The sequence below is a fragment of the Schistocerca piceifrons genome, chromosome X (assembly GCF_021461385.2).
Source record: "Schistocerca piceifrons isolate TAMUIC-IGC-003096 chromosome X, iqSchPice1.1, whole genome shotgun sequence".
Classification (NCBI taxonomy): domain Eukaryota; kingdom Metazoa; phylum Arthropoda; class Insecta; order Orthoptera; family Acrididae; genus Schistocerca; species Schistocerca piceifrons.
Window position 1 is genome coordinate 664123526 of NC_060149.1, and position 72089 is coordinate 664195614.

Consider the following 72089-nt stretch of genomic DNA (forward strand, 5'->3'; position numbering starts at 1 on the left):
TGAAAGGGTTTTATGAGAATATTTGTAAAAACTGATTTTTTGTGTGTTTACTGTTTATGAAATGTCATGAGACTCTTACCGGCACCTATTCGTCATTGCTGACGCTATTGATTGAATTGTTTAACCACATGATAGTTGTGTAAACTATTATGTAAAATCATATGTATGCAAGCATTTGTATTCCTTACTGTATTTTATAAATTAGGTTATTGAAGGGTCAGTGCAAAGCCAAAATTTATTTAGTTATGTGATATTCACTTATTAATATTACTTTTTAATTTTTGTCTGTATTTTTTGGACGAATTTGGTGGTATTTTCACCACCAATGCTGGCAAAAATACCATCAAATTCTAGCCCGTGGAGGAGGGGCATATGAAAGGTGGCTACACTGAGTCACAGCGCCAGAGATTGCGCCAAAGAGTATTATTCAGCCGCCTCCACTGGCAGTGCTTGTTGAGATGTGGTGGTGGAGAGTGCTTGTCGGGAAGTCGTCGTGGAGAGTGCATATTGAGAAGTGGGCAGTAGGAGTTCCGATGTAGCCGTGACTAGTTGTGAGCATGTTGTATGCACTTGTTCTGATGGGCTAGACAGCCGATGCTGTTCGATTGCGGATGTTGTAATAATCAGAGTGTATGTTTCGTCAATATATATGAAGGTAATAATTTTTTTATTTTTATTTCAAATGTCTTAAACAATAATGCCTCTTGGTCACAGGTTCAGTCAACTAAGCATCTGGCTTGTGTTCATGTATTAGAGTGTAATTCTGGTTTCTATGTGCAATTATAGTATTTCTGTTTTTTTTAATTACTTCAGTGTAAATGGTGCTTAAATTACCTTGTTTTATTGAGGAAGAACCGTGCCAGATGTGTACATTGAATCACACTTCCACACACAGAACAGTTACACTTGTGTTTTGTTGTTTCGTAGGTTTTATAGTTGCTGGGGACTTAATTAATTAATTGTGTTAACGGAAGTTTTCTTTCATTCTTTGTTGTTATTCTATGCAGTCAGATTGCGTACTAATACTAATCAGGGCCAACCGGTTACGAGACTTCGTAGCCGGACATTCAGCGACTAAAATTAAAAATATTTGCATTTTATTTAATTAAGCCCCCATGCACTGTTCACTTGAAATAGTTATAAATGACGATAAGGGGGAGGAGAAGTTCGAATCTTATTGGTCCACAGGGCAGGGGAGAGATTTCCTGCCATTTTAATGTGCACCAATTGGTAGACAGGTTCGCCCCTATTTATTATATCACGTGACTATTATTGAATTATGTCATGACCTTGAATATACCACGCAAATTGCCTAAGGTATTTGGGTAGAGGGGAGTTGCTGTATTCATCTGGGTGACCTTAATCAAATGGTTCAAATGGTTCTGAGCACTATGGGACTTAACTGCTGTGGTCATCAGTCCCCTAGAACTTAGAACTACTTAAACCTAACTAACCTAAAGACATCACACACATCCATGCCCGAGGCAGGATTCGAACCTGCGACCGTAGCGGTCACGCGGTTCCAAACTGTAGCGCCTAGAACCGCACGGCCACTCCGGCCAGCTGACCTTAATCACTCTCCAGCGGGAGGAGGGTGGGGGTGACCTTGAGTATAAGCCACCCATGTGTGTAACGTGTCGCCGGTAGTCGGTATCAGTGGCCTTGAGTTAAAATCGTCATCTTGGCTTGAGGTCTCTTTGATAACCTACTGCTAATGACTGAATGTGTGCCCCTTTAAATCTTGGTATCTGTCGCTTTAAATTTCGTTATCTTGAGGGACGTGTCCCGTTAAATCTACAATGACCACTACTGTCCCACTGTCGCTTGATCGGATGAAACAAATTTCCTGTTGCAGGAGGTTGTTTGACGTGTCTGGGTAAGCAGTAATTCAAGCGAACGGTTGTTCGAAACTTGCATCGCACCATGGACGCGTTCACTTGGGGTTTCCATGGAACATGTAGTGGTAATGCATTAGTAATGTCTGTTCGTAAATGTTCATATTTTTTCGCAATTTGTAGTAATGATGAATAATTTTTGTGTGTGTCTTATTTATGAAAAAGCTGCTGGTTTTATTACTGATCCATGCATATTGATCTGTAGGTAGAGATGTACTGTCAGTAAAGGATAAGCTGGAAGGAAATCCCTCTGTGTATAGGAAGTGGTTGGCGCGCCGAAGTACAAGTCGTAAGCGAGCGTGCTGAGCGCATCTAGGGAGAAGCCTTACACTGTCGACACCACGAAATGGAAGCGAGGCTAAATTATCTGCATCTTACTGGAAATGAGTCTCTGATGGACACATTACCAGTTTACTGCAGCCATCGGCTATTTGCAGAACGTTCTGTGAAGTCTGAATGTGGAAAGAAGAATTACAGTTCAGCAAATTGTTGCGGAATGCTAATCAGTGTCATCGTTGCCCCAGCTTAACACATCGTCGCCTCCAGGGAACTTACTGTTTCTTCAGATTGCTAAAAACAAATGGATCAGTTTCCCCTTTACTGTGATCTAATACATTTTTGAGATTTAATCTCCGTGGGATGGTGACCGCAGTCGTGTAACCTGCGCTTGGATCCTATTCCTAAAATCTGAAGCTAGCTGAGTGTCCGTAATGTTTAATCTCTGTATAAAAGGACTGTTTGATTTTGTTAACAATAATGACTGTGTTGTTAAAAACTGAGTAAAATCACTAGTCAAATTTAAGAAAAATTACATTTGTTTGATTGAAGAATATGAACTGAAAATATACTTGTTCATGATAGTAACGAACGTACTTAACTATTCCGTTACTAAACCATTCTTGAATAAGCAATTGATATATTGGCTGAATTTTGTGTAATATGTTCCTGCACTAACAGTGTTCCAGATAAGTGTTGTCAAGCGTTACTGTATTCAGAAGGCCTTCATATGCTAGAAATATAAGTAGGATTGCTCATTGCTCGTATAGCTATCGTAAGAGGGGTATTCTTTCACGATTAGACAGTTTATTTAGGAAACGTTACTGTGAGGGAGAGGTTTGCTAATCTATTGACACAGCATTGTGGTGAGCTAGATAGAACCTGTTGTTAGTGGCTGACTTTGCGGATCTGTCCTTACCTGAGATAAAGGCTAGAAGGTTTCATTTTAGCTAATGAATCTCTGAAGTTGCAAATTATTTACACTTATTTCAAAATTCTAAGTCCGATCTGAACTGGCGATCATGTTTTTATGTGGCTGCAAATAATTACAACTACTAATCAAAGCCATATTCACTTACAGGTTTCTACTCTATATTCCCTTGTAAAAACTAATGTCGTGTTTAGAGGACGACACTAATGTCCTGTTGCTTAAAATCCATTAGTTACACGATCCCGTTCATATATCTTTGGAAATGGTAATGCTAACTTCATGTTAATAAAGAGATGTTGCTAGATGAAATTTTGACAACGGTGAAAGTCTTGTAGCGTGGAAGAAAGGAAAAGCCCGGTACCGATGAGGATTCAACCGCAGGCCTTTAGATTCGTCAGCAAACATTTCAGCACCGCCGTACGAAACAACAAGTCACGTAGCTCTTTCCAGGCATACTTGTATGACACTATTGTTTCACCAAGCTTATAGCTGTCACCAAGCAAATTACATTATGAATTTCCACGTTTTATCAACATAATAATCTGCATTATTTCGACATCTCTGGTGAATCCAGAACGACATACATCACCAGCCGTAGCAGGCCATATCGGCATCCACATATTACAAAATGGAGTGCTCCGTTACACAAAAGGTATTATTATTTTATTCATTCTGAACGCACAACTGCGTGATTGTTATTCAATTAAGGTTTATTGACGGAGAGCGGTACCAGATACAAATACATTTTAAAAGCTTAATTTTATTGTCATTACCGGTTTGGGGCTATTGTACCTGTATCTAGAGCTATAACTGACATGGAGACTTTTCTAAAGTGCTTATATGCCACAGTTACTTTATGAAACGTCCCCTTAGAAAAATTGTACATGACTGTGCTTAAACTGACACACAATATTTTTAGCGCAACGCAATCTGACTTTCAAAAATCCCTACAAAAGAATGGCCCTGACTAACATTAACCTATACGTTTCACAAATCACTTACCTCACAAAAATCTTGGTTACTCGAACTACTGCAATACAGAGAGCGCCACTACTGCCAACTAAATAAAAGCTTCAAACTACGGAAGGCACTAACAACTGATAGGCATAGTTAGCAAATGAAAGATTTTAATAGAGAACAAACAATGTATTTACCTTAATAGTCATCAAAAGTCATAATATATATAGCAGTTCATGACATCCAGTCTTACAAATTTCAAAACTGCGCCATTTCTCTCCTCACATCCACCACTGCTGGCGGCTCACCTCCAACTGCGCAACGCTACGCGCTGTTAACATCCAGCTGCCCAACACTACAATGGCAGACAACAATGCAAACTAGCCACAGACTGCACACAGCACAGCCAGTGATTTTCATACAGAGCGCTACGTGGCGTTACCAATAAGAAAACCTAAATAGCCTACTTACAACTTGTGTGGTACATGTTTGCATTCTTCCAGAAATGCAGGAGGAGGGAAAGAGACGAAACGACGTTGGCTAGAACAAATTGCCGGAGCGGACGACATGCTGCTGACGAATATAATACTGCAATAAAACAGATACATCCATCGGAATATGGACGCGATAGTCCGAAGAGGCAACAAAATAAATCTCTCTTTAAAACTATTTATGGCTAGTTGCTTTCTCCGTAAACAGTACTTAACAAAAAGTATTCTTTCTTGGATCCAAATGTTCTTGGAGACCTATGAGCGTCTAGACTTTTGCACACGAAGATATTCCAAAACTGTTTCCACGTTTCATCGAAATGAGTAAAACGGCTCTTCTCTGTAGATGTTATGGAAGCGTTAGTTAAGCTTGTTAGCCTGGCGTGATTTACCGCTGGTCCAGAGGCTATTCCAGCGGCTTACACGCAAGAGAGCAGGCCATCAAAGTAGCCGCCGACGCCGCCAATTATTTTAAAGTGCGGAACCTGCCTCCTAAAGGTCGCCTCACATTAGACGCAGCGCCGACCGTGACGTCACCTCATGTCACCACTCTTCGCTTACTATTCTGGGTTACAATAGTCTTTTATTTACTTCTTTTCAGGTCAGCGACGGTGACTGTTTTACTGCCAGGGTATATTCATCGAAACATTTTTCAGGACCCCCCTTTCATCTGGAAACACACACCGCCTGATAAAAACAGTGAAGCACCCAGAACACATTGTCAGATGGCAACAGAACTATGTACACATGCAGACCACCGGCAGACATGTAAATCATTACAGATGCAATTCTCTGTGACAGGTATTAATACCATTTTCGTGTCAAGGAAACTACAGTACAGTTATTTAAAACTAAAAACTAAACTCCACCCGAACAGGCAATGAAGGCCCAACGATAGCGACCGGCCGCCGTGTCATCCTCAGCCACAGACGTCAATGGATACGGATATAGAGGGGCATGTGGTCAGCACACCGCTCTCCCGACCTTATGTCAGTTTACGAGACCTGACCCGCTGCTTCTCAATCACGCAGTTCCTCAGTTTGCCTCACAAGGGCTGAGTGCACCCCGCTTGCCAACAGCGTTCGGCAGACCGGATGGTCACCCATCCAAGTGCCAGCCCGGCTTAATTTTGGTGATCTGACGGGAAACGGTGTTACCACTACGGCAAGGCTGTTGGCCAGTACAGTTGTTTAAAAATTCAAAATAATACAGTACAATATCTACAATATATAAATTATACTTTGTACATATGAAGTCGAGGGACATGAAAGGGAAGCAGTGGTTGGGAAGGGAGTGAGACAGGGTTGTAGCCTCTCCCCGATGTTATTAAATCTGTATATTGAGCAAGCAGTGAAGGAAACAAAAGAAAAATTCGGAGTAGGTATTAAAATCCATGGAGAAGAAATAAAAACTTTGAGGTTCGCCGATGACATTGTAATTCTGTCAGGGACAGCAAAGGACTTAGAAGAGCAGTTGCACGGAGTGGACAGTGTCTTGAAAGGAGGATATAAGATGAACATCAACAAAAGCAAAACGAGGATAATGGAATGTAGTCGAATTAAGTCGGGTGATGCTGAAGGAATTAGATTAGGATATGAGACTCTTACAGTAGTAAAGGAGTCTTGCTATTTGGGGAGCAAAATAACTGATGATGGTCGAAGTAGAGAGGATATAAAATGTAGACTGGCAATGGCAAGGAAAGCGTTTCTGAAGAAGAAAAATTTGTTAACATCGAGTATAGATTTAAGAGTCAGGAAGTCGTTTCTGAGACTATTTGTATGGAAGTGAAACATGGACGGTAAATAGTTTGGACAAGAAGAGAATAGAAGCTTTCGAAATGTGGTGCTACAGAAGAATGCTGAAGATTAGATGGGTAGATCACATAACTAATGAGGAGGTATTGAATAGAATTGGGGAGAAGAGAAATTTGTGGCACAACTTGACTAGAAGAAGGGATCGGTTGGTAGGACATATTCTGAGGTATCAAGGGATCACCAGTGTGGAGAGTAAAAATCGTAGAGGGAGACCAAGAGATGAATACACTAAACAGATTCAGAATGATGTAGGTTGCAGTAGGTACTGGGAGATGAAGAAGCTTGCACAGGATAGAGTAGCATGGAGAGCTGCATCAAACCACTCTCAGGACTGAAGACCACAACAAAATATCAAATTAATTTCGAGGGTCGAAGTTCGGCTGTCTTGCGTGCTGGAACATTTGCTTACACCAGTTCATCCTCCGTGCAGGCTTCAGGCAACTTGCAGCAGACCAAGAGGTGTTCATTATCTTGAAGTTGTCCACATTCGCAGGTTGCAGCTCCAGTAATCTAGTTTGCAGTTTTCGAATTCTGTTTGCACCACGTCATACCAGTTTGCAGCCAGAGCCATATGCCGAACACGGTGGTCTTCCCTCTCGGTAGTGCCACTTAGCCTTCCGGAGCCCGGCCCTCTTGTGACCATACATGCTCGTGACTACTGCTGCCAGTAGTCATATACACTGGATGCATTCCTGCCAAGCCTTCCTACAATACCGCAGAAGGAACAGCGAGCTTCTCGTAGCCCTCTTACATGACCTCGTTCAACTCAGTGAGGTGTTGATAATGGCGGCTTTGTCGTCTTAAAGGCATTCTTGACTGACATCAACCCATCACGTCCAGTCTTAAAGGTAACAAATGCTCACGACCGTTTCAGCGTGTGTTTAAAGCAAACTTTATTTGCATCCTCATACTGGCGCTACTACCGCCACTCTTATGCAACTGGTGTAATACCTGAAAAGACATCACCTTTCAGATGTACACTACTGGCCATTAAAATTGCTACACCAAGAAGAAATGCAGAAGATAAACGGGTATTCATTGAACAAATATATTGTACTAGAAGTGACATGTGATTACATTTTTTGGGTGCATAGATCCTGAGAAATCTGTACCCTGAACAACCACCTCTGGCCGTAATAACGGCCTTGATACGCCTGGGCATTGAGTCAAACAGAGCTTGGATGGCGTGTGCAGCTTCAACACGATACCACAGTTCATCAAGAGTAGTGACTGGCGTATTGTGACCAGCCAGTTGCTCGGCAACAATTTACAAGACGTTTTCAGTTGGTGAGAGATCTGGAGAATGTGCTGGCCAGGGCAGCAGTCGAACATTTTCTGTATCCATAAAGGCCCGTACAGGGCCTGCATCATGCGGTCGTGCATTATTCTGCTGAAATGTAGGGTTTCGCAGGGATCGAATGAAGGGTAGAGCTACGGGTCGTAACACATCTGAAATGTAACGTCCACTGTTCAAAGTGCCGTCAATGCCAACAAGAGGTGACCGAGACGTGTAACCAATGGCACCCCATACCATCACGCCGTGTGATACGCCAGTATGGCGATGACGAATACACGCTTCCAATGCGCGTTTACCGCGATGTCGCCAAACACGGATGCGACCATCATGATGCTGTAAATAGGACCCGGATTCATCCCAAAAAATGACATTTTGCCATTCGTGCACCCAGGTTCGTCGTTCAGTACACCATTGCAGACGCTCCTGTCTGTGATGCAGCGTCAATGGTAACAGCAGCCATGGTCTCCGAGCTGGTAGTCCATGATGCTGCAAACGTCGTCGAACTGTTAGTGCAGATGGTTGTTGTCTTGCAAACGTCCCCATCTGTTGACTCATTGACTCAGTGATCGAGACGTGGCTGCACGATCCGTTACAGCCATGCGGATAAGATGCCTGTCATCTCGATTGCTAGTGATACGAGGCCGTTGGGATCCAGCACGGCGTTCCGTATTAGCCTCCTGAACCCACCGATTCCATATTCTGCTAACAGTCATTGGATCTCGACCAATGCGACCAGCAATGTCGCGATACGATAAACCGCAGTCGCCATAGGGTACAATCCGACCTTTATCAAAGTCGGAAACGTGATGGGACGCATTTCTCCTCCTTACAAGAGGCATCACAACAACGTTTCACCAGGCAACGCCGGTCAACTGTTGTTTGTGTATGAGAAATCGGTTGGAAACTTTCCTGATGTCAGCACGTTGTAGGTGTCACCACCGGCGCCAACTTTGTGTGAATGCTGTGAAAAGCTAATCATTTGTATATCACAGCACCTTCTTCCTGTTGGTTAAATTTCGCTTCTGTAGCACGTCATCTTCGTGGTGTAGCAATTTTAGCGGCCGGTAGTGTAGAAACACGCCTGGCAACTTTCATGTATGTCGCATAACTCTTTTTTGGTCATGCGATTTTTTTTCATTAGTGTATATTACTTCTTTACTTCTGCTTGCAAGTTTCAGGCAACTTCGAGCAGATCAAGAGTTGTTCACTATCTCGAAGTTGTCCACATTCGCAGGTTGCATCTCCAGTAGTGCAGTTCCACTGCTTCAAGTTTTGTGAGCACCGCGTCATTACAGTTTGCAGCCTGTTCAAAGTCTTCGACGTCTGGTAGGGCAGCTGGAAACGAGCAGCGGGCTCTTCCTTTAGGTTTCGGTTGTTGCTTCTAGTTGTTTTGGTTGTTGCTTCTAGTTGTTTTGGTTGTTGCTTCTAGTGGTTTTGGTTGTTTCTTCTAGTTGTTTTGGTTGTTGCTTCTAGTTGTTTTGGTTCGCCACAGTTCTGTTCGGCGAGCGGGAGGTGACTGTGTAATGGCTTCAGTTGTTCAACGAAAACTCATTCTCGACTTCAGCCCACGACATGATGCTTCGCTTCCAAACATTGTTGTTGTTGTTGTTGTTGTGGTCTTCAGTCCTGAGACTGATTTGATGCAGCTCTCCATGCTACTCTATCCTGTGCAAGCTTCTTCATCTCCCAGTACTTACTGCAACCTACATCCTTCTGAATCTGCTTAGTGTATTCATCTCTTGGTCTCCCTCTACGATTTTTACCCTCCACGCTGCCCTCCAATGCTAAATTTGTGATCCCTTGATGCCTCAAAACATGTCCTACCAACCGATCCCTTCTTCTAGTCAAGTTGTGCCACAAACTTCTCTTCTCCCCAATCCTATTCAATACCTGCTCATTAGTTACGTGATCTACCCACCTTATCTTCAGCATTCTTCTGTAGCACCACATTTCGATAGCTTCTATTCTCTTCTTGTCCAAACTAGTTATCGTCCATGTTTCACTTCCATACATGGCTACACTCCATACAAATACTTTCAGAAACGACTTCCTGACGCTTAAATCTATACTCGATGTTAACAAATTTCTCTTCTTCAGAAACGATTTCCTTGCCATTGCCAGTCTACATTTTATATCCTCTCTACTTCGACCATCATCAGTTATTTTACTCCCTAAATAGCAAAACTCCTTTACTACTTTAAGTGTCTCATTTGCTAATCTAATTCCCTCAGGATCACCCGATTTAATTTGACTACATTCCATTATCCTCGTTTTGCATTTGTTGATGTTCATCTTATATCCTCCTTTCAAGACACTGTCCATTCCGTTCAACTGCTCTTCCAAGTCCTTTGCTGTCTCTGACAGAATTACAATGTCATCGGCGAACCTCAAAGTTTTTACTTCCAAACATGGGATACATGAAATCATTTTCCTGTTCCTTCTTCTCAACCTCTACCGCTGTTCTTCGTCTGATAACCGGGAGTGCAATGCCTATAAAATCTACCTATTGTGACGGGTAGAACAGCAACACCAAAGTGCATTAGTGTTGTTACAATGGCTGATACAGTATATAATAGGCTATGTTGGCTTTCCGACCGTGGTGTTTCGGACCCTTTTGTACGTGGCGCAGGTATCCTGGGACGTCCTGCCAAGCAGTTCTGCTCTGTGTTTTTTCGACGAGACCCTCCCCCACTGCTGATTTACGCCAGTCCTTCACCAGCAGTGGATGTGTTCTCACCGTCAGTCCGGCAGTGACCTCGCCGACAGCCTTCGTTCCCGTGTAGTTTTGTAGGCGTAGGCTAAGAGTAATGGAAGTAACTTCAACAAATCTCAAGGATCACCGTCACTATCAAGTACGCAGAAAATGTGATGGACATACGAAATGATTGTGCGTGAATTCCGAACGGAGTATATTCTGAGGCAGTTTAAAAATTGTAAATGACATAATCATGTCTGAACTTCAGCATTCTTGTCCACTTGATGAAGCGGATGTGCTGATTAAGAAACGAATAAAGAATTTAGGAAAAGAGTCCACGATGAAAAGACAAGGCCAATTTTCCAAATTGTTAAAGAAGAATTTCAAGATTTGAAACATAAAAGATTTAGATTTCGTCGAAAGTATGACATATAATGAGAACCACAGGATGTATTTTATGAAGCAAGAAGGAAAGCGATTGGGACGACCCAGAACCCTGGCTTTAGGTCGCAGGTTTAACTGAACGAAGACATTTTGAAATTAACTGAAGGTAATAGTTTTTTTTTTTTCAAAATTAACGACTGGTCTGTTCCTGACAAAGGAATCCTGGTGTATAGCTGTGAAGAAGCGGAGAAAATCCTTTTTGAAAACGTACCTGTTCTTATCAACAGGCATTTCACAGTTGTTCGAAACAGTTCATATAACTGTAAACCATACACACTGACATCCGAACCACAGAGGAAGAGACGAAGGTGTTTCCTGTTTTATTTACCTTACTCCCAAACAAAGGTCAGAATACATGTGAAAGGCTTTTCCTGGACTGAAAAATAAGATACACGTGTGGTTAGGACTGGAGTTTGAATAGGCTCTCAATATTTGAGAGTTGCTTTCCTGAAACGTTATCCTAAAAAGCCATTACAAAGTCAAGTAAGCCATGGATTACTAAGGGAATTAAGATATCGTGTAAGAGGAAGAGAGAAATGTATGGACAGGCCAGACTAAGTCAGGATCCGACGTTACTTGCTTACTACAAAAGATACTGTAATATTTTAAGGAAAGTCATTAAGAAGTCGAGAAGCTTATGTGTTCTGACAGAAATTAATAATGCAGATAATAAGATTAAAACTATATGGAATATTGTCAAACGGAAGACGGGGCAGCCTGACAGTGCACAGCGTACCATAGAAACAAAGCTAAATGTTGATGTTGTGAGTGATACTTCACAGTTATCAAGTATTTTTAACAAACACTTTCTGAATGTACCAGCAAAAATAGGGTTAAAGGGTTCAGTTGAAAAAGCAAAAAAAAAAAAAAAAAAAAGTTAGAAATGACATTCCCCAGAACTTTAGGCCTTTAGAAATAGTACCAACATCCCCCACTGAAATTAAGAGAATTATAAATATTCTGAAAAACAAGAGCTACCGAGCGAGGTGGCGCAGTGGTTAGACACTGGGCTCGCATTCGGGAGGACGACGGTTCAATCCCGCGTCCGGCCATCCTGATTTAGGTTTTCCGTGATTTCCCTAAATCACTCCAGGCACATGCCGGGATGGTTCCTCTGAAAGGGCACGGCCGACTTCCTTCCCCATCCTTCCCTAATCCGATGAGACCGATGACCACGCTGTCTGGTCTCCTTCCCCAAAAACAACCAACAACCAACCAAACAAGAGCTCATGTGGTGTGGATGGGGTCTCTAACAGAATTTTGGTGTTGTTCTGATTTAATAAGTGGATTCATTAGTGATAAATGTAATGCTTCGCTGCCACAGGGAATTTTTCCAGACAGATTGAAATACGCTATTGTCAAACCACTTCATAATAAAGGGGACAAAAGTGACTTAAATAATTATAGACCAAATACATTGCTGGCTTCATTTTCTAAAATATTCGAAAAAGTTGTGTATTCAAGAGTAGTCTCACATTTTAGTGAAAATAATGTACTCAGCATATCACAGTTCGGATTCCGGAAAGGTTACTCGACTGAGAATGCTATCTACACATTTACCCATCAAATAGTACAAGCCCCAAGTAAAAAATTATCGGTAGTTGGTATTTTTTCTGATCTTTCCAAGGCATTTGACTGTGTGGATCATGTCACACTCTTAGAAAAACTCAGGTTTTATGGAATTGAAGGCTATACACACGGCTGGTTTGAATCATACTTAACGAATAGAAAGCAAAACGTTGTGCTGAATAACACAAATAGTACTGGGAGGGTGGTGAATCTAGTGAATGGAGAGTTATCACAAAGGGAGTCCCACAGGGTTCAATTCTGGGTTCTCTGCTTTTCCTTATTCACGTGAATGACCTCTCCCTTAACGTTCAGCAAGCTGAACTAGTACCTTTTTGCGGATGACACGAGTGTTATAATAAATCTCATTCCAGAAAAAGCAGCTGAAGATATTGTTAAGGAGGTATTTCAAAGAATTATTAAGTGGTTCTCAGAAAATGGACTCTCCCTTAATTTTGAGAAACCTCGCTATACCCAGTTCTGTACACCGAATAGAGTCATACCGACAATTGATGTAGCATATGAACAAGGCTCAGTTAACAGGGTATATTTCTCGAAATTTGTGGGTGTTCGCATTGATGACAACTTGAACTGGAAGGAGCATATTACTGAGCTTCTCAAACATTTAAGTTCAGATTCTCTCGCTCTTCGTATAATCGCTAGTCTTGGTAGTAAACATATCAGCCTCCTAACGTTCTTTGCATATTTCACTCAATAATGTCTTATGGAATAGTTTTCTGGGGTAACTCACCACTTAGAAATAAAGTATTGATTGCATAAAACAGAGCAGTGAGAATAATTAGTGGTGTTCACCCAACGACGTCATGTAGGCACCTATTCAAGGAGTTAGGTATTTTAACTGCACCAATAGAGTACATATATTCGCTAATGAAATTCGTTATAAATAATCCATCTCAATTCGCGAAGAACAGTAATGTTCATACGTACAACAGTAGAGGAAAAAATGACCTTTCCTATCCGATACTGAAGCTGTCAGTTGCTCAAAAAGGAGTAAATTATTCAGCAACAAAAATCTTTGATCATTTGCCCAACAATATAAAGTGTCTGGCAGGTGGCAGATCAAGTTTTAAATCTAGCTTAAAATCATTTCTTTTGGACAACTCCCTCTATTCCATGGACGAGTTTCTGTTTCACAACTGATAAAAAAAATTGTACCTCTAAATGTAGTTGCATGTGTAGAACTAAAAATTTCAGTAATATTAATATTAGCATTATTCATGTGTGTCTATATATATTGTAATCTAACTTGTTCCACATCATATCGATAAAATAATCGTGAAAATGATCTACGGAACATGATATAAATAAACTAAACTAAAGCTATGAAAACAGTGTTCCCAGAAACATCCTTTTCCAGTGGCAATATTCACTTCAACCAGTGTCTGTGGAAGAAAATACCAGAACTGGCATTAACGGAGGAATACAGGGATAGAGAAGAAGTCAGATTATTTTGCCGCATGTGTGCTGCAGTGGCGTATCTTTCACAAAACAGTGTTGATGAAGAATGGATAGTAATAATGGAGTAAATGACCACTGAAGACAAGGTAATAAAATATGCAAACCACATGGTCAGTCAATGAGTGGAAAATCTTAATACACCAAATGAAATGTGAAATGTTTTTAATCAGTGACACAGGACCACGAATGCTGTCGAAATTCTGCTCACAAAAATAAACTACTCGAATTATACTTTCTGATAAACAAGCTGAAATATATATGAAATTGAAAAAGATTCATTAAAAGGCGGCATCATCTTCCACGTTTGCTGTATTACTTTTCTTTGTTCACAACTGGTTCAGCCTTCTAGGCCATTCTCAAGTGATTTGGTGTTTCCGAAATAGAAAACTATGCTTTACAAATTGAAATGTCAGCGTCCTGAAATTCGTGTTTTTGAATCGTTTTGGTATGTGAACCAAGAAGAAAGGATGTTCTTATTCCAAACGGTCGGTGGACCTACCCCCCTCCCCCCCCCCCCCCCCCCACACACACACACATCACAGTTGCAGGTTACTTTGACGGTCAGAAAGCATACAGCTAAAAAATATTTACGGCTGGAAAATCCAAGTTGACATCACGGGTTGCATATCTCACGATCAGAAAGGTAACGACATCTCATAAAGTGTGGCAATAGATCATATGTTTATGATCACTGTCAAGGATATGGAGATTCTGCATACTTGTGTGAGGCAGCACTGTCAACATCTGACAGTTTGAAAGCAGCTTCATTGTGGGTCTCGGTGCTTTCGGCTGGTCGAATCAAGCAATATCCAGATCGGTGGGACAGTCGCATGTGACAGTGGCCAGATGTTGGACAGTCTGGGAGGGTGACGGCAGGCGTACTCATCGTCAAGGTTCCGGCAGACCACGTCTGACCACCAGAAGGGACTATCTCTGAATTGTACACCAAGTGAATACACTGAAGCGTCAAAGAAACTGGCGTAGGCATACATATTCAAATACAGAGATATGTAAACAGGAACCATACAGCGCTGCGATCGGCAAGGCCTATGTAAGACAACAAGTGTCTGGTGCAGTTGTTAGATCGGTTACTGCTGCTACAGTGGCGGGTTATCAAAATTTAAGCGAGTTTGAGGGTTGGGTTAGGTTGTTTGGGGGCAGCGACCATCGGTCTCATCGGATTAGGGAAGGACGGGGAAGGAAGTCGGCCGTGCCCTTTAAAAGGAACCATCCCGCCATTTGCCTGGACAGATTGAGAGAAATCACGGAAACCTAAATCAGGATGACCGGACGTGGGATTGAACCGTTGTCCTCCCGAATGCGAGTCCAGAGTGCTAACCACTGCGCCACCTTGCTCTGTCAACGAGTTTGAACGTGGTGTTATAATCTGGCACGAGCGATGGGACACAGCATCTCCGAGGTAGCTTTGAAATGGGGATTTTCTCGTATTACCATTTCACGAGTGTACCGTGAATATCAGGAATCGGGTAAAACATCAGATCTTCGACATCACCGCGGCCAGAAAAAGATCCTGCATGAACGGGACCAACGAAGACTGAAGAGAATCGTCCAGCGTGACAGAAGTGCAACCCTTCCGCAAACTGCTGCAGATTTCAGTGCTGGGCCATCAACAAATGTCAGCGTGCGAACCATTCAACGAAACATCATCTATATTGGCTTTCGGAGCCGAATGTCCACTTGTGTAGCCTTGACGACTGCACGACACAAAGATTTCTGCCTCGCCTGGGCCCGTCAACACCGACATTGGACTTTTGGTGACTGAAAACATGTTGTCTTGTCGGACGAGTCTTGTTTCAAATCGTATTGTAAGACTCTGACAGGTAACACGTACGTAAACATCCTGTCTGATCACTTGCATCCATTCATGTCCGTTGTGCATTCGAACGAACTTGGGCAGTTCCAGCAGGACAATGTGACACTCCACAAGTCCAGAACTGCTACGGAGTATCTCCAGGAATACTCTTCTGAGTTTAAACACTTCTACTGGCCACCAAAATCCCCAGACATGAACATTATTGAGCACATATGGGATGCTTTGCAACGTGCTGTTCAGAAGAGATCTCCAGTCCCACGTACTCTTACAGATTTATGGACAGCCCTGCAGGATTCATGGTGTCAGCACTGCTTCAGACGTTAGCTGAGTCCATGCCACGTCGTGTTGCGGCACTTCTGCGTGCTCGCGGGAACCCTACACAATGTTAATCGGGCATACCAGTTTCTTTGGCTCTTCAGTGTGGTGACACCTTCATATCTGTACCTGCCATGCGAGAAAAAGTAATGGACTGCCTCCTGAAGGCTACGTTTGGAGTGGCGTAGCGACTGGGAAGCAGGGACTGCTAATGAACGGCGTCGCATTGCGTTCAACGGTAAATTGCAGTTCTGCAGTACCGCGGATGACCATTGTCGGCGAGTATGGTGTCGTCCTGGAGAGGTCCCATCCTTCCTATGTTTTGGAGAGGCACATTGGTGTTGTGCGTTGCATCACAATGTAGGCAGCTATCGGGTATCACCTCAGGTCACGGCTGGTGGTGGTTGACGGAACCCTGACAGCACAACATCGTGGACATCCTGCATCTTCATATGTCACCTCTCATATGTCTGTATCGTGGTGCCAGTCTTCAACAAGACAAATGGCACGTGTCTCTATGAACCGTCTGGATGATGTTGAGGTCCTCCCCAGATCTGTCCCCAACAGAACGTGTGTTGGAGCAGCTCGGACGTCAACGTCTGGCAGTATCCAGGATATTAAGGACCAGTTACAACGTATGTGGGTCAGCTTTTCTTAGAAGAGTACACAATAGCTTTATGACGACCTTCTCAACCCCGAGACAGCATACATTGAGGGTAGAAGGGGTGTAACGTCGTACTGATAAGTGCGTTCGCACTGCCAAATTATTTGTAAAGTTGACTCGATTTTGTAATCACTGAAATAACATCACACACCATCTCAACACGTGAAGTTTCAGTTCGTTTCCTCCTTCCATTCTGGGTACTTCACTCATTTCTTCAGGCAGTTTTCCCCAACAAATTCATAAAACTGGTGGATGCTACATCGTTATGATGCTTCTGTTCACATTTGAATGAGAGACACTTGAAAATGTTTGCTCTTATCAGCTGTTTTGCCAAACATACACTCATTCGCAAAACTTTAGGATGGCAGTAAATTTCGCATGATGCGTCACTGTCAAGTAGCATAGCTCGATGAAACTCAGATTATATATAGGAGAAATTGTTACAGTATAATACAGAAAGTAACCGAAAGACATAAGCAATGAGACGAAGGGGAACTGAACTTTTATTTAAAGGCAGTAAATACACTAAAGCCACCGCGATTTATAAAAGCCCCCTGGTCATTACAAAAGGCGGGATATGGTTCTTAACAGGGTGTGCGATCACCACGAACGGCAGTTCGTTCTCTGTAACGTGCTCCCATACTGCCCACAAGTACTAAGTTCTATTGATGGGACACTCCATTTGTCCACCAGCGCAGTTGAGATCTGATGTGGTGGATGGTTGATGGTGCCTGTGGAAGTGCCTCGAAATCTTTGAACACGGCACACTTGCCAGTCATCCGTATTGCGGCACTGTACGCCTTGCCCTCCGGCGAATTTTCAAAGATACATTCGGCCCTGATTTCGATTTCGTGGATTGCAGTACGCGACTACATCTAAATTTGCAGGTGGAGGAATCCTGGAACGAGATGATATTTGGTGAATGGACTGGCCTGTCCGTTGCAGCCGGCCGCGGTGGTCTCGCGGTTCTGGGCGCGCAGTCCGGAACCGCGAGACTGATACGGTCGCAGGTTCGAATCCTGCCTTGGGCATAGATGTGTGTGATGTCCTTAGGTTAGTTAGATTGAAGTAGTTCTGAGTACTAGGGGACTGATGACCACAGCTGTTAAGTCCCATAGTGCTCAGAGCCATTTGAACCATTTGTCCGTTGCACCGTCTTAAATCTCACCGTGCACGTGTCGCATGCGTTGGGGAGACGTACTGCACTACGTCGACATGCACCAACGTTCATCCACCATTTGTCAAACGCTCCGGTGGAGGAATGGAACGACCAACCACAAGAATTCCATACCAACCTGTTGCGAGGCCTACCGCGTCGCGTACGTCACGAAGGTGGTCCTGCGCTCGCTCGCTCGCTCAAAACAGCAGACAAACTACGTTTCTACACCTGTTAACTCGTAACTAGGCGTGTCTGTACAAACGAAAACTGAATCTTCTACTGGAATCCGCTATTATGGAATCTTACTATTATTAGTCCTATAATGATGGGAAGTTCATGGCCCTACTTATAATTTTTTACGGCTGTACTGGTCTACAACAAAACAAAATCGTGCTAAAATGATTATCAGTTGCATAAGACACCACTTCCAGCATGTAATGAGTACTGTTAAGCAGAAGAGACTAAATGCCATAAACAAGCCGTTATACCATTTATATCAAGTATCGATATTAAATTAAATTTTGCTGTAGTACTGTTAATCAGTAAGACTCCATAATAGCAGATGCCAGTAGAAGATGCAATTCTCGTTAGTACTTACACGCCCAGCTGCGAGTTAACAGGTTTAGAAACGCATTTTGTCTGCTGAGCTGAGTGAACGAGCGAGTTCAGGACTACGTGCGTGACGTACGGGCCGCGGCCTGCCTTTCGCGTGGGCCTCGAACCCGTAGCAGAACACGTATGGCTGTCCGTGGTTATCCTCGTCCTATCAAGAACCATGTCCTACCTTTTATAAATGTCCAGGTAAGCATCATAAACCGCGTTTATTCACTCTAATTACTGTATTTCTTTCCGTAATCTTCTGTTCTGTTCTGTAGCAGTTCTTTCTACTTGTGGTTCATGTTCCATCGAGCTGTGCTTTGTTTTACACACCAGTGTATTTAACTCTTCAGTATTGTACAGGGTGGTCCATTGATCGTGACCGGGCCAAATATCTCACGAAATAAGCGTCAAACGAAAAAATACAAACAACCAAACTCGCCTAGCTTGAAGGGGGAAACCAGATGGCGCTATGGTTGACCCGCTAGATGGCGCTGCCATAGGTCAAACGGATATCAACTACGATTTTTATATAGGAACACCCATTTTTATTACATATTCGTGTAGTACGTAAAGAAATATGAATCTTTTAGTTTGCCGGCCAGAGTGGCCGAGTGGTTCTACGCGCTACAGTCTGGAACCGCGCGACCGCTACGGTCGCAGGTTCGAATCCTGCCTCGGGCATGGATGTGTGTGATGTCCTTAGGTTAGTTAGGTTTAAGTAGTTCTAAGTTCTAGGGGACTAATGACCTCAGAAGTTAAGTCCCATAGTGCTCAGAGCCAATCTTTTAGTTGGACCACTTTTTTCGCTTTGAGATAGATGGCGCTGTAATATAGTCACAAATATATGGCTCACAATTTTAGGCGAACAGTTGGTAACAGGTAGGTTTTTTGAACTAAAATACAGAACGTAGGTACATTTGAACATTTTATTCGGTTGTTCCAATGTGATACATGTACCTTTGTGAACTTAACATTTCTGAGAATGCATGCTGTTACAGCGTGATTACCTGTAAATACCACATTAAAGCAATAAATGCTCAAAGTGATGTCCGTTAACCTCAATGCATTTGGCAATACGTGTAACGACATTCCTCTCAACAGCGAGTAGTTCGCCTTCCGTAATGTTCGCACATGCATTGACAATGCGCCGACGCATGTTGTCAGGCGTTGTCGGTGGATCACGATAGCAAATATCCTTCAACTTTCCCCACAGGAAGAAATCCGGGGACGTTAGATCCGGTGAACGTACGGGCCGTGGTATGGTGCTTCGACGACCGATCCACCTGTCATGAAATATGCTATTCAATACCGCTTCAACCGCACGAGAGCTACGTGCCGGACATCCATCATGTTGGAAGTACATCGCCATTCTGTCATGCTGTGAAAAATCTTGTAGTAACATCGGTAGAACATTACGTATGAAATCATCATACTTTGCACCATTTAGATTGCCATTGATAAAATGGGGGCCAATTATCCTTCCTCCCATAATTCCACACCATACATTAACCCGCCAAGGTCGTTGATGTTCCACTTGTCGCAGCCATCGTGGATTTTCCGTTGCCCAGTAGTGCATATTATGCCGGTTTACGTTACCGCTGTTGGTGAATGACGCTTCGTCGCTAAATAGAACGCGTGCAAAAAGTCTGTCATCGTCCCGTAATTTCTCTTGTTCCCAGTGGCGGAACTGTACACGACTTTCAAAGTCGTCGCCATGCAATTCCTGGTGCATAGAAATATGGTCGGGTGCAATCGATGTTGATGTAGCACTCTCAACACCGACGTTTTTGAGATTCCCGATTCTCGCGCGATTTGTCTACTACTGATGTGCGGACTAGCCGCGACAACAGCTAAAACACCTACTTGCGCATCATCATTTGTTGCAGGTCGTGGTTGACGTTTTACATGTGGCTGAACACTTCCTGTTTACTTAAATAACGTAACTATCCGGCGAACGGTCCGGACACTTGGATGATGTCATCCAGGATACCGAGCAGCATACATAGCACACGCCCGTTAGACATTTTGATCATAATAGCCATACATCAACACGATATCGACCTTTTACGTAATTGGTAAACGGTTAATTTTAACACGGGTAATGTATCACGAAGCAAATACCGTCCGCACTGACTGAATGTTACGTGATACCACGTACTTATACGTTTGTGACTATTACAGCGCCATCTATCAAAAAGCGAAAAAAGTGGTCCAACTAAAACATTCATATTTCTTTACGAATTACACTAATATGTAATAAAAATGAGGGTTCCTATTTTTTAAAAAATGGCAGTTGATATCCGTTTGACCTATGGCAGCGCCATGTAGCGGGCCAACCGTAGCGCCATCTGGTTTCCCCCTTCAAGCTAGACGAGTTTGGTTCTTTGTAGTTTTTTCGTTTGATGCTTATTTCGTGAGATATTTGGCCCGGTCACTATCAATAGACCACCCTGTATATTGCTCGGTGTAAATGTGTTGACAAACAATTTCTCATTTTTCGTCGACTGCACAGTATGATTAGTTTCAGCCTTTTTGATCATGCCGAAAATTTCCCCATTTCGCAGAAAGTGTTATTAGATGAATGTTTACTTTTTTGTAGAACCATAGAATTCGTCAAACAAGAAATATAAGCCACAAGAAGAAAAATAACTCAAAACGAGGAAGTTACAAAATGTAAGAACAAAACCGAGTGGGCAGTGCAGGCAGTCTGAGCCGCGTCGACGCTATCAGATTTATCTGATCAATTTTAGGTGCTCCCAAAACTGAAGATTTGTCGAAGGCGTAGCTTGTGCCCTCACACATCAGTTTATCCTTCGCAAATCTAACTAGAATATTCAGACTCTATTTATACATTAACGAGCGTAGTTACTATATTTCCTCTTTGTTTCTGCGTCAGGGGCCTCTAAACACTAACTTCCGGTTTGAATTCCTCATCCTTCGGTGTTCATTACTTTACGTCAAGCATTCCTGCATTGTTTTACTGTATTTCCTTCTTTTCTCTTGAGATCAGTTTGTACCTGTTTTCTTTTCCATCTTGCTTTGGAAACCATGTATTTTTCACACTGCCTCATTAAACGTATCTCCTTCCATTACCTTTTTCAGTTTTGTTGTTTTATCCGAGTTTCTCCTGACTTCTTCAATACAGATGGTTGTTGACTTTTTTCACTAAAGATATTCAAGATCCTTTTGGCTAGTCTGCTGTGATCTATATTGTAAATACGTCGAAAGAACAACAGTCTCCTCTTCCTCAATGTTTCTGTTACGTTTTCTATGTTCTGATAAATACAATTCTTTCGTCTTAATTTCCAAAATTCTGAAGAGGAACTAACATTTTTCTTACGATTCTGCCTTCTGATGCGTCTCATTTTTCAGACTTATAATTCAGTATTAAGCATTATCTTTCATTTAAGCATTCTAGTGTCACTGTTGTGTTTTGGTGATTTATTTTAAAATTTTCAGATAAACATTTTTTGTTGCAGGAATCATAAATTATAGCTTAAGCTCTTTTCATATTCCTTATCTTCTCTACTGGACCAACATCTGTTGTTAATAGTTTTAGAGCAATTTTTATATTCTTCATAAATTTTGTTTTTCTGCAGAGATTATTCAGCCTGTCACGTTGGATCTTGGAATGTAGTCAAATTAAATCGGGTGATGCTGAGGGGATTAGATTAGGAAATGAGACACTTAAAGTAGTAAAGGAGTTTTGCTATTTAGGGAGTAAAATAACTGATGATGGTCGAAGTAGAGAGGATATAAAATGTAGACTGGCAATGGCAAGGAAATCGTTTCTGAAGAGGAGAAATTTGTTAACATCGAGTATAGATTTAAGTGTCAGGAAGTCGTTTCTGAAAGTATTTGTACGGAGTGTAGCCATGTATGGAAGTGAAACATGGACGATAACCAGTTTGGACAAGAAGAGAATAGAAGCTTTCGAAATGTGGTGCTACAGGAGAATGCTGAAGATAAGGTGGGTAGATCACGTAACTAATGAGCAGGTATTGAATAGGATTGGGGAGAAGAGAAGTTTGTGGCACAACTTGACTAGAAGAAGGGATCGGTTGGTAGGACATGTTTTGAGGCATCAAGGGATCACAAATTTAGCATTGGAGGGCAGCGTGGAGGGTAAAAATCGTAGAAGGAGACCAAGAGATGAATACACTAAGCAGATTCAGAAGGATGTAGGTTGCAGTAGGTACTGGGAGATGAAGAAGCTTGCACAGGATAGAGTAGCATGGAGAGTTGCATCAAACCAGTCTCAGGACTGAAGACCACAACAGCAACAACGATGGATCTCTGTTATAAGAGAGTACTTTCTGTTCCTGCATTTTTCAGGCATTCAGAATATATGGACATCATATGCAAATGCTATGCATTTTATTGTAACAGCCTTATTTTTTCTTCACGGCATAACTGCTGGTATTTTGTATTCCTTAAGTTTGTCATTCCAAACTCTCACATTTATTTCCAAAATGCAATTGAAAAGAAATGGAGATATACCATTGTCTTGCCTGACACTTGTATTCATTTTGAAGGCTTGAGATACCTCATCCATAAATTTTACTTTTAGACCATGTCTTTAAGGAATTCATAGAAGAAGTCTGCCAATTTAGATTTAACTACAAATTCACAGATGACTTAATCTAGAGTTTCTCTATCAGTAAAGATAAATGCTTTATTGGAATCATTAAATATTGCAAATATTTTTTGGGGTTCATTAATCTGTGAGGAATTATTGACATCAGCTTGAAAATCTGTTCAGAGCAGGATGATCCCTTTCTAACCACACCGTGCAATATGGAGGAGACTTCATTGTTAGTTAAAATTTTCAACGGAAGTTTTGATGTGGCAGTTTCCGGTCCTAAAAATTTAATGGAGGTCTTCACACTTGCATTAATCGATGGATAGCTACTGCAACGTAGGCCCTACATCCGTTTGAACATGATTGTTGCATTCAAGTTTTGGCGTCTCTAAACTATTTTTATCCATCAGACTCTCCTCCGTTATCAGATTACCAGTTTCTTGATGCCTCAGTGTCTGTGCAACAATGAAAAACAACACCAAGGAAAATATGTGCAAGAAGGTGGTTAATGTAAATGGGAAACTTCTCACATATAAGGTTACTAAAAGAACTACGTGCTGAGCCAGTCGACCAGCGAAATTACGATTGGAGGCCGACACTTACACGATATTAACGTCCTTAGTAGCTCCAGAAATAATGCAGAGCTATATGCACTTTGCAGTATTCCTTGATGTTACATTGAAATATCCTATCACAAAGAGGAATTGAGTAATACTCTAAACCATGCTGTGTAAATGAATTGACCTGTCTCTTTTCCATCTCGTTACTGTTTAATATTTTCACTGTGAAAGTACCACCGAAACATTCAGGTAAGCAATCGAATTTCCATAACAGAGAGGTCGCAGTTTAATGAAAAATTTGTGGCATAACACAGTTTACTGAAATACGCGAACCGTATGGTTAAAACCTGCATACACAGCGTGTTTGTAGTAATTAGTATCATGTAACGAAAGGTCACCACGTCACTAGATCTCGATTAAACATTTCTGACAAACTGTATTGAACTGATACTGAAGACATTAATCAACCACGTCCTGAAAGTAAAGTGTACTTCTTAAAAACATTAATTCTCTGGTTATTCAGATTCTATCAATAGGCACTGTTCCAAATATGTAACTGAAACAGAACAAAATTAACGTAATGTAGGTACGAGTGTTATTCAGTAATTTAAAACACAAACAGCTTTACAGCAAAATTGGTTTGTTATATCAATACAGTTCTTTGTCTGTTTTTCCATGTAATTCACACCGACTTTTATGCACTTGTCTCATCTTCTAACGGATCTTCTTAACTCTTCAGTGAAGAATTTTTTACCTTGATCTCGAGGCCAGTCTCTAGTTTTCTCTTTACCTGTTCGTTACCGTTGAACTTGATCCCACGCAAAGGTCCTTTCATCAGAGTAAACAGATAAACATGCGAAGGTTCAAAATGGCTCTGAGCACTATGGGACTTAAATTCTGAGGTCATCGGTCCCCTAGAACTTAGAACTACTCAAACCTAACTAACCTAAGGACATCACACACATCCATGCCCGAGGCTGGATTCGAACCTGCGACCGTTGCGGTCCCGCAGTTCCAGTCTGTAGCGCCTAGAACCGCTCGGCCACTCCGGCCGGAACATGCGAAGAGGTTAAGGTTAGGTTTATAAGGAGGAAAAGGGGGGAACCCCCGACCCACTTAGCCAATCGTTCCCAAAGTCAGCCGTGTGATGTCGAACATTTCCTGGTGAAGAAGAAAGTCTTTCCTCTGCCATCCCAGACATTACTTCTGCCACATGATCTTGACTTTGTTCTCAATCGTGTCTAAGTAGTGTAAGCTGTTCATAGAGCATTGTTCCTTGAAAAGTCGCAGAAAATCGGACCATGGACACTCCAAAATATGGTTATCATGGCCGTACCAGCCGATGGTTGCGCCTCGAATTATTTATGGACAGGCGATTCAGTGTACACCACAGTGACAAAAGTCATGGAATATCTCCTAATATCGTGTCGCACGACCTTTTCTCCGGCGTACTACAGCAACTCGAAGTGGCATGGACTCAACAGGTCGTTGGAAATCCAGAATTATTGAGCTATGCTGTCCCTGTAGCCGCCCATAATTGCGAAAGTGCTGCCGGTACAGGATTTTGTGCACGAACTGACCTCTAGATTATGTCCCATAATTGTTCGATGAGAATCATGTTGGGCGATCTGGGTAGCCAAATAATCCGCTTGAATTGTCCAAAATGTCCCTCAAATCAATCGCGAACAATTGTGGCCTGGTGACATGCCACATTGCTATCCATAAAAATTGTATCGTTGTTTGAGAACATGAAGCCCGTGAATGGCTGCAAATGTTCTCCAAGTAGCCGAACATAACCATTTCCAGTCAAAACTCAGTTCAGTTGGACCAGAGAAACCAGTCCATTCCATGTAAACACAGCTCACACCATTATGTAACCACCACCAGCTTTCACAGCGCCTTGTTGATGACTTGAGTCATGCAATCGTGAGGTCTGGGGCATCCTCGAACCCTAACATCAGCTCTTACCAACTGAAATCGGGGCTCATCTGACCAGGCCAAGATTTCCCCTCGTCTAGGGCCCAACCGATATCGTCACGAACCCATGAGAGGCGATGCAAGCGATGTCGCGCTATTAGCAAAGGCACTAGCGTCGGTCGTCTGCTGCCGTATCCTGATAACGCCAGATATCACCACACCCTACTAATGGATACGTTCATCGTACGCCCCATACTGATTTCTGCGGTTATTTCACGTAGTGCTGCTTCTCTGTTAGCACAGACAACGCTACGCAAACTCCGCTGCTTTTGGTCTTTCAGTGAAAGCCGTCGCCCATTCGTTATCCTCGATAGCATGTAATGACTGAAATTTGGTATTCTAGGCTCACTCTTGACACTGTGAATCAAGGAATATTGAATTCCCTAACGATTTCAGAAATGGAATATCCCATGCGTCTAGCTTCTAATACCATTTCACGTTCAAAGTCTTACGTCGTGCTGCCATAAGCGCGTCGGAAACCTTTTCAAATGAATCACCTGAGTGAAAAGGGCAGTTCCGCGAAAGTACTGCCCTTTTATGCCGTGTGTAAGCGACACTACCACCATCTGTATTTGTGCATATCACTGTCCCATGACTTTTGTCACCTCAGCGTATCTCCATCGCCTGTACTGACGCCTGGACTCTGGCTCAAGTTTCTTCCCAGGTTAAAACCTTACCCAAAAATACATAACGGTCGCTTCTGAAACCATTCCTGCACTTGGTGCATATGTGAAATCTACGTTCTTTGTTAGTTCTCTTGCAGCTCATCTTGCACAGGTCTATCGGTAATTCTGTTAGTTTTGTATGTTAGACTGAGCTATGTCAACATTTATACAACATTTTTCAGCAACGTGTCCAATTGTAAGTCGTCTTTCGTCTTTAATAAATGAATAAATACGAGCTAGCAACACCGAGGTCGTTACTGCTACCGGATACCCGAAGCGCTGCTCGTCCGTTACGGTTTTTTGGCCACTTTTAAACATTTCCACCCCTGCGTAAAAACTCTCACGGTTCACTCAACTACTGCTGTATTTATTTTCGGACATAGTGGCTACGTTTGTGAACCGTGACTGTGTTGGATAATTATTTATTTGCAATTTCTGCACCAGTCACTTTTATTTTTATTTGTTTTATGTTTAATTTAACATAATAAAACGCGTTTAGAACATGTTCTGTTCATCATCAGGCTTTTATACATACATACACACAGAGAAATCAGGCTTTGATACATACATACACACAGAGAAATGTTACTTAAAAATAATATGTCTTAAACTAAATTAACCTAGAACTTTTGACCATTGTTCGTTACTGTAGAGGCTGGTGTGCCATTTGGGGGGCAGGGGGCAGTGGATGACCAGAAATTGTTGTTAGTGATGTCTTCTGTTGGTTCTTCTTGTTGTTGGTTATGTATGACATCACAGCCTGTACATCAGTTTTGCGTTGCGAAAATGGTGTTAAAGGCTTTTATATGACAGTTGATCACTTACGTTTTTATCGCCTCGTAGCTTCACTTGCATCATTGGTGTAATGACGGAGCTGTTGTGTAACATTACACTATTGCACTTTATATTTTGTCACTATTTTCCGAGGTAATTCTGCACAAATTGTTTCCACATAAATGTAAACATTATGCTATCGTATTGTTTGTTCATCTGAGAGAATACCTCTGACAACTGTACACCTTCCGAGAGCAAAAATCGGATCACAGAACGCTGTTCTTCATAAATACTTTCTTCGATCCGGCATTCCATCGTAACTAAGACTTTAAACGTTATGCTCATGTGAATATTAGTCAAACAAATGACTACTCTTCAGCAGAGTGCGAACTAACGCTTACAAAATTTCAGTTCGCTGCGTTAGACGTTGCTTTCGGTATACGTTTGTCTATTTAATAATTAAACGACCTTCGAGCATATAGAGATGAGCAGTAACATTGTAAACTTCACATGGCGACCGACGTGGCGAAATTGATCAGGTAAAGATAAATATGTTGCCACACGGGCCGTAGCATTCGACAGGCAACGCGCTCACCTGATCCCCATCGTCCCGTTGATCCAAAAGTTGATAGTGTTGGAAGATGGCACGGGAGATCGTGGGGTAAATTAAGCAAACTCTCGACGGAAAACGCGTTGAGCGCCGACAAAATTATCCGATTTTTTGTAATATGCCGCACTTGACCAACGCTCGATAACCACTAAAACATCCACCTTTCAACATGTTCGAGGTCACGTATTCGACTCCTATAACCCTCTCCTCCCTCTACCCCCCCCCAAGCCTCTCCGCTCCCCCCCACCCCCTACCACCGCGGCAACCAGCTAGTCCTCAAATATTTCCGTTTGAGTGCCTCACCCTCGCGCACGCAAACGACGCGGCTTGTTCATACGTGAACCGTGCCTCAACGCGGTACAAGGGACCGCAACGAGCTCCAGCGGCAATTCGCTGCTAGAGGTGACGCGCATGAAATACACAGTAAACACGATTTCTTGAAATGGCCAAGCATAAACAAGTTGAGACGGCTGTAAGCTGCAGCGCTCTCCAGGAGATGTATATGGCTCGCTCACCGTACACTTTGTTTACAAAATGGACGGACATAAAATTCGTGCATTAGTTCGAATAAAACGTACATTTCCTGCCTTCTCCATATTTTAGTCATGTTGTTCTGTCTGTAGTGTCCAAGCCGATGACGATGAACATGTTATAGGTAAAAAAAGGAAAGTTCCATGTCCAGTCAGTAAGGACATCAACTTATAAAAGTTCCGTTGCAAACTGCACGATATACAAATTTACAATAGTACTCCACCTAAAACAAAAATTACTTAAACATTGTCACTTTTTAGTAAAACCCTAGGGTCATTCTCACTAGATCACTGCATTCAACAACAGAATCTTTAGAACACGTAAAATACAAGACTTCAAACAAGTGCAACATGTTTCATTGCAAGTAGTGCAATCTCTCTTTTAGATAAGACACTCTAACAAACTCACTTCTAAGTGAGAACGCACTTATATTTCTAATATCGAATACCAGAGACCATGTTTCTATTAACTTTATAAGAAAGTTCCATAATCTTCTAGAAAACGTTAAAGTGAATAAAAGAATTGGTTTAAGGGAGATGCAAATCAGTTTTACACAGTACACATTACTTTATAACTCTGTGTCTCTACTCGTTACACTATAATGAACTTTCTTAACACATCATCATGACTTGTATATTACGACCTACTGAAAGCTTTAATCTCATGTATGTTGTTAACTGACGTTTAATAATAACAAATCATATCAAGAAGAATGCGTTTTTGATGGCTCTGCGCCGATGTCTTGAAACGCCATTCTTATATAGCATGCAAATTATAATTCGAAAATTCTCTAACAGGGACAATTCCCTTCTTTTTATTACAACAAATCGTACCAAGAAGAACGTGTTTTCGAGAGATCCTCAGAGTCCTGGTGCTTCGGAATGGGATACATTCATAGAACGTAAGTTATAATATAAAACCCACAAAATATGGGCTTCAATTGAAATCCAGTATGGTGCTTCAAACTCTCCGCTGAAAAAATAAATGGCCTGCATGTGACGCAGATGGCGTTCTTCCAGCTTGTTGATTTATGTTCAAATGCGTGTACAGAATATCTAACATGCTTTTTATTGCTTTGCAAGTGCGTTCTTTTACGCGGTGACATCAGAAACTCGGCATACTCAAAGTTGAAATTCGAATGCACGGTCCGTCAGAAGACGGCTTTTTAACGATTATGGTGTCATACCTGTCGACTTCGCTGAAAGGACGCAGAAACGACGCAATAATAAAACCGACAACTACTATAAGGCAAACGTACGTGAGCAGTAGGGTGGCTCTAATTTGGTAATTCTCTAAATTTACAATTTTTCTTCCATTCTACGTAAAAAGGAGATGTGTGAAATTTGGGTTCGTTAGGCTAAGCGGGAGTGGGGCCTCCGCTCCTTCACAATCGGAAACTCCGCGAGTGTAAAATCATCAAGGGGGCATGCAGGCAGTCACTTTTCCCTTGATATATTTGTGAGAGGAACAAGAAAGGAAATAGCTATTAGTGGAACAAGGTACCCTCCGCCACGCACCACACAGTGGCCTCCGAAGTATGTATGTAGATGTAGATGTAGATGCAAATGTAGATAAATGTAGGAACAACGAAGGGGGAGCAGTTTATATTCTGACAGCTACAATCGAAGCACTAAATGAAGATACTTTGCAGTTAACAGGAGTGCAATTCACAAGTCCTATTAAAAATCTCCCGAGGAAAAAGCTACTGAAATCAAAAACTAATTAAAAAAATGCAGGCTGCTGTCATTAGAACGGCAAATTACTACCAACAATTACAGGTAGAAAGGATTTCTACGATTCTTTCAAACTGTGGTACTAAGCAACTTCATGGATTGCCTGCACTGTTATCTCCGGCTGGAAAAGAACAGTGTACAGCTGTGTATGATGCTCTCAGTGTATACGGTCTTCAGTCCTATGTTAAAACATTAGTTGTTGGCACAACAGTATCAAACAGGGGAACTTTTAGACGTGCGTATGTTATTATTGAAAACTCTTATAGAAAAAGACCTCAGGTTGTCGATTATGAAATTTCTCATTTGGCTTTACAAAAATTAAATAATATTTGTGATATCTGTCTCTTCCACAAGTTGCCTTCGCATTCTTTGATCCTGATTTGTCATTTGTTTAAAAAATGGTCAGTGGGCTGAATCGTGAGACGGAAATGAGCAAACGATTATATTAAAAGGGTTCAAGTGAGAATCGATCAGATTCCAGGAATCATCAATAATGGGATCTGATAATTTGTTTCTAGTAAAATAAGACTATTTTCAACAGATTTGACTTGAGTAATGTCTTCTTTAAGACAGATCCTTTTCATTGGCATTAAAATGAAGATTTCGTCGACGCTCTTAGTTGGTAAACCAAAAGTTGAAAATTATCCAGGAGAAAGAGATTTCAAGTTCAAGGAGAATTATAATAAATTATTTACAAAAAAACCATAACCATATTCTCAAAGTTGTATCCAAGTAGTGGAGAGTGCTGTACATGGAGAATAGTGTACCCGTGAACTCGTGATGTTCCCTGGTCGGCGCTTCCGCCGGATAACTGATTTTAGAATCACATGAAGGAATGCGCAGTGGAAACCACGATAAGCAGTTTCCGCCATTCTCTAGTGTTTTTGTTGTTGTGAGACGTTAGTTTGTGTTTTTTGCAGCGTTTTTAAAATTTATTAATTCTACAAATTTGGAGGAGACTGTTCTTTCTTCAGTCAGGGAGATCTACGCTGAGTAAATTTCTGTACGTTTTTACAACTAGTTACGTAAAGTGTGTACGGTTAAGCCATACTCCGCTGGTTGTACAACTTCTTGTATCACGGAACGCGTGATATTTACAAATGGACTGAGATTCTTTAATGTTTCCAGTTTTCTCTGTCTTGAAATCGGAAATTTGTGTTAGTTGCTAGTAGCTTCCGTTTCAAAATGTTTGTAACTTGTAACTGGTTTTTGATAATACAGATTTCACTTGCAGACTATTAGTGTGTAGTACATTAATAATGAAACACACATTAAAAACAGCTTCGAGGAAATTTTCTCGATTGCAACACTTTTAAATTTGAATGGAATATATTTTCCTAGGTACATCAGCATGTTGCGCCGTGGAACAGCTTTTCACATTTGGAAAAATGAAAGAGGAAATATATGACTATATAAAAACTTATGTGACAGTCATAGCAACAGAGGTGTTGGGTAAAAAAGATAGCAAGCACAACCGTGCAGCAGAGTGGTGGTCAGAGGAAATAGAGGTCCTCGTTACAGAAAAACGAAATGCGTTCCTTCAGTGGTTGAATGATATGTCAGAAGAAACAAGATCAATATACAAGGGAAAGAAGAATGAAGTGATGAAAAAAATAAGGATGGCAAAAAATGAAGCAAGGGAAAAAAAACTAGGATTTGGGAGAGCAAAAGAAGCATGGTCAGTATTAAAAGGGCTTCAACAGGATACAAAAAGCAAAACCAATCTCCAACGGATAACACAAAAGGAATCGGAAGAGTATTTCCAAAGAAGGAACAGCGGAAGAAAAAGGACATGAAGATGATGAGATCCAGATTTTAGAAAGTGAAGTACTTCAGGCGTTGAGAACAGGAAAGAATGGTAAACCACTGGGACAAGGCAATAACAATCTGGAGTGTCTGAAATATGATGATGACAAAATTGTGAAACTGATAACACAGCTCCTCAACAAAATGATACATGGAGATTCAGTACCCAACGAGATGAAGCTTGGTTACATTAATACCATATTTAAGAAAGGGGATCGCAAAATTTGATCAAACTATCGACGAATTTGTGTTACGAACACATTAATGAGAATTTTTGCGAAAGCAATTAAAAGCAAACTGAACAAAAATTTTAGAAACTTAGAAGAACAATGTAGATTCACGGGTGGGAGATCATGTGTAGACCATATTTTCACATTATGACAGATTTAGAGAAACATAGCGAAAAATCAAAAAATATAGGATTAATTTTCATAGATCTAGAAAAAGCGTATGATAATGTTGCAAGAAAATTAATTTGGAGAGCACTACATATGGCAAACATAAACCCTTCTTCAGTAGCTCTACAGCCCTTGGTGAGCCTTGGCTTCTTCAACAATCTTCACATAAACCCTTCCTTGATTAAAATAATACAACAGATTTATAAAGATAACATTTGCCAAGTGAAAGTTGGTAATAAACTTTCACAGAATTTTAGAACAAGTAAAGGCCTTTTACAGGGCTGTCCCATGTCACCATCATTAATTAAAATCTATATAGATACTAGCCTTAGAACATGGTCTCATAAATGTAATAGTATGGGATTAGAAATAAGAGATGATCAAGTAGTCGTAGCACAAGATGGGGAGGATACTAACTACACTACTGGCCATTAAAATTGCTACACCAAGAAGAAATGCAGATGATAAACAGATATTCATTGGACAAATATATTATACTGGAACTGACATGTGATTACATAGGAACTGACATGTGATTACATTTTCACGCAATTTGGGCGCATAGATCCTGAGAAATCAGTAACCAGAACGACCACCTCTGGCCGTAATAACAGCTTTGATACGCCTGGGCATTGAGCCAAACAGAGCTTGGATGGCGTGTACAGGTACAGCTGTCCATGCAGCTTCAACACGATACCACAGTTCATCAAGAGTAGGGACTGGCTTATTGTGACGAGCCAGTTGCTCGGCCACCATTGACCAGACGTTTTCAATTGGTGAGAGATCTAGAGAATGTGCTGGCCAGGGCAGCAGTCGAACATTTTCTGTATCCATAAACGCCCGGACAAGACCTGCAACATGCGGTCGTGCATTATCCTCCTGAAATGTAGGGTTTCGCAGTGATTGAATGAAAGGTAGATCCACGGGTCGTAACACATCTGAAATCTAACGTCCACTGTTCAAAGCGCCGTCAATGCGAACAAGAGGTGACCGAGACGTGTAACCAATGGAACCCCATACCATCACACCGGGTGATACGTCAGTATGGTGATGGCTAATACACACTTCCAATGTGCGTTCACCGCGATGTCGCCAAACACTGATGCGACCATCATGATGCTGTAAACAGAACCTGGATTCATCCGAAAAAATGACATTTTGCCATTCTTGCACCCATGTTCGTCGTTGAGTGCTCCTGCCTGTGATGCAGCGTCAAGGGTAACCGCAGCCGTGGTCTCCGAGCTGATAGTCCATGCTGCTGCAAACGTCGTCAAACTGTTCGTGCAGATGGTTGTTGTCTTGCAAACGTCCCTATCTGTTGACTGAGGGATCGAGACGTGTCTGCACGATCCGTTATAGCCATGCGGATAAGATACCTGTCATCTCGACTGCTAGTGATACGAGACCGTTGGGATCCAGCTCGGCGTTCCGTATTACCCTCCTGAACCCACCGATTCCATATTCTGCTAAGAGTCATTGGATCTCGACCAACGCGAGCAGCAATGTCGCGATACGATAAACCGCAATCGCGACAGGCTACAATCCGACCGTTATCAAAGTCGGAAACGTGATGGTACGCATTTTTCCTCCTTACACGAGGCATCACAACAACGTTTCACCAGGCAACGCCGGTCAACTGCTGTTTGTGTATGAGAAATCGGTTGGAAACTTTCCTCATGTCATCACGTTGTAGGTGTCGCCACCGGCGCCAACGTTGTGTGAATGCTCTGAAAAGCTAAGCATTTGAATATCACAGCATCTTCTTCCTGTCGGTTAAATTTCGCGTCTGTAGCACGTCATCTTCGTGGTGTAGCAATTTTAATGGCTAGTAGTGTGTCTTTGCAATCAACTAGCAGTAGCATACAAAACTTGTGGTTTGAAGATTAATTACCAAAAAAACGGAATACTTGACTAATGATTCAGATGAGCTATACATTGAAGGAAAGAGAATCTAATCTGTTATTTTGGATCCATTTTAGAAATCGAGGGAAAATCAGAGTTAGAAATCAATAAAAGAATTAGTAGAGGACGGAAGGTCATTGGGATGCTTAACTCAGTCTTATGTAGCAGAACGAAAAAATTAATATACAAATCCATATTAGAGAGTGTGGTTCTGTATGGAACGCAGACCTGGACAATTAACCTGAAGCAAATTGAAAAATTACAAGCTCTAGAGATGGACTTCTGGAGAAAATCGGCAAGAATCTACAGGAAAGAAAAGATAAAGAACACCGAAATAATAAGGAGAATGGAAATAAAGGAAAGAATATATGACGTAATGGATAGGACGAAATTACAGTGGTACGGGCATGTACGACGAATGGAGGAAGCCAGAATACTAGAATTTATACTGGAGTGGGAACTGGTGGGGAGAAGAAGAACAGGACGGCCTGTGACCACCTGGCTCCAGAATGTGCAGCACACAATGAGGAGAATGGGCGCAGAGGAAGAGGACGCACAAGATCGAAACACCTGGAGGAATATTTTGAAAATATAGTTTAATAACATTTATTCTTTGTACAGTAATTTCCGAGTAAATTATTATATTGCAGATAAGCCTCTGTAATGAGGAAAAGCTCAAAATAATAAATAATAAAAAATAAAACCTTACTTTTCCGGAGTAATAATTGTAATTTCAGAAAAAGACTGCAGCACACTTAAAGCGAAAGCTATCATTTCAAAACGGAATCCATACAGATTATAAAAACGTACGTACGTGTATATGTTTGTACGAGACTGTATGTATGTCTCACATCTCCTCCTAAGCAACTGGACCGTTTTGAACCAATCTTGGTACACATACTACTTACTGTCTGGAAAGAATCGCTGTGGAGGTGAGAACCACCCACCTTTCAAAGGGGTGGGAGTGAAAAGTAGAGCAGCCGACGACGTGCAAATAATCAGACTACATTCATCCTGGTTCAAAATGGTTCAAATGGCTCTGAGAACTATGGGGCTTAACATTTTAGGTCATCAGTTCCCTAGAACTTAGAACTACTTAAATCTAACTAACGTAAAGATATCACACACATCCATGTCCGAGGCAGGATTCGAACCTGCGCCCGTAGCAGTCACGCGGTTCCGGACTGAAGCTCCAAGAACCGCTCGGCCACAGCGGCCGGCATTCATCCTGTATTTGAGAATGAGAGTACTTAGTGCTGGCAACAAAACTTACACTTAATTTCAAACCTTAATAAACTTTTTCTTGCGGACAACTCCCACAAAATGATGAAAGGATATAAGTTAATCTCTTAATACATTGTCGCTGTCCGTGCAGTGAAACTGATGAAGTTTAAATTTATTACATATTTACCTTCAATTGTATTCGCTATACATTTCTGAGACAGCATTCACATAGACCATTGACTGCACCAGTAAAATTATATCATTGCACAACACATAGTTCAGGAGATATGACGTCATAAAACTGAATGCGTGCAACCTCCGGCATCATGCATGACGTTTATATTCACTGACGGAAAAGAATCGCAACACCAAAAAATAATTAATGTAGAGTAAAAAAATTTTGGGAATACATTTGTCTAGGTAACATATTTAAGTGATTCATATTGCAAGATCACAGGCTAATGTAAGTTAGAGAAAAGCCATTTCAAATGTGAAATGCTGGTACATTTATAACCGGTGTAACCGCTGGAATGTTGAATGCAAGCTCGAAAATGTTCAGGAATTTTGTTGTACAGGTACGGGATGCCAGTTTGCTCCATGCCTGTTTCACCTGGTCGCTCGGTACAGGGTCGGTTAATGCTGTTTGTAGGTGACTTTGGAGCTACGGTCAGATGATGTCCCATACGGCTCGATTAGAGACGGTTATGGCGATCGAGCGGCCAAAGGCAACATGTCGACATTCTCTAGAGCATGTTGGATTACAACAGCGGTATGTGGGCGAGCGTTAGCCTGTTGGAAAACACACACTGCAATGCTGTTCATGAATGTGCAACACAACAGATTGAATCATCAGATTGACGTTCAAATTTCCATTCAGGGTGCGTGGGATAACCAGGAGAATGCTCCTGTCCGCATTTTTCGGACCTTACATGAGCTTCATAATTATGATACAGAATAAAATCCCCCCAAAAAATAACTCTATATTGTTAACAGGAAGCAGGTGTAATAATCTCATGTACTGAATAACAAAACAATATCTACCCTTATAATGAGAGGGGCATGCGTAAATGAGATAAAGTGAACGCAGTTTCGAGGCGGACTGTGCACGTGACAAATGGCATTGGGAAACCCCAATTAACATTAACAAGATAAAGCCCAGCTGCAACTCAGAAAGAAATAAGGCGAGAACAATGTAATACCTTTTAAATAAACACAGCTGAGACAGAGGGTAGGTAGGTGGCTAGACAGCATTAACAAGGCTAGCGGCGACCCACCAAGAAAAATAGCAGTGATAAATTAGATGTAGAATGAAAAAGGGAGAGGTTGTGTTGTCATTTAAGAAAAAGCCATACTGTGTGACGTAGAAGAGACACGGTAGGGTGAGTCACGTCACATAAAAGCATTTTTGAGAACTAAATTAACAGAGCTCTCTCGTCACGCAGCGGGCCACACCTATGTGTGGAAAAATGGCGAAGACGTTGAGACCTTTACGTTTGCGAAGTCAGGGCGGTACTCTTCACGTATAGTGGCGACAGATGTAAAGTGGTACTTCATATTCCTGCGGGAATTTTTGCGGACAGAGCATTGTTCACGTCGTTCCATCCCTTAGTGAGTGTGCAATAGCCATTATTATCGACTACGGAAAATTTAACGTTCTACGGAGCCGGCTGGTGTAGCCGAGCGGTTCTAAGCGCTTCAGTCCGGAACCACGCGACCGATACGGTCGCAGGTTCGAATCCTGCCTCGGGCATGGATGTGTGTGAGGTCCTTAGGTTAGTTAGGTTTAAGTAGTTCTAAGTTGTAGGGGACTGATGACCTCAGATGTTAAGTCCCATTGTGCTCAGAGCCATTTGAACCATTTTTTTGTTCTACGGAATGCAGGGAAGTTGAGACTGAGTGATCAGTCAAGGCCAGAGTAGGGAATGAGCGTTTCAGATCCAGCATAGAGACAACGCCGCCGCAGTTCCTGATTGGTAATTTAACAACACACATTAGGCGACATTAAATGTTGAGTCGAGAGTTTGCTCACTCCAACCCGCATATGCTTTGAATATAGAATTTCAGGAGTTGAATACTAACATACCCTGCATTGAGTAGATAAGAATTTGATTAGCTTAAAAGATAAAATTTCATTCTCCACCAACTTAAGCCGTCGGCACACGGACCGTGCTGTCGAACGTTAACGTGGAGCGTGCCAGGTTCAACGTGCTGCTCAACGCTCAGGAACGATGCGACTTGGGCATACGGTACGTGGGCCGCAACGCGGGATACGCGATCGCAACGCACTCCAGCGGCAGTTGAAGGATGCTTCTAGTTCGTAATTACACAGTTTACTCAACGAGCGCGCGTAAAATTCCCACGCTAGCTCTATAAAAACGCACATTTCCTCTATCGTCCACGAAAAGGAAAGTACCATGTCCAATTAGTAAGGACACAGGCTTATAAAAGTTCCATTACAAACAGTGCATTACAAATTTGGAATACTTCTCCGCATAAGATAAACATTATTTCATCATTCTCACATTTTAGTAAAACCTCAAGGTAGGTCTCACTTGACCACTCTTCCTACGCAGCAGCAGGATCTTTGCAACATGTGAACTACGAGGAGTAAAGGAAAAAGGAGCAAAATATCTTCATACAAGTAACACAAGCTGTCCTGTACATTAAGACAATCCAACAAAGTCACCGCTCAAAAAAAGGTGAACTTACATTTACATAACATCAAATATTATAGTATATGCTTATATTAAACTAATAATACAGCATCAGAACCTAATACAAACACGAATGTTGGGAAAAAAATTACGGAAGGGTCAAGACGCGAACCACTGCTTCGCTATAAAACTCTTCAGCTGTCAGTGACTCTACGCATTACGCTAAACCAACACCACAACCTCTACAATTAATCAGGTTATGTTACCCCTTGCTGAAGTCCTTAATCGTAGATATGTTACTAACTGAAATTTAATTACAACAAATTTTACCAGGAACAATACGTTTTGGGTGGATCTTCAATGTGTCGCTGCCTTCAAATAGCCTACTCTCATAATACGCAAGTTACAATAATTCTTTTGCCACGAATATGATGTTTCTCATTATTTTATTGTAACGAATCACACAGTTAACAACGAGTTTTCCTGTGATTCTCAATTTGCTGGTGCTTAGAAACGGCATATATACATATAGGCTTGAAATGAATGCCAATATGGCGCCTCACAACCCTGTACTGAATAGAGACGGAGTGCTTGTGACGTAGGTGGCGTTGTGCCATCTCATTGGTCAACGCTCAGACGCACACTCAGAATATCTGACATGCCAAATACTGCTTTGCACGTTCGGAAAGACTCCCGAACTTGCTGTTCCACGCTATGACATCAGAAACTCGGCACGCTCCACGTTCAACGTTCTGATGTACGGTCCGTGTGCCGACGGCTTTAGTCCATTGAACAGCTATGACAAAGTTGATGTAAATTTCACTGATGAAGGTTTAATTGTTTTGCTAGTTATAACATTCTCACATATAGAGATAAAGATTTAATAATCACATATTCAATGTATAAATGTTAATTATTTTGTTGAGAGTTGAAAGGTATTGAACTTGCTTATTATGTATCACTTGAACCCTGAAAGCAGTGATAAATTAAATGTACAATGGAAAAGGGAGAGGTTGTGTTGTCATTTAAGGAAAAAATCCCAAACTCTCATTTATATAAATTTGTGCATTCTTGTTATGTCACAGCAGAATTTCTAATTAATTTCAGATGATCCTCCCCTAAGAAAAAATGGTTCAAATGGCTCTGAGCACTATGGAACTTAACATCTGTGGTCATCAGTCTCCTAGAACTTAGAACTACTTAAACCTAACTAACCTAAGGACATCACACACATCCATGCCCGAGGCAGGATTCGAACCCGCGACCGTAGCAGTCGCGCGCCTCCCCTAACATTAGCGGTATTACAGGGACAAAATTAATAGCTATGTAGAACATCTGTTTACCACCATGGGATTGAGAAGACAGTAAGATAGGATATCCACTTGTGCGTGATCACAAAATAGCTTTACACACCAACACTTTACACAAAATAACTACACGTTACAAGGTTGGTTGCAGGCTCTCAACTGGCCTCCTTCTAACCAAGATACAGACATCACTGGCACCGACGCAGAACCAGCTTTTATCAAAAAATACAACAAACCTCTACTCTGTGCTCTGAAGTAAGAAACGGTGGTGGTTTGCGATCAATGGAGTGCTCGCTACTGGTCGTCTGGCTCGGAGCTATCCTTGAAGTAACCGATTTGTAACAGTTCGTCGTTTCACTGTGGTGCCAACTGCTGGTCAGATTGCTGCTGCAGATGCAGTACGATGTGCCACAGTCATACGCCGAACACGATGGTCTTACCTCTCTCTTGTGCCATGTGGCTGTCCGGAGCTGGTCTTCTTGTGACCGTACATTCTCGTGACCGCCGCTGCCAGCAGTCATATACAGCGGCTACATTCCTGCCAAGCCTTTCTGCAGTATCGCAGATGGGGCAGCCGGCTTCTAGTAGCCCTCTTACACGACCTCGCTCAAACTCAGTGAGGCGTTTATAATGCGGCTTTGTCGCCTTAACTAACATCAATTCACCACGTCCAGTCTTAAAGGTAACAAACGCTCACGACCGTTACAGCGTTTATTTAAGGGAAACCCGATTCGCATCCTCATAATGGCGCCCCTAGCGCGACTCTTACGGTACTGGCGTGAAATCTGAAAAGACATCTTCCAGATGTAGAAACACGCCTAGCAACTTCCGTCTATGTCGCACAACTCCTTCTTGGTACTGCGATGATTTTTCGTCAGTGTATATTAATTCTTTACATCTACATCTACATCTACATGGATACTCTGCAAATCACATTCAAGTGCCTGGCAGAGGGTTCATCGAACCACCTTCTGAATTCTCTATTATTCCAATCTCGTCTAGCGCGCGGAAAGAATGAACACATATATCTTTCCGCACGAGCTCTGATTTCCCTTATTTTATCCTGGTGATTGTTCCTCCCTATGTAGGTCGGTGTCAACATAAAATTTTCGCATTCGGAGGAGAAAGTTGGTGACTAGAATTTCGTGAGAAGATTCCGTCGCTACGAAAACGCCTTTCCTTTAATGATTTCCAGCCCAAATTCTGTATCATTTCTGTGACACTCTCTCCCATATTTCGCGATAATACAAAACGGGCTGCCTTTCTTTGAACTTTTTCAATGCACTCCGTCAGTCCTATCTGTTAAGGATCCCAAGTGTCCTGCCAATAAAACGCACTCTTTGGTTAGCCTTCCCCACAACATTTTCTGTGTGTTCCTTCTAATTTAAGTTGTTCGTAATTGTAATATCTAGGTATTTAGATGAATTTACGACTTTTTGATTTGACTGATTTATCGTGTAACCGAAGTTTAACGAGTTCCTTTTAGAACTCATGTGGATGACCTCACACTTTTCGTTATTTGGGGTCAACTGCCACTTTCCGCACCATTCAGATATCTTTTCTAAATCGTTTTGCAGTTTGTTTTGATCTTCTGATGACTTTATTAGTCGATAAACGGCAGCGTCATCTGCAAAGAACCGAAGACGGCTGCTCAGATTGTCTTAAAATCGCTTATATAGATAAGGAACAGCAAAGGGCCTATAACACTACCTTGGGGAACGCCAGAAATCACTTCTGTTTTACTTGATGACTTTCCGTCAGTTACTACAAACTGTGACCTCTCTGACAGGAAATCACAAATCCATTCACATAACTGAGACGATATTCCATAAGCACCCAATTTCACAACGAGCCGCTTGTGTGGTGCAGTGTCAAAAGCCCTCTGGAAATCCAGAAATACGGAATCGATCTGAAATCCCTTGTCAATAGCACTATTTGCAGCATATTTTGCAGATAGTATCCACATTTACCACGGAACATACCTTCAAAAAGTATATTAATGTACGACACATAGTTCAGAAGACTTGACGTCATAAACATTGAGACGTCTGAAAACGAAATTAAAGAGCGAAATTCGATACAGATGCAGGTGAGATATGCGTACAAAAATGAGTGAGATATGTTAAATATATGTAAAATATATGTGACTTTTGCGTACGCGGGCAAAGCCACAGATAAAAAGACACTCCTAAACAAATCGATAGATTTCTACCACATACTGTGAGGGTGACAGCCACTAACTTCGTAATGGAGAGTGGGTAATAACTTGGAGAGTAAAGGGTGTGGAGCAGAGAGGGGGAAGGAGAAGATGGACTAATAGAAGACTGGAATAAACGCATACCCGGGTAACACTGGGTACTCAGGTAGTAAGAAATATATTGAACTTCTGTTATAGGACAGGCTAAGTCTGAAAAGTGTTACAAGTTACAACACTCTTCTCTGTTTCCGCAAGTTTCCAGTGTAAAATAAAGAGTATATCAACGGATAATAATGTATGAAAGAAAATTTTATTTGTTTGCTTCACTAACATTCCACAGAGTATTGTTCTGGATTGAATAATTTAATTTGATGTAATTCATTTAACAGTTAACTTGAAAGTTATTGGTTATTCAGGTACATCATTCTAATAATCTACTACCTGAAACTTAAATGAGATTTTAATGCGATTTTTCGATTTCTTTTGAAATGGAGAGGGCTATGGGGCACGACTTTCGCTTTTCCTATGAAGCCCAAATAATATACAATTCATTGTTTTCGTGCAGTGGGGCTAAACTAGAGGATAGCACAAAGAAAAAAGGAAAAAAAATTGGTAAAGAACAGCCACACTAGCTTGGGGCTAGTTGAAAAAGAGAGAGAGGGAGATATGTACGTGAATCTGATAAACCCCTTCTCTCAACGACTTCTCTCCTTCATATCTCTTCTGTGTTACCACAGAGGTCAGTGACGCGCCACTGAGCTCGTTTGTACTAAGACTGCAGAACGCGCGAGTTGCCTATTTGCTTCCACCGCCCTGAGTGGAATGCATAAGTTCTAATTAATGTTCACCAACCTGCAGTCTTCTATAGTTGTTGTCCCCTGCGCAGAAAACTGCACGTAGGTCGCGAATCCGTTATTTTGAGGCTGTAATAAGCTCTTAGCGAGGAACTGATATTTTAGACATCATTAAATTTCCAATTACTTTGTTTATACCGGATACCACTCGCTTTTTGTTAGCAGCACACGAGAAACTGCACAATTACATTGCACTTCAGAGTCACCAATCATTTCCACTCTTCAACAAAATAATTAACCGCGTATTTCCGTAATTACTACCACACCGTTCTCAACTACATGTACAAATAACCAGAAACTGCTTAAGTTTTAACTGACGTCGACCGTGGCAGACAACATGTCTGTTCTCCAAGACTGCTCAGCCAGCTCTCACATTTACAAACCAAACATTTCTAATAAAGTCTTAACTGACAGCGACTGCGGCAGACAGCATGTCCGTCCTCCGAGATTGCCGAAGCAGCTCTCATCTTATAGCCGAACCACTTCGTCCGCCATCCAAGTTAGGCACGATCCGAAGATCACCGAAATGCTTCGTCTGCCTTTTCGTTTAGCAGTTGTTTATTGTTCTGCTGGTTATCAGTACTTGTGAAATAACAGAATAACAGAACGCTGTTGAGAGATGCTTGAATTTGAAATGCAAGTAAATACGCTGTTTAGTTTTTGTAATATTAATAACAGAAAACTATCATTTTGGAGCGCAACTTCCTAACGCAGCAGCCAATCGCGGAGAAGGACCACAGTTTAGGCGATCTTTCTCACGATACTCACACGGAACAAATCATCTCTCTCTGGTACCTCATACCACATTACGTCATCTTGCCACTGCTCCCTTCTGAACTGCTCTAAGAAGGGCTTCTTGTAGCCAAATATGATGTATATAAAGCCAGGAATATTACAAGCCGACCAGTGGCAGTGTGGAGTATAAATGGAGCGTTCGTTGGTTTTAACGTTTCCACTCCCAGCCTTGCTTCAGCTTTCATCAGCTAAATACGGTTGTTTCACAGTAGTCGTGTCTGTGCTATTTAGGTCTCTTCTCTACTCTGATTGCTGACTCAAAGTGATTTTAGAAAGAGCTTAATATAAGTTCTTCGAATTACATAAATCATCCAAGCCTGTGGAAAATCGTAAATCGCTAAAATAGTTACGTTCCACTGCTTTTACGTACTGTACTGTATACTTGAAGATGCAGATGTAATTGCAAACCAGTACATCATGTTTTTAGTTACTTGCTTAACTGACGAAAACAATGGTGGACGTTGCCGAAAGCTCGGATTTTTTCTTTCTGTAATGCATATTTGAAATGACAAGTTCACAGGCAAAAATTCAGACAGTTGTGTCTACTATCTACGAATAATCGAATATGTGAATAAAGCTTAATTCACGTGGCACTGTTGCTTCATGGCAATCATTTCTTACTTTCTACTTGCATTTTTGGATATGAAACATAGTTAATCTTGTATTTATGTTCGTAAGTGATATACAAAGTAATGAATTGTTATGTGTAGAGTGTACAATTGGGTGCAAACACAAATGTGACGGGTGTCTGTAGAGCGCAGGTGCCTAGAATACTTTACAAAACAAAAGAGCGAGGTGAAATATTTTCAGTTCTGACAGACAACGGATGTTAATCCAAAAGCAAACCATTTTGTTGTAAAACACATGTATGTTGACGTAAAGAAAGCTGAAAATTCGTATGCAATATCGAGCCGTGTTGGCTTACTCTTATTTATCACGCTTCCCCGCTGAAAATACATATGTCCGGAAAGAGCTGACATATTATACGTAATTTAGTGCGTGTTCGTTCTGCCGTCCTTTTTAATTTCTAGTAACTACGTTTCGTCGCAAAGGTATTGCTCATTTTATTCTTGTCGTTCTCTATGATTTGTCTCAACTCATATTGAGGTAGAGAATGAAATCAAGTTCTACGCAGCAGACACTCGAGCACAAAGTGCGGTTCACCTAAAATCCGCGAGCACGCAAACGTTGCGCACAGGGCATAAAAGTATTAGGGCAGAGGAAAACAAAGTGAAGCACCGTCGGCTGGGCGAAGAGACAGCTTTCACGGATTGTGCGAGCCGGCCTCAGTCGGCTTGGCGAGACGGTCCGCGCGGGAAAGTGCCGTGGGATAATTACCAATTAACCAGCGGCTCCCGCCTTATTTCTCCCCGCTACTCCTTACTCTGCTTTCCCTACCCAGTTACTGCTAGAAGTCATTTCGGAGAGAAAATAAAATCGGTTAACGCAAGAATGCGTCTACGTCGGCGAAAGAGACAGGACACGTTTGTACAGGGCACAGAAATTGCACATTGACGGAATCGTTGACAGCTACACGAATTGTAGCTTCACATACAGCAAAATAGCCGGCCACTGTTGTCTGGCAATGTTTGCGGAAATAGATTTCCGAGACAGAAGTGTTTATCGCACGTCACAGTACTGCTGGACGAAAGCCACCTACTGCAAAATTTTGGATTTCACACGGAAAAAGTTAGCCAGCAAAAGACAGACTTGGGCTTTGTCAATGCGTCCTTTTCTAAGTAAACTACCTGTTTCCGAAACTGTAGGTCGTGAACTAATGCTGCGTACATTCCTCTTCCAACATGTTGAAACACGATCTTGGATACGTCCTTAAACCACTGGTTGAAAATTTAGAAGACCAATATCATTATCAAAGACGGTACACCATTTTACAACCAGAGTGATGATAACTTTTCGGTTTTGGCTCCTGGTCATTCTCACAGATGTTTGGTGTACCTCTTCAGAGCGCATTTCTCATCGATATACCTCTTGGTCCCATACGTTTGCCACGCTCTGGTGGAAGGGCTCAACTAATTCATTAAGGCAGTCCGAAATAAAAATCAAATCGTTATGTTCATATTTTACTGTAGTTCAACAGTACTGTGAGAGAACTATGTATTTCATAAATGTGATACATTTGGCCGGCCGAAGTGGCCGTGCGGTTCTAGGCGCTGCAGTCTGGAACCGCGAGACCGCTACGGTCCCTGGTTCGAACCCTGCCTCGGGCATGGATGTGTGTGATGTCCTTAGGTTAGTTAGGTTTAAGTAGTTCTAAGTTCTAGGGGACTAATGACCTCAGAAGTTGAGTCCCATAGTGCTCAGAGCCAATGTGATACATTTGTGACCAAACTTATGGGACGTGGAAAGTAATGAAAGTTATTTAAAGACAGTAATGAAAAAAAGTTGGCAAACACACGTGAGGAAGCTAAAAGCTGTCTTAATAACGCAGATCGTCTTCTACTACGATGGTGGCAGCAAGAATGTCATTTCTCAGATCCTTAGAAGCTTGAATCTCAGTTACGAAATTCATGGTTCTTCCGTTGCCCACATCTACATTTTGTAGACAACAAACAAATCGAGTACCTTTACGAACTACCATACTGAAAAGTATCCGAACGACCTCAGTTGTGTTCCGCCTGATTTGTATGCAACCCACCGTGACAGTACAGTTACATATCGCTTTGCGATAATAAGTAAATTTCGCAAATGTATTTTGTTAACTTTGCTGCAGGGAAGTACATAGGTAGTAGCTTCTGGAGTAAGATGTTGAATTTCTATCTCCTGAGGGAGATCTGAAAGGATGAGTCGCGAGAAACCTGGGTGTTCTTGGCATTCTGAATACGGGACGGCTTAGAACTCCCCCCCTCCCCCCCCCCCTCCTTACGGCTTCTGGTTCGTAGAACTGCTCGGCCACAAACTGGTCGGGTTCCATTGTCCGCTGGGAAACATGAGCCTTAGAAGTTACAGTATAGCGACCACGGATCTCCAGAATATTACTGGCTTGAAGAAACTGCTCATCTTGTAGGCTGATCCAAATGCGCGACACCGCAAGTTTTCTATGAATCTTACATTCTGGATGTTGTCAGCCAATCAGATGGGTCTTCGGTATAGGTGTTGCGGCGTGAATGTCTGAAGCAGTGAGTAGCGACATAGTAAATATAGTGTACCAACATTTGGTAAGTTAATGTACATATACTGAAGAGCAAAAGAAACTGGTACACCTGTCTAATATCGTGTGGGCCCCCAAGAGCACGCAGAAGTGTCGCAACACATTGTGGCATGGACTCGACTAATGTCTGAACCAGTACTGGAAGAAAACTGACACCATAAATCCTGCAAGGCTGTCCATAAATTCGTAAGGGTACGAGGGGGTGGAGATCTCTTCTGAACAGCACGTTGCAAGGCATCACATATATGCTCAATAATGTTCAAGTCTAGAGAGAATGGTGGCCGCCGGAAGCGTTTAAACTCCTGGAGCCACTCTGTAGCACCTGTGGACGTGTGGGGTGTCGGATTGTCCTATCGCATTGTCCTGGTGGAACTGCCCAAGGCAGTCGGAATGCACAGTGCACATGAATGGATACAGGTGATCAGACAGCACGCTTATGTACGTGTCACCTGTCAGAGTCGTATGTAGACGTATTAGGGGCCCCATGTCACTCCAACTGCACATGCCCCTCACCATTACGGAGCCTCTACCAGCTTGAACTGTCCCCTGCTGACATGCAGGCTCCATGGATTCGTGAAGTTGTCTCCATACCCGTACATGTCCATCCGCTCTATATAATACGAAACGAGACTCGTCCAACCATGCAACATATTTGCAGTCATCAACAGTCCAGTGTCGGTGTTGACGGGTCTAGGCGAGGCGTAAAGCTATGTGACGTGCAGTCATGAAGGGTACACGAGGGTACTCGTGTGCCACACGAGTAGGCGTTCGGCTCCGAAAATCCATATCGATGACGTTTCGTTGAATGGTTCGCACACTGACAATTTTTGATGGCCCAGCACTGAAATCTGCAGCAGTTTGCAGAAGGGTTGCGCTTATGTCACGTTGAACGCTTGTCTTCAATCGTCGTTGGTCCAGTTCTTGCATGATATTTTTCCGCCGGCCGCTGGTGGCCGAGCGGTTCTGGTGCTACAGTCTGGAACCGCGCGACCGCTACGGTCGCAGGTTCGAATCCTGCCTCGGGCATGCATGTGTGTGTTGTCCTTAGGTTAGTTAGGTTTAAGTAGTTCTAAGTTCTAGGGGACTTATGACCTCAGCAGTTGAGTCCCATAGTGCTCAGAGCCATTTGAACCATTTTTGATATTTTTCCGGCCGCAACGATGTCGGAGATTTAATGTTTTTCTAGGTACCTAATATTCACGGTACACTCGTGAAATGGTCTTACGGGAAAAATCCCCACTTCATCGTTACCTCGGAGGTGCTGTGTCCCATCGTTCCGACGTTTAAACTCACTTAAATGTTGATAACCTGCCATTGTAGCAGCAGTAACTGATCTAACAACTGCGCCAGTCACTTCTCTTATACACGCGTTGCCGAACGCAGCACCATCTTCTGTCTGTTTACATCGCTCTGTATTTGAATACGCGAGCCTATACCAGTTTCTTTGGCGCTTCAGTGTACATTAAGTGATGGAGAAGAAGTTTTGGCAACGTTTCTCTGAGTTTCAGCGCGTTGAGAGAAATTCTTGCTCGTCATTGTGGCGGAAGTTGTGCATCCTCCCTTGCAAGCCGTGCGTTTCAGGGAGCGGAGAGGAATTTAAGAAAGACCAGACGCGTGGCCATGAAGTCATACTGAGGGAGAGGCGCCTGGTCGCAGCCTGGCCCAGTTTTGCAGTCATTTGAGTTGGTGTCGCCTTTTTAGTTTTAGCGATGCCTTTGCTCTGAGCAGCTCACAGTTCTATTCCGCAGTTTGTGCTGCTTCTTCAGTAATTTCACTTATTTGGATCCTCGATCCGTTTTCTAACTAGTGTTTGCAGGTGGCACAGATTTGTAAAGCCAATCACAGTGGTGTAGCTATCTTCCATATCGTTTCAGGTATCTCCCGGTTATTAATAGTACAGGTTTTCTGAAGTTCGTAGTGATAGGCGGCAAATCATCGAGTAAAACTGAAGTGATATCAGGTGTTCCCCAGGGAAGCGTCCTGGGACCTCTGCTGTTCCTAATCTATATAAATGACCTAGGTGACAACCTGAGCAGTTCTCTTAGGTTGTTCGCAGACGATGCAGTAATTTACCGTCTAGTAAGGTCATCCGAAGACCAGTATCAGTTGCAAAGCGATTTAGAAAAGATTGCTGTATGGTGTGGCAGGTGGCAGTTGACGCTAAATAACGAAAAGTGTGAAGTGATCCACATGAGTTCCAAAAGAAATCCGTTGGAATTCGATTACTCGAAAAATAGTACAATTCTCAAGGCTGTCAATTCAACTAAGTACCTGGGTGTTAAAATTACGAACAACTTCAGTTGGAAAGACCACATAGATAATATTGTGGGGAAGGCGAGCCAAAGGTTGCGTTACATTGGCAGGACACTCAGAAGATGAAACAAGTCCACTAAAGAGACAGCTTACACTACACTCGTTCGTCCTCTGTTAGAACATTGCTGCGCGGTGTGGGATCCTTACCAGGTGGGATTGACAGAGAACATCAAAAGGGTGCAAAAAAAGGCAGCTCGCTTTGTATTATCACGTAATAGGGGAGAGAGTGTGGCAGATATGATACGCGAGTTGGGATGGAAGTCATTAAAGCAAAGACGTTTTTCGTCGCGGCGAGATCTATTTACGAAATTTCAGTCACCAACTTTCTCTTCCGGATGCGAAAATACTTTGTTGAGCCCAGCCTACATAGGTAGGAATGATCATCAAAATAAAATAAGAGAAATCAGAGCTCGAACAGAAAGGTTTAGGTGTTCGTTTTTCCCGCGCGCTGTTCGGGAATGGAATGGTAGAGAGATAGATACGATTGTGGTTCGATGAACCCTCTGCCAAGCACTTAAATGTGAATTGCAGAGTAATCATGTAGATGCAGATGTAGATGTAGAATTGAACTTCATTCAAGCAATCATGTACTGTATTTTTGAGCACATCAACGTGAATTCCATTGTGGAACTGAATTTGGTAAACTAATTCTGAAGTAATACAACTTTCTGTAAGCTTCAAATAAGCAATGGTCAGTGTAATAAATACGTGATATATTTTCACTTTTTGTTAAAACAACTAATTGCCATTCATCCAATTGTGATACAAATTAGAGAAAATAGACTAATAGTTTAAAAGCTTAGGATTGTGTTCCTTTCTTGTCCCACAACAGTTCAGATGAAGCCACCCTTATCAAAATATAAATTTGAACGATTTCTTTTGCGTAACTGATTTGTGCTCTCACTGTGGGGGCTTTCCATTATAAAACAGGCGCCTCTGCTTTGAACATTTAATATATGTGGTAGGAAATTTACTTCATTTGCGTTACTGCTGATTAACGAGAAATGGTATCATTCGTATTTACCATAGTACTGAGGTCACAGAGGATTATAGCTACTGTAATTATAAATAGCTTGTATAACGATTCTGTGCGTTGAGTATGTAAGTGTGGTAGGCAGTTTCCACACTCCACGATCGAGCCCCAGCACGTCAAGCTCACACACAGAAAAAGAGAGACAAACATCTTATCACATATCGTAACCATAATAACGCAAATATCAAAAGAACACGTTATTAGAGATGACACAGCCTTTAACGCATGGAAACTAAAATTCGTTACAATAAATGACTTCTCATAAAGCAAGTTTCAACTTGAAATTACACGATGAAAATTTTTGTACTGGACTGGGACCTGTGATTCAAGCCCAGCGATACTGTCCGTGCTAACTAACCACGAAAGAACGCAAATATGGTTTCAGTCACAAATAACAAAGCGTGCGCATGTTTAAGCTTGAATTGTATAAAGAGGTGGAGCCCCTCCACGCCCACACCGGCATGGTAGCCAACACATAAAGTCTACTGCCATCTCTGCATAAGGGTTAGTGTTCACTAAAGTGAGGCATCGCAGGATGTGGGTACTGCGATGTTTGCGTACGTCTGGTTAAGGTTAACCATTAATACGCGCTCATCTGGAGATAGATTGGGTCAAAAGTTGAAAACGGAGGACAGGGGTTTGAAGGGCAGAGTGTAACGTCCCCCTTCCCTTCTATCGACAATGTTAGAAATATATGACCGTGTAAGCATGTGCCTAAACAACTGGAATAAAATTTTGAAAAGGCTATCGTTCCGAAGGTTCAATATGAAGTCGATAAATGAGGGGGAGGTTAACAACAAGATGCCTTCTAGGACAACTTATTCCGCCTACTTAATTACTGTAAAATTTAGTATGGTTGATCGAAAGGTTTGTGCTATCATTCACGTACTGTGCCAACGAGAAGGGGTACCACGTGGATCGGAACAGAATATTAAGCGTTACTGAAATAATTATAGCTAAAAGAAATACGGTCGCCAGCCCAATTGGGCAAAATTTTTGTTCGGCAGGTGAAGTAATGAGCCGAACAGTCAATGTCAAGAATTACTCGAACACGCGCGGCAACAGAGGGCTGCACGCACGTTACCAAAAGCAATTGAAACATTTACGTAATAAAGCGAGAAAGAAAATAGTTTGCACTCGAAATATAATTAACTAATAGAGCTGAAATTTTGAAAACATACAAGATAACACTTAGATTAATGGTTACTTACTGTTGTTAGTGACAATGGCGCTACCTCACAATAACGTCTACCGTTTTCATATGAATTATGGAAAGTTGCAAAAAAATAATTAAAAGAAACTCTATTGACTTCTGAACAGGGAAGCAGATTATTATATTTTAGCACGACTGCAACTCAAAATGTGAACCAGAACTTTACTAACAACAAATTATAATAATCACTGATGTTTGCACTCACTCATTAATTCTAGTTAGTGCTTTTGTTCATAGTGCCAGGAATCATTTTAATTTGATTAGTTGATTTACTATTTGCAACAATTAGATCGCCTCAGATTAAAGTCCAAATTTAAAGTTAGTGAGACTGAAATTACTGAATGCAAATCTTTAATCTAAATGAATCATTTAGTTCAGAAGCAAAATTAACTGGCTCTGCAATTTTCACTTTTTATAAACGGTACTCGGATTATTGTAACAATAGGACAGGACAGGAACCTACTTGGTTAATGATTTTAGATGAATCACGGGTAAACAGTTTTGATTAAACTATGGTAATTATTCACTCGCAAAACACCACAAAGCTGAGTAACGCCGTTACAAAACTAGTAGACAATAAGCTGTGATGCAGCAATCTTACTTCAGTCCATTCTCGCCGTGACGAAGTTGCTGACGACGAGACTGCTGCCGGCTCCTTTCCATGATAATTAGCGAGCACGGGAGTTACTGGCAATGATATTGGTGTGGCGGGTTCTTGATGTTGTTGCAGCCAATATTTCCACCGCCCACGCTCATCACTTGTCACGTGCCGCTAAACAATCTCTCCTCCAGTACAGTGCACGCCATCCATGCGTCCGCACTTCACCAAGTCTCACACCAGAGTCCTCTCTGTGTGTAGCGCGCGCTCTGTCGTAACATCCTCCCGCGTCCAGAGACGCCGCTACTCCGACGATACTTATTCGTTGACAAAAACCTAACGTTTCCCTAACATTCCCTCAGCGATTACTCTGCCATATTTAGATAATGTACATAATAGATTATACGAGGTGCATTCAAGTTCTAAGGCCTCCGATTTTTTTTCTCCGGAACGGAAAGAGATAGAAACATGCGCATTGTTTTAAAATGAGGCCTCGTTCATTGTCAATACGTCCCAGAGATGGCAGCACCGTACGCCGTACGGCAGATGGAATTTTACCGCCAGCGGCGAGAATGAGAACTGTTTTAAATACTTAAAATGGCGACGTTTTCCTTACTTGAACAGCGTGCAATCATTCGTTTTCTGAATTTGCGTGGTGTGAAACCAATTGAAATTCATCGACAGTTGAAGGAGACATGTGGTGATGGAGTTATGGATGTGTCTAAAGTGCGTTCGTGGGTGCGACAGTTTAATGAAGGCAGAACATCGTGTGACAACAAACCGAAACAACCTCGGGCTCGCACAAGCTGGTTTGACGACATGATCGAGAAAGTGGAGATAATTGTTTTGGGGGATCGCCGAATGACTGTTGAACAGATCGCCTCCAGAGTTGGCATTTCTGTGGGTGCTGTGCACACAATCCTGCATGACGACCTGAAAATGCGAAAAGTGTCATCCAGGTGGGTGCCACGAATGCTGACGGACGACCACATGGCTGCCCGTGTGGCATGTTGCCAAGCAATGTTGACGCGCAACGACAGCAGGAATGCGACTTTCTTTTCGTCGGTTGTGACAATGGATGAGACGTGGATGCCATTTTTCAATCCAGAAACAAAGCGCCAGTCAGCTCAATGGAAGCACACAGATTCACCGCCACCAAAAAACTTTCGGGTAACCGCCAGTGCTGAAAAAATGATGGTGTCCATGTTCTGGGATAGCGAGGGCGTAATCCTTACCCATTGCGTTCCAAAGGGCACTACGGTTACAGGTGCATCCTACGAAAATGTTTTGAAGAACAAATTCCTTCCTGCACGTGTCTTGTTCCACCAAGACATCGCACCCGCACATCGAGCTAACGTTACGCAACAGTTTCTTCGTAATAACAACTTTGAAGTGATTCCTCATGCTCCCTACTCAACTGACCTGGCTCCTAGTGACTTTTGGCTTTTTCCAACAATGAAAGACACTCTCCGTGGCCGCACATTCACCAGCCGTGCTGCTATTGCCTCAGCGATTTTCCAGTGGTCAAAACAGACTCCTAAAGAAGCCTTCGCGGCTGCCATGGAATCATGGCGTCAGTGTTGTGAAAAATGTGTACGTCTGCAGGGCGATTACGTCGAGAAGTAACGCCAGTTTCGTCGATTTCGGGTGAGTAGTTAATTATAAAAAAAATCGGAGGCCTTAGAACTTGAATGCACCTCGTACAGCAAAATAAACAAATTAATTCATACATCGTGTACATATAAATTTACATAAAGATAAAAGCAAGTATATATACAATAATAAATGGTCAAAGAATGGCTCTGAGCACTATGGGACTCAACTGCTGTGGTCATAAGTCCCCTAGAACTTAGAACTACTTAAACCTAACTAACCTAAGGACATCACACACATCCATGCCCGAGGCAGGATTCGAACCTGCGACCGTAGCGGTCGTGCGGTTCCAGACTGTAGCGCCTTTAACCGCTCGGCCACTGCGGCCGGCTAAGAGATCAGTCCGTTACGCTGCTTGCAGCACGATGTGCTGCTGTTCAGGCTGTGAGAGCCTTGGCGCGGGAGGAGGCACAGGTCGTCCATCGGTGTCTAGCGTCGAAGCCAAGCGCTCGTAGATGTGCGGTCGCGTAGCGGCACCACTCCTCACTCGCTGGCTGCGCTGACAGGCTCAGTGACGACCGCGGTTGAGTCTTCCCTGTATTGCGGACGACGTAGCCCAAGCCCTTGAGCGTCTTGATCGCTCTGTTTGCCCACTCGTCGGAGCAAAGGTGCTCGGAACCTACGGGCTTCGGCGTTCCTGCGGCGGCACCCGTGTCTTCGGTGTGTCTGTCGCGCTATGTTTTTCCGCCGGCTGCTCCATAAGGGGAGCGGTGGCAGGTGTCTTCTCTTCTCTTGTGGCTTCCGCACAGATGTCGTGCGCCAGCTGCGAGCGCAATTGCCGCAGTTGGCTGCATGCCTCCTCCGTCACTACAGACGGGGTGGCATTAAAAGCTGCCCTATCTGCGTCCGTGGCGGCTTTGAAGGCCGCAGTCGCCGCCGCGGCCGTAGCCGCCAGCATGGCGCGCATCTCCTGCACTTGCGGCGCCTGCTGTGCTACCGCCGGCGGCCGCTCCCCCGCGCTACTCTGACGCGGTATTCCGGCCGCCTGCGGGCAGAACCGCTATCTTCTCCGCTCTTGGTTGCGTCTTTGTTCGGCGGCGCTTACGGCACCGTCGTCGTTGATTCTACATCATCATCTACATTTACACTCCGCAAGCCGCCCAACGGTGTGTGGCGGAGGGCACTTTACGTGCCACTGTCATTACCTCCCTTTTCTGTTCCAGTCGCGTATGGTTGGCGGGAAGAACGACTACCGGAAACCCTCCGTGCGCGCTCGAATCTCTCTAATTTTACATTCGTGATCTCCTCCGGAGGTATAAGTAGGGGGAAGCAATACATTCCATACCCCATCCAGAAACGCACCCTCTCGAAACCTGGACAGCAAGCTACACCGCGATGCAGAGCGCCTCTCTTGCAGTCTGCCACTCGAGTTTGCTAAACATCTCCGTAACGCTATCACGCTTACCACATAACCCCATGACGAAACGCGCCGCCCTTCTTTGGATCTTCTCTATCTCCTCTGTCAACCCGGCCCGGTACAGATCCCACAACTGATGAGCAATACTCAAGTATAGGTCGAACGAGTGTTTTGTAAGCCACCTCCTTTGTTGATGGACTACATTTTCTAAGGGCTCTCCCAACGAATCTCAACCTGGTACCCGCCTTATCAACAATTAATTTTATATGATCATTCCACTTCAAATCGTTCCGTACGCATACTCTGAGATATTTTACAGAAATAACTGCTACCAATGTTTGTTCTCCTATCACATAATCATGCAATAAAGGATCCTTCTTTCTATGTATTCGCAATACATTACATTTGTCTATGTTAAGGGTTAGTTGCCACTCCCTGCACCAAGTGCTTATCCGCTGCAGATCTTCCTGGATTTCGCTGCAGTTTTCTAATGCTGCAACTTCTCTGTATACTACAGCGTCATCCCCGAAAAGCCGCATGGAACTTCCGACACTATCTAATAGATCATTTATATACACTCCTGGAAATGGAAAAAGAACACATTGACACCGGTGTGTCAGACCCACCATACTTGCTCCGGACACTGCGAGAGGGCTGTACAAGCAATGATCACACGCACAGCACAGCGGACACACCAGGAACCGCGGTGTTGGCCGCCGAATGGCGCTAGCTGCGCAGCATTTGTGCACCGCCGCCGTCAGTGTCAGCCAGTTTGCCGTGGCATACGGAGCTCCATCGCAGTCTTTAACACTGGTAGCATGCCGCGACAGCGTGGACGTGAACCGTATGTGCAGTTGACGGACTTTGAGCGACGGCGTATAGTGGGCATGCGGGAGGCCGGGTGGACGTACCGCCGAATTGCTCAACACGTGGGGCGTGAGGTCTCCACAGTACATCGATGTTGTCGCCAGTGGTCGGCGGAAGGTGCACGTGCCCGTCGACCTGGGACCGGACCGCAGCCACTCACGGATGCACGCCAAGACCGTAGGATCCTACGCAGTGCCGCAGGGGACCGCACCGCCACTTCCCAGCAAATTAGGGACACTGTTGCTCCTGGGGTATCGGCGAGGACCATTCGCAACCGTCTCCATGAAGCTGGGCTACGGTCCCGCACACCGTTAGGCCGTCTTCCGCTCACGCCCCAACATCGTGCAGCCCGCCACCAGTGGTGTCGCGACAGGCGTGAATGGAGGGACGAATGGAGACGTGTCGTCTTCAGCGATGAGAGTCGCTTCTGCCTTGGTGCCAATGATGGTCGTATGCGTGTTTGGCGCCGTGCAGGTGAGCGCCACAATCAGGACTGCATACGACCGAGGCACACAGGGCCAACACCCGGCATCATGGTGTGGGGAGCGATCTCCTACACTGGCCGTACACCACTGGTGATCGTCGAGGGGACACTGAATAGTGCACGGTACATCCAAACCGTCATCGAACCCATCGTTCTACCATTCCTAGACCGGCAAGGGAACTTGCTGTTCCAACAGGACAATGCACGTCCGCATGTATCCCGTGCCACCGAACGTGCTCTAGAAGGTGTAAGTCAACTACCCTGGCCAGCAAGATCTCCGGATCTGTCCCCCATTGAGCATGTTTGGGACTGGATGAAGCGTCGTCTCACGCGGTCTGCACGTCCAGCACGAACGCTGGTCCAACTGAGGCGCCAGGTGGAAATGGCATGGCAAGCCGTTCCACAGGACTACATCCAGCATCTCTACGATCGTCTCCATGGGAGAATAGCAGCCTGCATTGCTGCGAAAGGTGGATATACACTGTACTAGTGCCGACATTGTGCATGCTCTGTTGCCTGTGTCTATGTGCCTGTGGTTCTGTCAGTGTGATCATGTGATGTATCTGACTCCAGGAATGTGTCAATAAAGTTTCCCCTTCCCGGGACAATGAATTCACGGTGTTCTTATTTCAATTTCCAGGAGTGTATATTGTGAAAAGCAATAGTCCCATAACACTCCCCTATGGCACGCCAGAGGTTACTTTAACGTCTGTAGACGTCTCTCCATTGAGTACAAAATGCTGTGTTCTGTTTGCTAAAAACTCTTCAATTCAGCCACACAGCTGGTCTGATATTCCGTAGGCTCTTACTTTGTTTATCAGGCGACAGTGCGGAACTGTATCGAACGCCTTCCGGAAGTGAAGGAAAATGGCATCTACCTGGGAGCCTGTATCTAATATTTTCTGGGTCTCATGAACAAATAAAGCGAGTTGTGTCTCACACGATCGCTGTTTCCGGAATCCATGTTGATTCCTACAGAGTAGGTTCTGGGTTTCCAGAAATGACATGATACGCGAGCAAAAAACATGTTCTAAAATTCTACAACAGATCGATGTCAGAGATATAGGCCTATAGTTTTGCGCATCTGCTCGACGACCCTTCTTGAAGACTGGGACTACCCGTGCTCTTTTCCAATCATTTGGAACCTTCCGTTCCTCTAGAGACTTGCGGTACACGGCTGTTAGAAAGGGGGCAAGTTCTTTCGCGTACTCTGTGTAGAATCGAATTTGTATCCCGTCAGGTCCAGTGGACTTTCCTCTGTTGAGTAATTTCAGTTGCTTTTCTATTCCTTGGACACTTATTTCGATGTCAGCCATTTCGTTCGTGCGGTGATTTAGAGAAGGAATTGCAGTGCGGTCTTCCTCTGTGAAACAGCTTTGGAAAAAGGTGTTTAGTATTTCAGCTTTAGGCGTGTCATCCTCTGTTTCAATGCCATCATCATCCCAGAGTGTCTGGATATGCTGTTTCGTTCCACTTACTGATTTAACGTAAGACCAGAACTTCCTAGGACTTTCTGTCAAGTCGGTACATAGAATTTTACTTTCGAATTCACTGAACGCTTCACGCATAGCCCTCCTGACGCTAACTTTGACATCGTTTAGCTTCTGTTTGTCTGAGAGGTTTTGGCTGCGTTTAAACTTGCAGTGAAGCTCTCTTTGTTTTCGCAGTAGTTTCCTAACTTTCTTGTTGAACCACGGTGGGTTTTTCCCGTCCCTCACAGTTTTACTCGGCACGTACCTGTCTAAAACGCATTCTGAGTTTGCTTGAAGTGACGTGGCGTAACTTTTTCTTTTGAACAGGGATTCGAGCCCAGTGCCTAAATAGATTCTTAACTAAACACAATCAACTGTAAGATATCGACTTTTTCAGCGGCAGCGAGATGACTGAAATGGAAATAACGTGACGAAAATTTCTGTGCTGAGTTGGAATCGAACACTGCATGTACCACGTTATTCACTGCACACGAAGAGTCGTTGACTTTCGAATCCTATTTCACCAGCAACTAGGAGTGGCATGTTTCGACCTGAAATGATGCAACGAAAAGTTTGTATCGGACTGGGAATCGAAACAGGCATCACTCGTTATTGTTGACAACGCAGGGAGAGGCGTTAAAAATAAGAATTAATTTTCACCTATGGTTTGCCATGCACTACAACTTGAAATGGCACGATGAAAACTTTTGTACCCAAACACGTGCGTTCCGTGGTGACCCTGAGGAGTTTCGAATCTTGAGGAAACAACGAAACGACAGAATTATATAGCGCCAAATGGGTCAGATATGGCAAAAGGGGAGTTCTGAGATCGAATCCCAACCCAGCACCAAGATTTTCAACATCACAAGGTCAAATAAAATTTTAAGTAAGTGCCCTGTGACAATACATAATGATTAGCTCTTACATGAAACAAAATATCTCGTGTCATAAAACTTATTGGTGACAGAGTTAAAACTTACTGTGACTTCCACCTTTGTCCTGGATCAACCTACACCGACAGTTCTACAGTAGGTATCGAATGGGTATCATGCTTTATGTGTCTTTGGAACCACGATGCAACCCTACGTTGTCAACTGGCATTACCAGAGGTGAAGTGAGTCTGATCGTGTTTCGTGAAAAAGTTGCCTGATGTGTGAATCGAACTAAGACCATACGCGTACAAAGCTAGAGAACCACTCCCACAGAGCACCGAGGAACAAAGAGCACTGCTTAATGATTTTGTCGTAAGGGTGCTCCACGCTGGATAAGAATCTGATCCCCTGGAGGTTGATTACAGCCTATTCAAAGTATTCATTTACTTCAGTTAAAACTTCCGGGCTGAGAGGCCGTGGTCGATGTATAAAATTACCACCTGACGTTTCGTCTCCATCTGCGGGAGACATCTTCTGAGGTCGTCCGGCTACTGCCACTGAGGCTCCAGGTACTCTCGCATTTATAGAGCGCATAGAGGGCACCACCATTCGTCACGTGATGCCGATGGTATGCCTATCTTTGGAAGGCGTCATCATTCTCGATTAAGAGTAATCGATTGTCATTCTGCTGGCGCAACGTCGACATCCATATTTTGTCCAACTTTAAAACTTCCTCTTTTCTATTGAAACTGTTGTGGTGCTTGTGAATTTCTATTGCTTCTCCATACATGCGCGTGTGATAATGGGATGTTCGTGCTAGAACGCTTCTCTCATTAAATTTAATTTCATGATTCCCATCTCGAAAAACATGCTCAGCTACGGCCGGTTTTTCGATGTGTCCTAAGCGACAGTTTCTTTTATGTTCGGCTAAGCGGGTGTTTACACTTCTTTTCGTTGTTACAATATATACTTGTCCACAACTGCATGGAATTTTGTATACCCCAGTTGTTGCTAGGGGATGTCGGGCGTCTTTTGCAGTTCTTAAATGTTCCTTAATCTTCTTGGTGGGTCTGAAGATTGTTTCGATCCCATACTTGGCCAGAACTTTCCCGACACAGTCCGTAACCTTATCAATAAACGGTAGGAAAACTTTTCCAGTAGGTGTCCGTTGTTGCTCTGGACTTCTGGCTTCTTTTCTTCTTTGATGGAGGGCTCGATCAATTTCCTTACTTGTATATCCGTTTTTGATGAGGGCTGACCGTAGGTGATTCAGTTCATCTTGTAAGTAAGCCGGCTCGCAGATTTTGTTGGCTCTGTCCACCAAGGTTTTAATGACACCTCTTTTTTGCCTAGGATGATGGTTAGATTCCTTGTGGAGGTATCGATCCGTGTGAGTGTTCTTTCTTTCTATATGCCTTGTGGCCCAGCGTCCCATCCACCCGTTTAATTACCGACACATCCAGGAAATTGAGTTGACCATTGCTCTCTTTCTCCATCGTGAACTGTATCTTCGAGTTAATGCTGTTCAGGTGCACCAAGAAGACATCCAACTCTTCTTCACCATGAGTCCACACTACAAATGTGTCATCAACATAGCGGTACCATTTAGCAGGCTTTTTTCTGGCAGTCTGCAGCACTCGCTGTTCGAAGATCTCCATAAATAAATTGGCAACAGCTGGGCTGAGAGGGCTTCCCATCGCTACCCCGTCGATCTGTTCGTAAAACTCGTTGTTATACTGGAAATAAGTTGTCGTCAGGCAGTGTTTAAATAAAGCCACTATGTCAGTCGTAAAAATATCTGCATCATGCAGCCTATTGCGCACAGTCATGCCCAAGGCAGGATTCGAACCTGCGACCGTAGCGGTCACGCGGTTCCAGACCGTAGCGTCCAGAACCGCTCGGCCACACTGGCCGGCACGAAAATGCACTTTAAACTTGGATTGATGACATCTTTATCTCCTAACCAGTACCTTCCTATGGGGGAGGGGGGGGGGGTGAAATACAGAAACTGCCTCTTTTCATCATCATCATCATCATCATCATACAACACAAACAAAACTCTGCATTGTAGACTCATCTGTTACATTCGCCTTCACTCCATAAATACACGTGCGACACAACTCTCACATATCCGCAAGGAAAGGGGCTAATAAGCGCGTAGGAAGAACGTCCGTACTGGAAGACGGGTGACCCGACCGAGTGGGATATCCTAGCCAACAATGCAGTGCGACATTTACATTCTTTACCGCTCGGATTACGTGACTTAGCACTGTAGCTCTGTCGATGTGAGAAAGCGGAAGCAAGGCTGAGAGTGAGAAGGAAGCACATACAGACGAGGACAAAGGCAGACATGGCCCAGCTATATGAAATATTGTCCACCCTTGTTCGACAACGCCGGAAAAACCTCGGCCACACCTCGGCAACTACGAGGTCGTTCTGAAAATAGTGTCTGCGAATTTTTTGTGCGAAAACTCTTAAGGCTTCTTAAATAAAGGAAACGTTATCAACAGTCTACATCCTTATTCTCACGCCACTGAGCGAGATGGTGCAGTGGTTAGCTCACGGGACTCGCACTCGGGAGGACGACGGTTCACACCTAGTCCAGCTACCGAGGTTTAAGTTTTGCACAATTTCACTAAAGGAAAATGCCAGGCAGGTTCCTTAGAAAGGGCACGGCCGATTTCCTTCCCCATCCTTGACACAAACAGAGCTCGCGTTCTGTCTCTAACGATTTCGATGTGGACGGGACGTTAAACCCAAGCTTCCTTCCTTTCTATTCCTCATGTCCACACATTCATTTCTCTCATTTCTCAACATAGTTGCCCTGGTGACCAACATATTTCTCCCAACGAGAGATTAGTTTGTCGCCACCGCCGCTGTAGAGTGCTTGACTTTCTTGACGGAGCCACAACTTCGCGGCTGCATGCACCGATTCGTCACTGCCAAAGTGAAGTCCTCGAGGGTGCTCTTTAAGTTTTGGGAACAGATGAAAATCGGATGGCACCAAGTCGGGACTGTATGGAGGATAATGGATAACAGTGACCCCAAGGCATCGGATTGTTGCAGATGTCGCAATCTGGTGCATCGGTATGATTATTGCCTCAGTGCTCGCGGTTATTTTGCCTGATTGGCATATCGATTCCGGACTGTACGGCCTTCTAACGGGAAGTTCTTGATCACCCCTTATATATGTTTCTGCAGCCCTGCATTTTCGTCTAAACATTCCCACTCAGCTATTTTGCTCTTCGTGTAAATCTTTAGTTTTTATACCCCTGTTTCCTTTCACGTGATTCATTTGCTGCATATTTATAGTTTCTCCAGTCATCTATTAAATTCAATATCTCTTGTGTTATCGCCGGCCGCGGTAGCCGAGCGGTTCTAGGAGCTTTAGTCCGGAACCGCGCTGCTGCTACGATCGCAGGTTCGAATCCTGCCTCGGGCATGGATGTGTGTGATGTCCTTAGGTTAGTTAGATTTAAGTAGTTCTAAGTTCTAGGGGAATGATGACCTAAGATGTTAAGTCCCATAGTTCTCAGAGCCATTTGAACCATTTTCTTGTGTTATACAAAGGTTTATACTATACCTTGCCTTTTCGTAACGGGAGAGTTCAGTAAGTAATGCACCACATTTTTTTCGCGGCCAGTTTCTGTTAAAATATTCGAAATTTGTTGTGGGATATCGGGGAATATCCGCTTAAGCCCATATAGTCACGTGATGTTCCTATAGGCAGCGGCGATTTACGTAGCCTTCAAAATGGCGTCTGTAACGAAGGTGTGTTCCAATCAGAGAGCAGGCATTGAGTTTCTTTTGGCGGAAAAGCAGAGCATCGCAGATATTCATAGGCGCTTGTCGAATGTCTTCGAACACTTGGCAGCGAACAAAATCACGGTAAGTCGTTTGGCGAGGCCTCTGTCATTGCAACAAGGTCGCGCAAACCTGTCCGATCTCCCGAGTACCGGCCGGCATCAAACAGCTGTGACGCCTGCTATGGTGGAGCGTGTTGACATTCTCATTCGAGGTGATCGATGGATCACAATGGTTGCCTCGCCACCCTATTCCCAGGACCTCGCACCTTCCGACTTCCATCTGTTTGTCCCAGTAAAGGATGCAATCCGCAGGAAGCAATACGTGGATAATGGGGAGGTTATTGATGCAGCAAGACGTTGACTGCGACGTCGACCAGTAGGTGGTACAATGTGGGCATATAGGCCGTCCTAGTAAGGTGGTGTAGGTCCCTCGCACTGAACGGAGATAGGGAGAAATGATCCTCATGATAAAATAAGAGAAATCAAGGCTCGCACAGAAAAATTTAAGTGCTCGTTTTTCCCGCGTGCTGTTCGAAAGTCGAATGGTAGAGGGACAGTTTGAAGGTGGTTCATTGAACCCTCTGCCAGGCCCTTTATTGTGAATAGCAGAGTAATCAGATAGATTTAGATGTATATGTGTTGAATAAGATGGTGTATTGGAATCCTGAATGAAGCCAACCTACTTTCAGAGAAAATGTGTTGAAGTACTTATTGAGCGCACTTCTTAGATTCTGTCTATAAGCGATACTTGCGTTAACATTATTAGTAACTCACATTGATACTAAAAGACACTGAGAGATTTTTTTAGAGTAAATTTATAAGTGAAAAATGATGGTTAGCTGCACGATCTTCCCTCGTTCAAAATGGCTCTGAGCACTATGGGATTTAACATCTGTGGTCATCAGTCCCCTAGAACTTAGAACTACTTAAACCTAACTAACCCAAGGACGTCACACACATCCATGCCCGAGGCAGGATTCGAACCTGCGACCGTAGCAGTCGCGCGGTTCCGGACCGCGCGCCTAGAACCGCTAGACCACCGCGGCCGGCTCTTCCCTCGTATTTGATCGTCTGCTGCCTTCACAATTTCGTCTCTGAAAGCTACCCATTCATCATTTGCTAGTATATACCTTCCCCTATTTCAGTGAAACATCTTCTAATGCTCACTCTGAAACTCGCTATAATCTCTTAATCTCTCTACTTACCAAATTTCTCATAAACTTAATTCCCTACCATTTCACTGTTTCTTAAGTTTTAACCAACAAATTATGCTTAGAGTTCACATCTGCCTCTGGAGCTGCCTTATAATTGTCACTTCCGGTTCCGAAATCTCTGCCTTGCCATTATACAGGGTGATTCAAGAAGATATGCAAACATTTCAATATGTTATTCTACAAGTAAAAGTAAAGAAAATAGTTCATATAAATATAGGTCCGCAAATGTTTAGTTACGCAATCACGGCTAATAAAAGATTTTGCCTGAAATTTAGCAACTTCGCTAATTTCAAGTCATCGCAAAACTGTACGAGGTTAAAGTAAAGCACGATTTCCGTTTATTTTGTTGTTATTGATCTGGTGAATCTAATAAAACATGTCCCAGATGTGTATCTGGAGTAGTTTTCCACAACATCCAGAGAAGCAAAGAAGTAATTTCGTAAAATTTTTAATTTATTACCAAATCAAATGTTCAAATGTGTGTGAAATCTTATGGGACTTATCTGCTAAGGTCATCAGTCCCTAAGCTTACACACTACTTAACCTAAATTATCCTAAGGACAAACACACACACCCATGCCCGAGGGAGGACTCGAACCTCCGCCGGAATCAGCCGCACAGTCCATGACTGCAGCCCCTCGGACAGCTTGGCTAATCCTGCGCGGCAATTTATAACCTACTTGGCCTAATTTGTTTTTAAAATTTCAGACAATTGCACAAAGTTTTCAACAGAAGTTGTAGAGAATTTAATTTTGGAAAAATGATGGTAATAATGTTAACTGAATGTGTCAGATTGTGAGATGAGAAGAACTATGCCCCTTATCTGAAGTCATTAAAGATCACCTAACTCACGTTGAGCGAACAGTAGGGCTGAACAAAAATGACTGACAAGGCACAATGCATCTTGTAGAGGGTATGGTATGGACGTATTGGAATAATTAATGTCGGGTGATGGTTTTAAAGTAATTCACATGACATGAAAACTTCATGGAAACGCGTAGATTTACTGGAGGCTAGTTTATCCCAGGGAAGTATTGAAGTTGACTGTGGCCGGCTGGAGAGCAGCGGAGGGAAGCGACAATAGGCAGCTTAGGGCGGCTCAAGCTCTGAGAAAGTGGTAATGGGGCGCGGCCTCCAGCTGCCTTAAGATGAGTGACAGTGAGTGGGTGGTTTACCCCATGCCGGTGTACCGGGAAGCAGATGGAAAACTTGTACACCTGTTGATAAATGTCCGTCGTCCTGTTTTCAGTGAAACACGCGAGAAAACCGCGCAAAGCTACGGTGGAGCGGTCAACAGAGGCCAAAATATGCGTGTTCGTGACTACAGCAACTTCACGCTGAATTCACGGTCTGCAGAGTCTGAAGTAAATCAGGTGAAGAGCGACGGAATGAAATACGCTGGCCTCTGATGGGAACATAGGACCAAGGAATTTGAAGTACTCTCCTGGGAGTCAGAATTGTGGAAAATTTGGTGTTTTGTGCAGACGCTAACCTTGATGGGTGGCCTGGGAGGAGCTAAATAGCAGATGTTGAGAGGAAGAGAAATTTTGTGGGAGTTTGTTCACTTGCCAGAGCAGGCATTGGTCGGCGCTGGGAAGCGACGCATAATTAAGGTGACGTGCCCTGCAATTGGTGTAAGTGATTTTTCTGGAGGGGAAACCGAGGTGAAGAGCAGACTGGGAGAAGTCTCAGTAGGGGCTTTCCGTTCCCAGCTTGCCTAGAGTGTGGGCGTGGCGTTCCTTACTCAGCTTGCCTGAGAAAGAGTGAGCATCTCTGCAGTTTAGGACTTAGCAAATGGAACGATTGAGCTTGGAGATAGGAAGTTTTGGTACAGTTATGTACTGAGCAAGACAGCTAGGAGTGAATATAGGAGCGCAGCCTTGCAGCACCACGAGGTCGGCCGACGTCCGCACAACGACACCGCTCCACCAAGCTGTATTCGGTGATATTGTGCCCTCTCCGGCCACTGATTAATTTGTTGGATCACGTCCGCAAAGTTTCCACTAGGGTTTCATGGGCCGTGTATTGAAGAATTCTTCTTGCACTTCGCATTACGCCTGGGTCAGTCGATAGGAATTACTTTTGATTTATCGCGCTTTACTCCACGCAAACGCAGTTTATTACCACTGCCTGTTAGGAGAGTCATGTAATGTGATGATTCAAGGTCATGAGTTAAAATAAATCTGTGCTAATCGACTGCATCTGTTTTCAATCAAGTAGTTGAAATCCCAAGTTACTTTCTTTATTAATTTTATGTTCATCATTTGCATCTGGTGCTCAATAGCTGAATATAACATCAATGTTCACCCCTTTTTAATTAAAAGGGATCAATTCCGAATCAATTAATGTCAACACTGCCACCGCAGTTCAATCAGGAGTCACAAGGCCTTATTACTTTCTTTGCGTTATCCAACATTGCGGCAGTTTTGCACTCACTGTTGATCTGTTAATCGATTAGTTTTGGTGAACACACACCAAAACCAGATAAGTGACTGGTGGGGTGTTACAAGATGATCTGCTTTTATTAAAACCATAGCACACGTGAATTCATGTTAAACCGGAAAAAACAAAGCTCAGTGTTAAGGAAGTTGTAGATGGTTCAAATAGCTCTGAACACTATGGAACTCAACTGCTGTGGTCATGAGTCCCCTAGAACTTAGAACTACTTAAACCTAACTAACCTAAGGACATCACACACATCCATGCCCGAGGTAGGATTCGAACCTGCGACCGTAGCAGCAGCGCGGCTCCGGACTGGAGCGCCTAGAACCGCACGGCCACCGCGGCCGGCTGGAAGTTGTAGAGTGTACATACAATTTCACAATACATTCACATAAATAAACACCATGTCGACTATTACTCTGTCTTAAATTTGAAAGGCATCTCTATTTCATAAATAATCTACAACCTCAACAGTTACTACACTACTGGCCATTAAACTTGCTACACCACGAAGATGACGTGCTACAGACGCGAAATTTAACCGACAGGAAGAAGATGCTGTCATATGCAAATGATTGGCTTTTCATAGTATTCACATAAGGTTGGCGCCGGTGGCGACATCTACAACGTGATGACATGAAGAAAGTTTCCAACCGATTTCTCATACACAAACACCAGTTGACCGGCGTGGCCTGGTTTAACGTTGTTGTGATGCCTCGTGTAAGGAGGAGAAATGCGTACCATCCCGTTTCCGACTTTGATAAAGGTCGGATTGTAGCCTATCGCGATTGCGATTTATCGTATCGCGACGTTGCTGCTCGCGTTGGTCTAGATCCAATGATTGTTAGCAGAATATGGATCGGTGGGTTCAGGAGGGTAATACGAAATGCCGTGCTGGATCCGAACGGCCTCGTACCACTAACAGTCGAGATGACAGGCATCTTATCCGCATGGCTGTGACGGATTGTGCAGCCTCGTCTCGATCCCTGAGTCAACAAATGGGGACGTTTGCAAGACAACAACTATCTGCACGAACAGTTCGACGACGTTTGCAGCAGCATGGACTATCAGCTCGGAGACCATGGCTGCGGTTACCCTTGTCGCTGCATCACAGACAGGAGCGCCTGCGATGGTGTACTCAACGACGAACCTGGGTGCACGAATGGCAAAACGTCATTTTTTCGGATGAATCCAGGTTCTGTTTACAGCATCATGATGGTCGCATCCGTGTATGGCAACATCGAGGTGAACGCACATTGGAAGCGTGTTTTCGTCATCGCTATACTGGCGTATCATCCAGCGTGATGGTATTGGGTGCCATTGGTTACCCCTCTCGCTCACCTCTTATTCGCAATGACGGCATTTTGAACAGTGGGCGTTACATTTCAGATGTGTTACCACCCGTGGCTCTACCCTTAATTCGATCCCTGCGAAACCCTACATTTAAGCAGGATAATGCACGACCGCATGTTGCAGGTCCCGTACGGTCCTTTCTGGATACAGAAAATGTTCGACTGCTGCCCTGGCCAGCACGTTCTCCATATCTCTCACCAACTGAAAACATCTGGTCAATGGTGGCCGAGCAACTGGCTCGTCACAATACGCCAGTCACTACTCTTGATGAACTGTGGTATCGCGTTGAAGCTGCATGGGCAGCTGTACCTGTACATGCCATCCAAGCTCTGTTTGACTCAATGCCCAGCCGTATCAAGGCCGTTATTACGGACAGAGGTGGTTGTTGTGGGTACTGATTTGTCAGGATCTATGCACCCAAATTGCGTGAAAATGTAATCACATGTCAGTGTAGTATAATATATTTGTCCAATGAAAACCCGTTTATCATCTTCGTTTCTTCTTGGTGTAGTATTTTTAATGGCCATAGTTTAAGTGGTTTCACTTAAATACACTGTTGTTATTTTGTTCTTTCACTGAACAATACCGAAAACCAACTCGTTACATTCTTAATGGAAGGTAAACTAATTTACTTGTATAATTATCTTTGCTTCTCTGGATGTTCTGAAGACCTACTGCAGTTACACGGCTGAGACATGTTTTATTAGATTCGCCAGACCAATAACAACAAAACAAATGAAGATCGTGCTTTACTTTAATCTGGTACAGTTTTGTGATGGCTTCATATTAGCGAAGTTGCTAAATTCCAGGCAAAATCTTTTATTAGCCGTAACTAAACATTTGCGGACCTATGTTATACGAAGTTTTCTCTTTAGTTTTACTTGTAGAACAACATATTAAAATGTTTGCATATCTTCGTGAATCGCCCTGTATAATCAGTTTGAAGCCTGCCAGCGTCTGGAGCTCTCTTCCACGTACACAACCTTCTTACATAATTGTTAGACCAAGCGTTAGCGATGACTAAATTCAGTTCTGTGCGAAGTTCTGTCAGTTATTTCTCCTTATCTTCCTTTTCCTGCTAACGAATTCCAGTCCTCCATCAAAATTAAATTTTCCTGTCTCTTAACCAGCTGAATAATTTCCTTCATCTCACGACACATTCTTTCAATCTCTTCGTCATCTGTGGAGCTAGCTGGCACGTAAACTCGTACAACTGTGGTTGGGTTTGTCTTCGTGTCTGTTTTGGCTACGATAGAGCGTTCACTATGCTGTTTATTATAGCTTAACTGCATTCTTATTTTCTTATTTGTTATTATGTTTCTGCATTCTCTATTTGATTTTGTATTTATAGCCCTGGACTCATTTGACCAGAGCTATTCTGTTGTTCCTGCCAACGCACTTCACTAATTCCCACAACATCTAACTTCTGCTTCTCCATTTCCCATTTTTAACTCTCTAACCTCCCTCCCTGGTTAAGGGATCTAACACTTCACACTCCAACCTGTAGAATGCCTGTTTTGTTTTTCCCGATAACAAGATCCATCTGAGTAATCCGAATGGAGGACTTCTTAACCTCCGGAATAATTTACTCAAGAGGATGAAATCTTCATTTAACCACCAGAAGAACTACATGCCCTTGGGGAAGATAACGGCTGTAATTTGCCTCCGGCCTGAGTGGCCGAGCGGTTCTAGGCGCTTCAGTAGGGAACCGCGCGACCGCTACTTTCGCAGGTTCGAATTCTGCCCCGGGCATGGATGTGTGTGATGTCCTTAGGTTAGTTAGGTTTAAGTAGTTCTAAGTTCTAGGGGACTCATGACCTCCGCTGTTAAGTCCCATAGTGCTCAGTGCCATTTGAACCATTTTTTGTAATTTGCCCTTCTTTCAGCCATTCATATTACCAGCACAGCAAGACGTTGACATTCTTGGCTAATGCTTCAAGGGCAATTCTGTCAGTCAACCAGGCTGTCGTCCCTGCAACAACTGAAAAAGCTGCTGTCTCTTTCCAGGAACCACGTGTTGGTCTGGCTTCTCTGCAGATACCCCACTATTGCGGTTCCACCTATCGTACAGCTATCTGTGTCGTTGAAACACTCACGCCAACACACCTCGGGAAGGCCCATAGTTTATGGAGAAGGAATATTGTTATGCTTAATAAATTATCCCAGCGTCATTATTCATTTTTCTGTTATAATTATATACGAGGAAAGATCGGAAAGTAAGGCACAATAATTTTACTATCAAAAAGTTCAGTAGGTAACAAAACAAAAAAATCACAAATGAACTTACGTCTTTTCCTATTTTTCTACATAGTCACCAAAGTTCTCAACAAATTTATTAAATCGTGGTACCAGCTTCAATGTGTCCTATTCGTAAAAGTCTGGTTTGGAGTATAGCAATCTGCAGGGTGTAGATTTCACTTCCGCATCTGTCGCAAAACGTTGGCCGGCCAGGAATTTCTTCACGGAACCAAAAAGATGATAATCTGACGGTGCACGTTCCAGACAATATGGTCGATGGTGGAGCATCTCCCACTCGTATTTGACGATTTTCTCACGAACAGGAGCAGCAACGTGGGAGCAAGTATTGTCATGAAGAAGTCTGACACCGCCGGCATTAATGTTATGGCGTTTGTCATGAAGGGCACGACGCAACCTAACTATGCTTTAATGTAGGCTGCAGCATTCGCAATGGTCCTGTAGCTCTAAGCACTATGGGACTTAACATCTGAGGTCATCAGTCCGCCGGCCGCGTTGGTCTCGCGGTTCTAGGCGCTACAGTTCGGGACCGCGCTACCGCTACGGTCGCAGGTTCGAATCCTGCCTCGGGCATGGATGTGTGTGATGTCCTTAGGTTAGTTGGGTTTAAGTAGTTCTAAGTTCAAGGGGACTGATGCCCTCAGATGTTAAGTCCCATAGTGCTCAGAGCCATTTTCATCAGTCCCCTAGAACTTAGAACTACTTAAACCTAACTAACCTAAGGACATCACACACATCCATGCCCGAGGCAGGATTCGAACCTGCGACCGTAGCAGCCGCGCGGTTCCGGACTGAGCGCCTAGAACCGCTCGGCTACCGCGGCCGGCCAAATGGTCCTGTGTTCAGCGAAGTCCACAAATAACACACCATGCATATCCCAGAACACTGTCAAAAGCACTTTCCTAGCAGACCGAACCACTCTTAATTTTTTTCCTACTGGGGAACCAGAATGTTTCCTCTACATAGAGGCCTTCTTGGCTGCGGACGTGTAGTGGTACGCCCACGACTCATCACCAGTCACGATTTCTGTCAGAAAGTCATACCTACCCGCGGAGTAACGCGTGAGGTGATCCAAGCTTGTCATCATTCGCTGGGTCTTGTGGTTGTCTTTCAGATTCTTAGGCGCCCAGCGAGCACTAACTTTACGAAATTTCAACATGTCATGAAGAGTACCGCACGCTGCACCATAGAAAAGTTGAACTGTTGCGATAAGATTCGCAGATGCACACGCCGGTCGTTTAAAGTCGCTGTCTCAATGGCTCCGACGTTCTGCGGGGTTGCAGATGTTACCGGCCGCCCAGAGCGTGGCGAATCACTTGGTTTCACACGGCCCTCTTGGACACCATGCGGATCGCCCGGAGATATTGCTGCGGTCCATACAGTGGGTCGGTCCTATACACGCCACACATGTCCCTGTGAATTTCGCTCGTCTTATGCCCTCTAGCTCAAAAATTTCGAACTACACTCCGCTGCACTTCACACGTTGACGACAGTACCATGCGTGCCATGTTTGTTTCGAAGTTGAGGCTTCTCTTGCTAGAGCTGCACGTGAAAACAAAATACTCGCTGAAGCGCAAACTTCAGACTACATCGTCGTGAAATTTCAACATTCCAGCTGAAATACCTGAGGAGAAACAGAAAACTGTTGTGCGTTACTTTCCGATCTTCCCTCGTATTATTCACATCTTGGAGGAATAAGAATTATGTGAAAAATCCTTAGTTCAGAGAAAACAAAGGACTGATACAGACTTAAATCCCATAAAGGAACAGAGAAATTATCAAACCTGACAGTAGACATTAGAAAACGAAGATTAAGGTTTTATGGACGTGTTCAAAGACTGCCAACAACGAGACCACTTAAAATTATAAGACGTAAGGAATACTAAAGAATATGCGATGGACCCAGCAAATTAAAAAGGACCTCGAGAAAGCCCAAAGAAACACTGGAGGTAGTACGTAGGAATCTGTTTAAGTGAAAATGTTAGCTGTTGGATGGTACAACCAGTTGCAAAATATTGATTAGAATTATTTACAAAAGGATGGTAAAATTGATAGACGCCAGCATCGGGGAAGATCAGTTTGGGTTCTGGAGAAATCTAGGAACACCAGATCTAAAACGGATCCCACGACTTATTTTAGAAGATTGCTTAAAGAAAGGCAAAACAACGTTTGTAGCATTTGTAGGCTTAGAGAAAACTTCTGACATTGCTCACTGAAATCCACTCCTTCAAAGTGTGGAGGTAGCAGGAGTAAAATACAGGGAGAGAAAAGTTATGTACAACTGATACAGAAACCAAACGGCAGCTATAAGAGGCCAAGGGAATGGAAGGGAAGCAATGGTTGAGAAGGGAGTAAGACAGAGATGTAGCCTACCACCGATGTTATTCATTCTGTACACAGAGCAAATAGTGAAAGAAACCGAAGAAAATTTTGCAAGAGGTACTAAAGTTAAGGAGAATAAATAAAAACTTTGAGGTTCGCCGATGACATTGAATTCTGTCAGAGACAGCAAAAGAGTTGGAGGAGCATCTGAACGGAATGAATCATCATCATCATCTGATGATGATGATTCATTCCGTTCAGATGCTCCTCCAACTCTTTTGCTGTCTCTGACAGAATTCAATGTCATCGGCGAACCTCAAAGTTTTTATTTATTCTCCTTAACTTTAGTACCTCTTGCAAAATTTTCTTCGGTTTCTTTCACTATTTGCTCTGTGTACAGAATGAATAACATCGGTGGTAGGCTACATCTCTGTCTTACTCCCTTCTCAACCATTGCTTCCCTTCCATTCATTCATTCATTCATTGAATTCTGTCAGAGACAGCAAAAGAGTTGGAGGAGCATCTGAACGGAATGAATAATGTCTTTAAATGAGGATACAAGATGAATATTAACAGAAGCAAAACAAGGACGATAAACAGTTCAGACGGAAAGAAGCCTTTTAAATGTGGTGCTACAGAAGAAAACTGAACTAATGAGAAAATACTGAATAGAAATAAGGAG